The 72,089-nt window shown below is 36.4% G+C and overlaps 2 protein-coding genes and 3 long non-coding RNA genes across 12 annotated transcripts; 3 read left to right on the top strand and 2 right to left on the bottom strand.

Annotated features, from left to right (window-relative positions):
- Nucleotides 1–28,053: 28,053 nt before the first annotated feature.
- LOC132634019 (CEN-like protein 1) lies at nucleotides 28,054–29,535 on the top strand. The gene is made up of 4 exons (XM_060350346.1): nucleotides 28,054–28,354; nucleotides 28,795–28,856; nucleotides 28,973–29,013; nucleotides 29,095–29,535. The coding sequence occupies exons 1-4, from the start codon at nucleotides 28,148–28,150 to the stop codon at nucleotides 29,310–29,312; spliced, it is 528 nt and encodes a 175-aa protein (XP_060206329.1). The 5' UTR covers nucleotides 28,054–28,147; the 3' UTR covers nucleotides 29,313–29,535.
- A 1,264-nt stretch (nucleotides 29,536–30,799) lies between these two features.
- LOC132631868 (uncharacterized) lies at nucleotides 30,800–35,378 on the bottom strand. 7 transcript variants are annotated; one of them, XR_009579138.1, is made up of 10 exons: nucleotides 35,219–35,378; nucleotides 34,631–34,658; nucleotides 34,106–34,145; nucleotides 33,625–33,886; nucleotides 32,312–32,646; nucleotides 32,109–32,217; nucleotides 31,449–31,819; nucleotides 31,313–31,363; nucleotides 31,124–31,222; nucleotides 30,800–31,019 (listed from the first exon to the last, which is right to left on the bottom strand). It is a non-coding gene; the product is annotated as an uncharacterized LOC132631868 (long non-coding RNA). The 7 variants fall into 7 exon arrangements; XR_009579134.1 differs by lacking the exon at nucleotides 31,313–31,363 and having other exon boundaries at nucleotides 31,124–31,312; nucleotides 31,449–31,582; nucleotides 31,680–31,819; XR_009579136.1 differs by lacking the exon at nucleotides 31,313–31,363 and having other exon boundaries at nucleotides 31,124–31,312; nucleotides 31,449–31,566; nucleotides 31,680–31,819.
- Nucleotides 35,379–38,009: 2,631 nt separating this feature from the next.
- On the top strand, nucleotides 38,010–41,223 carry LOC132631867 (uncharacterized). The gene is made up of 3 exons (XR_009579132.1): nucleotides 38,010–38,617; nucleotides 39,491–39,541; nucleotides 40,934–41,223. It is a non-coding gene; the product is annotated as an uncharacterized LOC132631867 (long non-coding RNA).
- Nucleotides 41,224–42,334: 1,111 nt separating this feature from the next.
- On the top strand, nucleotides 42,335–46,410 carry LOC132631866 (uncharacterized). Its single transcript, XR_009579131.1, has 3 exons — nucleotides 42,335–43,804; nucleotides 44,678–44,728; nucleotides 46,121–46,410. It is a non-coding gene; the product is annotated as an uncharacterized LOC132631866 (long non-coding RNA).
- Nucleotides 46,411–51,812: 5,402 nt separating this feature from the next.
- On the bottom strand, nucleotides 51,813–59,284 carry LOC132631864 (E3 ubiquitin-protein ligase XBAT33). Of its 2 annotated transcripts, none has more exons than XM_060347579.1 (10): nucleotides 58,935–59,284; nucleotides 58,558–58,617; nucleotides 58,063–58,134; nucleotides 57,712–57,896; nucleotides 57,101–57,261; nucleotides 56,956–57,014; nucleotides 56,785–56,831; nucleotides 56,558–56,701; nucleotides 55,296–55,387; nucleotides 51,813–52,954 (listed from the first exon to the last, which is right to left on the bottom strand). In XM_060347579.1, the coding sequence occupies exons 1-10, from the start codon at nucleotides 59,109–59,111 to the stop codon at nucleotides 52,416–52,418; spliced, it is 1,536 nt and encodes a 511-aa protein (XP_060203562.1). In that variant the 5' UTR covers nucleotides 59,112–59,284; the 3' UTR covers nucleotides 51,813–52,415. The 2 variants fall into 2 exon arrangements, with proteins under 2 accessions (XP_060203562.1, XP_060203563.1); XM_060347580.1 differs by having other exon boundaries at nucleotides 56,956–57,008.
- Between the last annotated feature and the right edge of the window lie 12,805 nt (nucleotides 59,285–72,089).

Genomic DNA, 72,089 nt, shown 5'->3' with positions numbered 1-72,089 from the left:
GATAGTTTGACGGGTATCGAGATTGTGATGTGATGATTCATGACAACCATACATTAGTTGATTGGCATACACGAGAAATGGTCGATTTTGATATTATCATGGGTATGGATTGGTTGGTTTCTTGTTATACTAATGTAGATTGCTGGACGAAGATTGTTCATTTTAATTTTCCAGGCGAGCCTGTTATTGAATGGAAGAGTACTACTGCAGCGCCTAAAAGAAAGTTTATTTCTTACCTTAAGGCTCGAAAGATGATTGCAGAAGGATATATTTACCATCTGGTGTCAGTTCCTGTTGTTAATGAATTCCCCAATGTATTTCCTGATGAACTTACTGGTCTTTCTCCCAAAAGGGAAATTGACTTTGCTATTGATGTACTTCCAGATACTCAGCCTATATCTATTCCTCTATATAAAAAATGTCCCCTGCTGAGTTTAAGATATTGAAAGCTCAGTTGAAGGATCTTCTGGATAAGCGTTTTATTAGACCCAGTACTTCTCCGTGAGGTGTACCAGTGCTGTTTGTTCGTAAGAAAGACGGTTTGTTGAGAATGTGTATTGATTACGGTCAGCTCAATAAGGTGACTATTAAGAACAAGTACCCCCTTCCCAGAATTGATGATTTATTTGATCAGTTACAGGGAGCGAAGTACTTTTCCAAGATTGATCTTCGATCTGGATATCATCAGTTGTGACTCAAAGAGCAAGATATCCTGAAGACGGCTTTCCGGACTAGATATGGCCATTTTGAATTTCTTGTCATACCCTTTGGTCTCACTAATGCGCCAGCGGCTTTTATGGATTTAATGAATAGGGTCTTCAAGCCATTTATCGACATCTTTGTTATTGTGTTCATTGATGATATCCTGATATACTTACGGTCAAAAGCAGAGCATGCAGATCAATTGCGAGTAGTATTTCAGACGTTGCAAGATCATACGTTGTATGCTAAATTATCTGAATACGAGTTCTGGTTGAATTCAATGGCGTTCCTCAGACATATCGTCTTAGATGAGGGCATCAAGGTGGATGGTCAGAAGATCGAGGCAGTAAAGAATTGGCTGAGGCCCACAACTCCTACGAAATTCGCAGTTTCTTGGGCTTAACAAACTATTAACATAGGTTTGTGGAGAATTTCTCTTCTATTGCAACTCTTTTGATAATTCTCTTCTATTGCCACTCCTTTGATAAAGTTGACAAATAAAGCAGCTAATTTTCAATGGTCTGATGCTTATGAAAGGAGCTTTCAGGAATTAAAGAATCGATTAACATCAACGCCTATCCTAGCACTTCCTGAGGGATCTGAAGGTTATGTGGTGTACTGTGATGTGTCAAGGTTGGATTAGGGTGCGTTCTGATGTCTCAAGGGTTGGATTAGGGTACCTGACTTATAATATTGAGTTAGCAACCGTTATATTTGCCCTAAAAATACGACGTCATTATCTTTATAGAGTTCATGTTGATATCTACACAGATCATATAAGAGTTTGCAGTATATATATGACGGTTCGCTTTTTACGTGGTGTTAAGGCATAAAAGACTGTTGCGAACTTGTTGGTGCTCTTTTGGACTTTGTTTTGAAAGAGTCGCCACCTAATTTTTAGGAAATTAGGAAAATCGATTTTGAAGGGTTTATTCAAATACCGTGAAAAAACCTTCGTAATCCAGAATTCTAGGTAAGGGTTCTGATGATCCCCTGGGGAAGGTGTTAGGCACCCCAGTATTAAGAATCCGTACTATACGGTTGACCTTCGAATTCCAAAGTATGAGTATTTGCATGAACTGTCTATTTAGTGCTTATTCTTACATTTAAAGAAAAATGTCATTTTTGTAAATTGCATATCATTTTTGGAATGAATTTGAATATGTCCCCCTTATATACAGGGTATCGTAGTTTTTGGATTTACAATATCCGTGTATAAATAGTCTCCTTTTATATACAAGGAGTATATTTCATTTCATAAATGAAGAGAAATGAGAGGTTTTCATTTTTATAGCACTAAGTTTATGTCATACTCATACTTTGGCTCTTGTCGATCCGTTTTGGTACGTTCAGTCTTATCCGGAACTTTATATTACAACTTGGTTTTTATGTTATAAAAGAGCGTTTTTATGTGTCCACAGGAGTATATCTCGGCTGTATATACTCATCTTTTATGGCCTTTTCCTTGGCCCAAAACTGCAATTATAGGCAAAGCTTTGATTCTGTTTTAATTTTCAGAAAAAAAAGAGTTGTGTACATATTTCTTTTATCCAATTCTAGTCCCTGTCAATTTTAAAGGCTTAAGTATGGAATTGGTTCATTTTTTGCTATAATTTTACAAAGTTAGCTTTTGATTAGGGATTACCCGTGGGTTGAGGCCCAAAATTTATTTCAAGTAGTTGTAAAAAATCTCCTTTTGTACAAACTTAACAAAAACAAATTTGTTTAAACCAAGTTTGTAGTTTTATTAAGTTTCTAAAAATGCTTTTGTTATCAAAAAAACGTCTTTATCCATTTGGAGTTTTAAAAACATCAAGTTATATTAAAAGGAGTTTATAAAATCTCATCTTTTATACTTAGCTTTTAAAAACCGTTGAATCTGCTTGGCCTTTTAAAAACCGTTGATTTTGCTCGGGGTTTTGAAATAGAGTTAGACTAGGGGGTACCAAACCCCTAGTTTAGCCATTTTCACCCATGGCTGGGCCTTCTGCACGCCTCGCTATTTGCTTCACCTTTTGCGAACTCAATTTTGAATTAATTTCCTATTGGGCCTATGGCCCAATAGGTAGGCTTTGACTGGACCCGAATGGCCATGCGAGTGAGGAGAGGGAGGGACAATAAAAAGGAACCCAGTTAGTTTATAAACACTGATCTTATCACTAAAATAACAAAACTATACATAGTACAAAAAAACATGAAAAGTACTCATATTGCTCTATATTTGCCCCATTTCTCCTTCAGTGGATTTGTTTTGGTTGGAGATTTTACAATGACATAAGGACTAAGTCCTTGCCTTGTATTCTCGTTGTCGCACAAGTTCCAAAGGACTTCTAAGAACCCTAGACATGGCTAACACCGAGAAGGCCTGGACAATCCCGAACTAACATAGTTTATCTCAACCAATACATCCAAACAAGAGAAAAAGAGAGTACAAACTTAGGAATGGCAAACAGATTTTGAACAAGCTCACAAAAAATCATCAGTCAAGTGTCATACTCTAAAGACAGGCAGTTGTATCAAACACAACCAATAACAACATCTAAATGGGATTAAATGATCAACAAGTATAGGGATAATAGTGGGCAATCCAGCTTCATAACTGGGTGACAATGAAGAGAGTACACATAAAAATTTGCTTCAGAGGGGAACACAGGGAATGATCAGTCAAGTTATGGACTGGTTAATCAAATAGTAATATAAGGATAAGCTGAAACAGATCAGGCATACCAAAGCAAACATAGGAGGATTCATGGTTAATATAGGCTTGTTTCTTTTTTAGAAAGCACTTAGCCCAGGACTCATTATAAAAAAAAAATCCAAATGCACATATTCAGACAATCAGACCTATCTATTTATTAAAGTTCAAGCCACAGCCTAGAGGAAACAAGACATGGTTACACTAATTCAAGTGATGGCATTCACCCTCTCCAACTAAGCTCAAGATTACACACAACCAAGTCCAAAAACAAGCACAACATTCACAGAAAAAGGAGCCTGAGAAAGTGTCACAGACAACCATGACTCATGTAGTGTCACTTGTTCCAGGTGGAAGAGGTTTTGACAGCACTTAGGATTTTTAAAGGGCACACATTTAGAACTGGAAGCTTCTAAAACTTGCCCCTCTTTATTAACTCAAGCACATAACAAGCTGGTTCATTAATCAGGATCACTTGTAAAAAATAGATAAGTTTTGCAAGACTTTGATGAAGAAAAAAGGGATTCCCATTGGGCAAGTCATATGGACACTCAGTCATGATAGCCTTAAGACAGCTTGATTCCCAGATATGGTATTTAGATACATTTAGACCAACTAGAAGCTTCTTCAAAGAACAAAAAGGAGAGGAAGAGGAAGAGGAAGCAAGAAGTGGACCTATAACATGATCACAGTTTTGGCAACCAAGGAATCCAAACGTCACATAAAGCAAGTCTTAATCAATAAACCAAGTGACAAGTGTCAGGCCTTAGTTATGGATGAACAAGTTAGGGAAAATGGATAAGGACACATGGCCAGCAGCATAGTAAATGGCAAATAAGTCAGTGGACACTTAGTCTTCTTATAGGTGGACTCATGCCTAAATAACACAACCATCAGCCCCATTTTCCCTCACACACACCAATTTTAAAACAATAAGGTTTAGAAAACCTACAAACTTTTCAGACAAAAGGAATTTTCAGAAGGCAAGGTGGGAATCACATAACACTTAGACTTGACAAGTATTGACAGTAGCTTATTTGGTTCTAGGTGTATCTTCCCCTCTTTTTTGGACATGGTTAGACTGTTATACTCTACTTGAGACCTTTATGAGTCCCAAGATCATGAAGAGAGGGTCAAGGAGATGAAAGAAAAAAATTTCAGGCCCCTTAAAGGGCAACAGGATAGGGTGGGGTCATCACCTCCCCATCTCCTTTTCCTGAGTCTCCTTTTAGCAAAAAGGGATCTTGGGCCCCACTGGTCACTACCTCCAGTTCATGCCCAGGATCACCTTTTCCTTTCCTAAAACCCTTCCCCCATCCTATGGCCTTACCTTAATCATCCAGTGACACACTAGAGGTCCTAGGCAGATTCACAACCATCCAAATCTGTCATAACTTCTTTTAATAAATTCATGAAACTAAAGTCTAGGTTTTAAGACTCTTGTGCCAAAAATCAGTTGTAAGTACTAGGGACAGACCTCTCATAAACACCTATCAAACAATAGCAAGCTAGTTGAACTCATGAGGATTATGTCCAGGTTATAAAAGACGTTTTATTGCCAAATTCAATTATGAATACATAGGAACAGACCCTTCATAAACACATACCCAAACAATAGCAAGCTAGTTAATTTATAAAGGCTATGTCCAGATTATAAAAGTAAACCTTAGTTATCAAGTTCAAATGTGATATACTGGGAACAGGCCCACTCTGAACATATAACAAATTGCAACAAGCTAGTGTTTCCTTAACAACTTCAATACTGAAAATTATGATCATAAAAAGGTCTTTGTTTTTAATTAAATTATATTTAAAAAGAGAAAGAGAGCATACTCCCCTTTTCCATCAGGGTCAGATCACACAAGGAAACAATCAATAGACTTCAAACACCATCACTTTATCCTTATCACCACTCTTTTTAAAGGAACTTAGCTCTCAACATCAAAGGGAAACACAACAGTATCCAGGAAAGCCATACAAGGACAAGCTAAGCGAGATTTATAACAAGGATCCCATTATCCTTCCTTCTTTTATCCTTTCCTTACCTATTAGTATAATTAGGTGATAAGTCCTAAAAAACAACAAGGTTTTCCTTCACACAGACATGACTCATGGGCAACTTCTACGCATGAGGAACCAAAATACACATACACACACTCCTTGCCAAACTAACAGTCTTTAAATCCATCTTTTGTGCCATTTTTTTATCAGAATAGACATATTTCATTGCTAGGGGAGAACAAACATGACAATCAACTCTTAACCAACCTATTAGACTAGGTGATTTGCCTATTTTTTTAATCAAATATATATTATCTTAGAACTGCTCTGAACCTAGTTTATTATAGCAACATTAGAAACCTTTTAGACTCAAACACATCACAACCACACACTCCACATGTTCTACTCAGAGGCATTTTAACAAATTCCCACAAGCAGGACAATCAGACCAAAGGCAGAGCCAAGTGAAATACTTTGGTCAAGTTAAAATCCTTCCCCTCCCCAGGATCATTTTAAGGACCTTTATCTCAATGTACATTAACGTGACTCAAAATGCCCAGTTTTCAACCAAATAGGTATGACTTAGCAGGAATCAGGCCAAACAAAGGCACTTGATTCCCTTGTGACCACCAACACCCTTTAGGTCAAGCAGGTTACCAAGTAAAACAAGTAGAATTCCACAAAACACACAATACACTTTCACTTTTTAAAATCAAAACACCATTAGATAGGACAGACATGATTAGGCTAGGTCTGGTACATTATAAACTTTAACTCCCAACAAACAACATGTTTAGGAAAGACAAGTAATGACCAGACTAGGCCCAATTCCAATTAGACCTTCAACTTTTCAAACAAGTACATGATCAGGTGAGACAATAATAACCAGACCGTGTTCAAGACTTCAAACTTCCAAACTAACACATGACCACATGGGACAAACAATAGCCAGACTAGAGTTCAACATAACAAGACTTCAACGTCCCAACTGATACATGATCACAAAGACACATAAGGCAGACAATAACTAGACTAAAGTCTTTCATTACAAGACTTCAACTTCCCAACTGACACATAACCACATAAGACAAGAAATAATCAGACTAGGTCCAATATAAAAAGACTTCAACTTCCCCAAGACAAACATATGATCAAACAGGACAAACCATGATCAAACTAGATTCAAGACTTAAAACTCCCAACTAACACATGATCAGGTAGGACACACAATAACCAGATCAGAAAACTTACTTCATACTGACCTCTTGACCCTTTCCTTAATTGACCTCCAGAAAGACATATCTCCAAGTGAATAATAACAAGAACATAAGGCAAATCAGTCATTCAAAGAGCTTGTGACTTCAAACTAGCTCCCTATAAACCAAGTTATCACATGGGACACATAGGAATAGACCGCTCAAGACTTTAACAAACCTACTTTGACCCTAATTCAGAACACAGGACTTGCATCAAGCTAACACATTAACTTAAACTATATCCCAAACCTTCACATAGAGCATTTAATGGTGTTTAGACAACCATGCTAGAACAGAAAGTCCATATCAAACAAACTCCTCAACTCAAACTCTAGTTCTAAACCACACTTAAAGACCCTTAGTCACAACTGAACAAGCAATGGTACAAACAGGAAAGCTAAATGGAAGTCCAAGTCAAGCAAGTCAGAATCTAAAAAAGGAATCACAACAAGCACATCAGGTTTGAACTTTTGTCCTAATCCACAGACAATCATATTAACCAAGCATAGTATGGACAACAAATGAAGGAAAGATAACAACCCAACACATTAACTCAAACCTCTATCCTAAACCACATATAATCACCTTGACTAAGTCTAGGGTAGACAAAATCTAGATATAAAGGTAATAAGCTAAAACACTAACTTAACTCCTATCATGAACCACACACAACCATACTACCTAAGCATAACATAAACATAATCTAAGTATAGGAAAAAGCAATAAACTAACTTAAACTTCATCATAGAACCACACATAATCCTATTAACTAAACATTACATAAACATAATCTAAGTATGAAAAGCAATAAACTAAAATACTAATCTAAACTTCATCATAAAACCACACATATATCTATTAACTAAACATAACATAAATCTAAATATAAAGCAATAAACTAAAAGGTATTTACCTTTTGTGAGTGCAACCGGGGTCAAGCACTGGACTTGGAGGCTTTTGTGCTCCAATGCCAGACTCAGGCCACCAGAACACCACACAAACAAATGAAAGACAAATTTTAGAACTAGAAAAAAAAACTGAAACCCTTAGGTTTTAAAACTAAATTTTTTTGACTTATGGAACTCTTAAGGCTTAAAATAGTAATTTCAGCCTCTTTTCGGTTTCCAACCTCCTTTCTCGAACAAATGGGGGTTTCTATTTATAAAAACCCCAAAATGCCTCTTAGAATTGCAACCAACGATTTGGGACCTGCAAATTTATGCAAGTCTCACTCACAAATCCAACACACGGTCAGATTCAAGGTACAAAAACGAAATCAACAATCTACAAGCCTTAATACTAATAGTAATGACAGAAAAAATATAAAAAAAGGGGATTATATCTTCAAGGGTCTGTTTGGCCTGATTTTGTGGAGAGAAGAACGAAGCATTAATGGCTTCGCCTTCTCTCCTGACGCTACATGCCCACTATGATGGGACGCGGTTGAGAATAGGCGGGGTGGGTGGTGGAACAGGGGGCGGCGCAGGGTTTTACCCCTAGCCGCCTCCCCTCTTATTTCTTTGCTAACAGACCCTTAGGATCTTGGAAATGGACGGGTGAGAGGAGTATATACTTCCTCCCTTTTAATTCGCTTAGTGGACCAGGTCCTAGTCCATATTGGACTGGGCCTGGTCCTTTAAGAAAAACGCTGGGCCCATCCTACATTATATATATACATAGATATATACGCACTATGTATATTGGTATATACATGGTGTGTATATATATATATGTGTGTGTGTATATATATATGTGTGTGTGTGTGTGTGTGTGTGTATAGAGGGTGGGGGAAAAATAAAATAATAAATAAATAAAAAAGAACTAATTATTAGTCCATTCAGACTTAATTAATTTAAAACATGACTCATAAATAAAATAAAAATCATTTTGCAGATACTAGTTTTGAATTAATTAACCAGATAAAAGAAAATTAATCAGCTATGCAAGCACACACAGAATCAAGATTTAAAGGGTACAATGGTCAATTCTTCTAATTACTCAAAGTGCCTTGGACAATAAAATGGAATAAAATTACCTATTAATCTAATTTTCCTTGATTTAATTAATTAAGTAAATAATTATCCAAAAAGGTTTTTTTTTTGTTTGTTTTTGCCCTTTGATTAATTTCAATAAAAATATTCCTTGAATATCATCAATTTCCACAAAAATTTAAAAATACCCCTGGAGATTTCTTTATCAGGTTAAAGGGGTGAAATATTATCCCAAATAATTTCATAAAAATAACCTAGACCCTTTAGGGTGCACAACTGATTTTATTTAATATCCAAGGGCTCCGAGCACTTAAAATAAATTACGGGAAGTCAAAAATTACATGTCAACAATATATTCAGGCAAAAAGAATTGAACTTGAGATAACGAAGGTGGCTGGAATTGCTGAAGGACTACGATGTTGATATTTTATACCATCTGGAAAAGGTGAATGTCATAGCTGATGCGTTGAGTTGTAAGTCCATGGGTAGTTTGAAGCATATGGGAACTGCTAAGTTAGAAATGACTAAGGAGTTATATCGATTGGCCAACCTGAGTGTGCGGCTACATGATACAGGTGACCAGGGTGTAGTAGTCCAGAATGTTGTGGGGTCGTCACTAGTAGTTGAGGTAAAAGCACGGCAATTTGAGGATCCGGAGTTAGCCAAGATTAAGGAGAGCATCCCTTTTCAGAATAAGTAGTTGTTCGAGCTATCAAATGACGGAATTCTCAAATATAAGGGCAGATGGTGTATACCTAATGTTGGGGAGTTTCATAAGCAAATTATGACAGAGATTCACCAGTCCTGGTATTCAGTTCATCCTGGTTCTACGAACATGTATCATGATCTTCGTCAGCTATACTGGTGGAATGACATGAAGAAGGACATTGCTAGATTTATGGATCAGTGTCTTAACTGTCAGCAGGTTAAAGTTGAACATCAGAAGCCTGATGGGTTACTTCAGAATATCGAGATCCCAACATGGAAATGGGAAGCTGTTACTATGGACTTTATTACAGGATTGCGTAGTTCTCATCGGAAGTTTGATTCCATCTGGGTTATTGTGGATAGGCTTACAAAATCATCATACTTCTTACCTGTCAGAACTACGTACGCAGCTGAAGATTATGCCAGACTGTATATCAAAGAGATAGTTCGATTACACAGTGTTCCAGTTTCTATTATATCTGACAGAGGTGCGCAATTTACAGCTAGTTTCTAAAGATCTTTTCAAAAAGAGTTGGGTACTTATATTAGTCTCAGCACAGCTTTCCATCCACAGACAGACGGACAGGCCGAACGTACTATTTAGACGCTCGAGGATATGTTACGAGCCTGTGTATTGGACTTCAAAGGAAGCTAGGAAGATCATTTTCCACTTATTGAGTTTTCCTAGAACAATGGCTACCGCTCTAGCATACAAATGGCACCATATGAAGCTTTATAAGGGCGGAAGTGCAGCTCCCCTATTGGTTGGTTTGATGTCGGTGAAACAAAGTTGTTAGGACCTAAGTTGGTGAAACAAGTGGTAGAGAAAGTTAAGTTGATTCAAGAAAGATTATTTATGGGACAGAGTCGACAAAAGTCATACTCAGAAAATCACTGTAGAGATATGGAGTTTGCTGTGGGAGATTCGATATTTCTGAAAGTATCACCTATGAAAGGCGTAATGAGATTTGGCAGGAAAGTCAAGCCTAGCCCAGGTGTGTTGGGTCGTGTCAGATCGTGCAGAGAATTGGCCAAGTTGCATATAAACTTGATTTGCCACCAGAGCTAGAGGCAGTCCATCCGGTATTCCATATCTCTATGCTTCGTAAATGCTTAGGCTATCCTTCTCGCATTACTCATATTGAGGATGTTCAAGATACTGAGAACTTGTCGTACGAGGAAGTTCTGGTCGCCATCCTAGATCGTCAAGTTCATAAATTATGAACTAAAGAGGTAGATTCGGTTAAGGTATTGTGGCGGAAAAATAATGTAGAACAGATGACGTGGGAGGCAGAAAAAGATATGAAAGCCCGATACCCTCATTTGTTCCAATCTTTAGGTTTACATTGACATCCCTGCAATACGATACTTCCTTTCTCAAGACATATATATATATATATATATGTGTGTGTGTGTGTGTGTGTGTGTGTGTGTGTGTTGTGTTAGGTGTTATTGCTTAGTCAGGCGCGGCGAGTACATCCTTGACCGCAGCAGATGACAGTTGAGGTGAGTTATGTCTAACTTATTTTGATTTCTGCATAGTTAGATGGCCGTGTGAGGCCAAATTGATATTGTTGTGTGGCCCTATGTGGCTTTGGATAATTTTTTGAGCTGCTTGATAGGTTTTGGATAGTCCTGTTTACACAGGAAACTCTACCAAAATTTTAAGAATCCTGAGAGTCGAGATATCCCTCAACATTCGAGGACGAATATTCTAAGGGGGGAGGATGTTACACCTCGTGTTTTCATATGTTATTGTATCGTAAGGTGGATGACATGATAAGAAGATAATGTTATGAGGTATTTAAATGGTATGTTAAGTTTTGAAGTCAAACGAGTTGTGATACGAAAGTCGACAAAGGTCGTCGCATGTTACGTTTGTAATTTCACTGAAATTTGGGTTATATGTCGCAGAGATTTTCTCTCAATATACTTACAGTTACAAGGTGATCCACCAAAAAATCGAAGGTCTACGATTCTATTTTCCAGCACATTTAACCGTTCATCGATATGACGTCGGAGTAGAGAGATATTCACATTTTTGTCTAAGGGCGTAAGCTGTCGTGGGAACAGCGAGCACGGTCGGTGGCTGCTCACTTTAGGTCATATAAAGACCCCCTTGCACGAATTTTTCTTCATTTTCTCATCATCCACGACCTGGAAAACCCTCAAACCCTCTCCAATTAATCCTGCATCAATCTCAATCCAAACCAAGAGCAAATTTATCAACTTTAACATGAAGAACAACATGGCGATTATGGAATCGTAATTTCTTCACTATTTTGTTTCTCGGATGAAAACTTCGCCTTGAAGTAATTTATAGTTTGAAGTGTTACATATCACTTGAAGTATGTTTTAACCTTCTTTTCATCTCCTTGAACTATACAAACGTTTAGACTTAGAAAATTAGAGAAAATCCCTTAAGAAGAAGTCCTTGTTAACTCTCATGAATATAGCTTAATTGTTGGGCTGTTTTATATGGTTAGGGTGGGTTGTTTGGCCTGGTGATATGGATGGTATCATAATGATGAGAAAGGGCAGAAAAGTGGGATATGGCTGCGTCTTACGGGAGAATTAAGCTACAAATAAGCCTATTAACTTATGCTCTCAAGTTGCTCGACTAAATGTATAAATGAAGAATTCTATGAGCTATGAACTTGATTTTGATCCCAAATGGTTCATATTATGTAGGAAATCGTTTGTAAGATGTTCGAGCACTCCGGAAACATATATAACTCCATCGATAAGGTATGTAAGGCTTTCTATATGCTTTTCAACATGACTAGAATTCGGATAACTGTTTATTGAATTGTTTTCGTTGGATTTGAGTTGTTTCACCTCAAATTGGTAGAGATGGGTAGAGCTTCCCTTTCCTCGTGAATAACTTACATCGAAGAAGAATTTTGTATTCTCATTTTCCTTGTTTGTTGCCAAAGAGAACTAGAACTCCTTTGTTCATTCTTCCGTCAATATTCATATCGATCATGGTTCATGCTAGCCTAAACATGTCACGACCCATTTTAGGACCGTGTGGGCACCTACCTTTCCCACCTCGGTAGGCGAATCCTCTCATTTCTATCACATATCGATTGAACAGTAAATCGTTTGAAGCATTAGATATTTAGAAAATACAGCGGAACTCCATAATATAACCAATAAATAATCCATGTGATTACAACAATACATGATTTGAGACTTGATACAATTTCCCATGACCTGGTCTAGACTAGTACAAGAGCGACTAATGATTTCAGATTACCACTACATTCTACGACTCAATCTCCGTCCCGAAATGAAATGGGAGGAGGTCTTCCAGATAGGCACCGCATAATTCCATCTATGCTTCGATCAATCACCTGAAACAATCTACACCCCAAAAAGGGCGTAGCAAGTGCAATATCAGTACAAACCACGCGTACTGAGTAAGTATCATAGGCCGACAATGGTTAGTAACACATATCAGTAAAAGAATTCACAAATAAACATGATAACAACCCAAGCAAGTCATACAACTATCTACCACACACTGTATATCATTACCCTTAAGCATTAATTTCACTCTAATAATTCACCAGTCAAGCTCACAATGATATCGGAATCACATAACATTAAATCGATCGTTTCAGTCTAGTAGTCAACTTATCATTAAGACACTCGTTATCCTACATCACATAGAGACCAAACATATAACTGATCTTACGGGCGGTCTATAGATACCTCAACAAGTTCAATCAATAAATTCGGACCCAAGTACACGTCATTGCCTAAGTAAAGCATCTAAAACCAAATGTGCCAAGTTTGAATGAATCAATCTGAATCCAATCACCACAAGTAAATACCAAATCATCTAACACGCCATAATGCAATGCAATGCAAGATGTATGGATGCAATGCCATGCCATGCCAATGAGGTGCACACACGTACTCCGAACGAAAATATCGACATCTCGGTAGCACAACCCAGTGTGACTCGCGAAGTCTGAGTGCCACCCGTCCCGAATCTTTGCCAAACAGACAGATGGGACCCTGGCTAATTGTTCACAGGGGGAGTCTCACCGGCACCACTTTGAGGGACCCGCGGAGTCTATGCACTAACAAATGATTCTGGAATAACATCGGAATCGGCCATGCAATAACGATGCCCGGATATAACCATCGAACATCGGCTATAGTCACTCTAAAGAGTTTATCAAAATACCAGTTTCACTCAATCAACGATACTGGATCATCACCGGGTATCGACCATGCATCCTGAATATGAGAGAATGTATGCAATGCATATGTCAATGATTTCGGAATTGAACCTCGGACATCGGCCTTCTCACAATCACTCAAGTAAAAGAGTTTGCCAAACACCAATTTCATATAATTAACGATTCCGGAATGGATCTTCGGACATCGGCCTTTTCACAATCACTCAAGTAAAAGAGTTTATCAAAATACTAGTTTCACTCAATCAACGATACCGGATCATCACCGGGTATCGGCCATGCATCATGAATATGAGAGAATGTATGCAATGCATATGTCAACATCAACCACCAAGTTCAATATCACAAGTACCAATAATGGGGTACGCCAACGATGTATCATATCACAATACCAACAATGGGTATGCCAACAATATATCAATATCACAATACCGACAGTGGGTATGCCAACAATGTATCTATATCACAATACCAACAGTGGGTATGCCAATAATGTATCTATATCACAATACCAACAGTGGGTATGCGAACAATATATCCGAACCAAGATGGATGATAGGATCTAATCTCTATCAACAACTCACGGCATCGAGCCAACACAATAGAATTGTCAAGCACAACACAACGGGGTAACTAGTCCCAACACACAACAGGTCAATTTACATTGTTACCACTTTCTTAAATCAGCCTATTAGCTTAGAACAAGTAATCTCACCTTGCACTCACAATCATTCATCACGACTCTTTTTTTAGAACTCAATAACAATCGTTAGTGTATTTTATCCTCCCATCTATCAACTAGGTTCACTAGTAATGGCATAACACAATAATCACATGTTACGGGAATTTCTCATCATTAGACACAACAATAGGTTTCACCCGCTACTTTCAAGTCACACATATCCACTGATATTAACAAAAAAACAATATCAAACAACCTAAGGAATCTACAGGCCACAAGCCTAAACACACAAATCACACAACAATACAATCCTAAGATTCCATCCTAAATCACTAATTCCTATACATACATTCTGCGTTCCTTCTAATACACGAATATATGAAACTAACCGGAGTCTACCGAAAGGGAAGCCATAACCTACCTGGCAGCCGAACAGGTGCCATGAACCCACACGTTGTCTTGTCTTTTGAAGCGTCTCGAAATAAAAAAAAACTCTAACACATGTGAATTCTATGTAAGAAACCATGAATAATGATACCCATATTGGCTACTTTCTATTCGGGTCAAATTCCAACCCTTAATTTAGGAAAAACGGGTCTCAAGGGCAAAATGAGAATTTTATGACCAAAATACAAATTCAACACCAAAAGGGAAAAACCCATTACTTTAATTATAGGAATACTCAATTAATTCTTAAAATTATCATTTACATGAAAACCCCCAAATTTAGGTCTAAGAACCCTAACTTTGATTCAAGAATTTCAACTCTAAAATGGAAGATTATTGGTTAACAAGACTAGATAAATCATTATCTAGAATAAATAGCAACATTAAAATTATTAAATCACAATCTAGGAAGCCAATTCGTTTTTAGAACTCTTTCATGAAAAATCCCAAATTTGGGTTGAAGAACCCTAGGTTTGGCATAGAGATTTTTGGAAGAGGAAGGGTTTTAAAAAACCAAAATGATGGATTAATTAATGAAAACTATTAAGCATGAGATTTAGACCTTACCCATAGGAACAATCTCGAGAAATAACCAAGAATCCATTCATCCCCAAGCTTCCAAGGGAGAAGGTATCCTAAATGAGGTCCAAATCCAATATAGTCTCTGTTTTTCCTCTATTTTCATGCCAATATGACCTCAAAATTATTATTTTACGGAACCATTGGATTCCTCATGAAATTTCCTTGAATTTTGGCTTTTGAATCGCCTTATTTGGACTTAAAATGAAGGAGATATGAGGGTTTTTATATTGGACCCAACTTCAATTTTCTGCGGGACCGCTATAGCGGCAACCACTGCAGCGGTCCTAAGGGCTCTGTAGCTGTGCCGCCCCAGCGATAAAGGGTCCGCTGGAGCGGTCACCAGACACAAGATGACCCGGTCTTTCGGATTTTCGCCCCAGAAATCCGAAAGCTCATCCGGAACCCAATTTTGACAAACCAAATATGTAGATATAGGTAAAAATGCACTATGAACTCATTCGCGCACTAGAAATTCCCAACGGATATACCGTTGACTAAGTCAACTCCCGAGCGACCAAAACTCAACTTCCCAACTCAATTTTCGATCATCATCCGAGGTTCGATTTCAACAAACGAAATATGCATCCACATGTAAAAACACGCTATGAACGCACCCGTGACCTCGGATTTCCCAACGGAGATACCGTTGACTAATTCAACTCCAAAACCTCAATAACCATTCCTAAACCAAGTCCACAAATGCACCCAAGTGCATCGGGAGCCGAACCAATTCCACCAATGCGTCATAAATCAGTCTATGAACTTCTCAGAATCAATGGATTTCCAAATGAAATCCGTTCATCCAAAAGTCAACTCCCGGTCAAACTGTTTTCGCTTAAAGCTAAATTTTTCTAGAAAACATTCCAAAACCCAAAACGATGCCCAAGAAGTCAGGTCAACTATCTTCTCGGGTAAAAATAGTTCTAACGAGACTTAGGAACTGGTCAACAAGGGCAAAAATGGAAGAGTCACGGTAACGACAAAATGGGTCGTTACAAAACATAACATTTGCTTCATATGAAAATTATAATACGTAGCTCTCCTGTCCCCTATACATGTTGCTTCATAATTTGAAAGATAAAGAACGTAGCGACAATAACAATAGTTGGAGGGTAACTGTCACGACCCGACCAATGGGCCATGACGGGTACCTGGAACTGACTACCGAGCAGCACTAATTATGCTAACCATCATACCCAACCTGTACACACATGATCTCCAAGGTAATACATATATATATATATATATATATATATATATATATACATAAGCCCTCACGGCTACCAAAATTCTATAAAAAATATACACTGGTGTATTTGTGAGACATCTGTTACCTACGCATATGTATCTACGAGCCTCTACTAGAGTACTGAGACATAAGGATGGGACAGGACCCCGTCATATCCAAATATGAACATAAAATAATGCATCAATAAGCTGCACCTCCGGAGTAGTGGGGTGCTCCTGTATAAGCTGGTATAGCTCCTAAGAATCTGGGCCGCCTCCCTGTCTACCTGTGGGCATGAACACATAGTCCATAAAAAGAAAGGACGTCAGTACGAACAATGTACTAAGTATGTAAGGCATACACAATAACATGATAAAGAGATGCAAGAGTATAAGATAAAGGGCTAACCTATAACTGATTGTCTCTTAAGGCGGAGTCATGCATGCTAACTTATATAATAATCAACATCATATCATGTAAGCATATATATAACTGCCCGACCATATAGGTACGGTGTGATCATCATTAGCCCGCGTCCAGGGTAAACATTTCAAGCCGCCCACTAGTGGTGTCTGCCCGGCCATATAGGCGCGGTGTAATCATCGTCATAGCTGCCTACTACGCCTATCGTAGTGGTGTCTGCCCGGCCAACAAGGCACGGTATAGTCTTATATATACATAATCTAAAGCATGCATGAGAGCTCAAGTAAAAGCTATATCTCTACTGGAGTGACATAAGGTCGGGAGCCTCCGATTACATTATGGAATGATCCTCATCGCTATGTATCACCTTAAAGGAACTAATATCATGAGGTGAAGTATCAACAAGAAATGACATCAATGGAATCATAAGGATAAGAATATCAAGCTCATCATAGCGTCATTATCATCATTATTATCATAGAACATGGCTCATCTCCAACTCATTAGAAGTTCTAACTTTCATCTTTTGGGATGTAAGGAGATCGTGAGATATAGAGAAGAAACCATAACATTGGGGTCATGCCTTTGAAAGAAGGGGACTAGCCTAACATACCTTTACGTCGCTCTAGCTTTACCGACTAAGTGCTCCCCTCCAATAGTCACAATTCTACATTCAAGAGAATTCGTGTTAAGGTTAGATAACCGGAAACATGCTTTGGATCTCAATTAACAATCTAAGAGCTAACGAAAATTGGGCAGCATCTCCTTTGTTTTAATGACTTCCTCCACATAATAAACAGCTCCCAAACATCAATAACAACACCCACAATATCTTAATCAATAATATTATCAAGCTAGACATTATTCAATTCTCAACATTCCTTATCAAAATCATCCATAACCCTAATTACCACCCAACGTTGTATTCATTCACATATAATGCTTCGTTAACATCCTTAATACCATTCATAACAAGATTATACCCATGGTATGTCAAGAACTATCATTCAAGTCAAGTCACTATTCAAAAATTCCATTATTTTCACATTTGAGCTCCATTTTCTACTTTCTTCCTCAATCCGAGTCTTTCAATCACTCAATATTCTTATTAACATGAAATGAGCATAAAACTCACCTTTGATTGTGTAGGAACGATCTTTGAATGAAGATACTTCACTTTGGAGAAAATCCTAGCTTTAATTTCAAAGTAATCCTTGACTTCCACGAGCCCTAGAGAACATCCTTGCACTTGATTCTAATAATCTTTCCTGTTTAATCTTGATTTATCATTGGTTTATATTGATATAGTGTGGGAAGGCTCTAGAGATGTGGAGAGGGTTGGAGAAGATGATAAAATGAAAAAAATGAGCTTGGGTCGTCCATATATAAAAAAAAAAAAAAAAAAAACTGACCCGTCGGGCAATTATACGATACGAACGACGAAGCATCGACCAGATCGACGGGACGTCGATCTGACCGTCGAAGTCATGAAATTTCCAGTGAGCAACTTTCGTTTCCTTTCATTCCACGGTGAGAAGGACGGTCCGTCGAACTGATCGACGGAGCGTCGATCTGCTCCATCGAATGGTCTTTGGCTAAATCAATCCTACGGCACAATCGATGAAGCGTCGACCCGTCCGACGGTACAAAGAACGACCGTCGAACCCCCCTTTCGCAGAACTGCAGTAAAGTTTCATTTTGACGAACTTTCCTCCCTTGCCTCAAATGTCTTTGGAATCTTAATTAGAATCGTCAAGTACCCCTTCTTACTTGCAGGGACATCATATACCTCTCACTCTGCATTAGTCTATTTACCGCACAACGACATGAAAATTTTTCGAGGTGTCACAGTAACGACGATAGGTCACTCGGAGTCTTCTTATGATATCTCTTCTGAGGTCAGTCTTGCATTGCGCGCGCGCGCGCACACACACACACACACACACACACATATATATATATGTTTTTATTTTCATTACAGAGTCGCGCTATAGTTAGCCGGGTAGGCACTTATATGTGCACCTAGACGTGTTTTTTTCTTTACCGAGTTGTATCATAGACGGCCCGGCAGGCACGTAGTTGTGCATTGCCACTGATCAGTTGGGCAGAGATGATGATGAGCTCACCCCACAGAGGGATATATATTATTATATGATATGATATGTTATAAGCCTCCACTGTGAGGAATGATTTTTACGAGCATACAGTTATATGCACGTTGTGGTTATGATTGCCCTCAGCTGCTTGTTTCAGAGTTCAGGTTGCCTCTATATCTCTCCTCTTGTTATTTATATTTCTTGTGCTTACATTTACCGCCCTACATATTTAGTACAAATTTCGTACTGACGCCTTTTTGTGCGTTGTGTTCATGCCCACAGGTGCTGATAGACAGGTCGGTGCCCCTCCTTAGTAGGACCCCGAGATCAGCGGTCGAGTGTCGTACTCCTCTTCTTCGGAGTTACCGGTCTTGAGTCCATATGTACTATTGCATGTGTGTGTGTGGTTTTGGGGTATATCGGGGCCCTGTCCCGACCTGTTGATGTCGTGTTACACTCTTAGAGGCTTGCAGACTAGCGATCATCGTATGTATATATGTTTTGGTCAAGCCTTGTCGGGGTTTTTTTTGGCTAGCTGTTATCACCGTTTTTATGGCCTCGTCTTCCTTGGTTATATATATTGCTATCGTTGGGCTCTTCTGCGTGCAGATTGTTACATTTGATTCTTGTAGAGTTGTTTAGCGGCCTTGACAGCCGATATTCATATTAAAGGTCCTAGATGCTAGGCTTGGTTCACTCGGACCTTCGTGTGCCAAGTGCCAACCACACCCCCGTTGGGATGTGACAGATGGAAAGTTATCTCTGGGCTGTGGGCGGAATGGCTAGTGATTGGTAGCTGGTGTTATGGTGAAAGTCATCTCTGGATTGTGTGCGGAGTGATAGGTACATGGACTTCGCAGGTCCCCCGTGGGTCATGACTATCGAGATGTGAAGGTTTCCGTTCATAGCATGTGTATACGATATGAGATAGTTGGCTAGTGCATTCCATTGCATAGCATTGCATCGCACATGCATTCATATTACATCCATTCGTATCTCTGATTCTGGTTGTTGTATTTGTTGTTTTGCATGGTCGTTTCAGCCTTGATTCTTTGGTTGTTGATTCATTTGAGATGTTGCGTGCTTGTTAATCACTTACCTAGACACTTTTGGGGTGGTCTTTAATTTTTGCCCCTCAAATTGCTGGTCTTTAATTTTTGTCCTTCGCTTAAAAAGGTGGCCGAAAATATCCCAAGGTTCTGGGTTCGAACCCCCGCTCAGTAAAAAAAAAATCACAAGGCAAGGCTTTTGAAAATGCCCGCCTCATGCGACAGACTTTGCTTTAAGGCATAACTAAAAGTTTGTCCATAAGGCAAAGTCTACCGTCTCCGACAGACTTTTAGTTATGCCTTAAGGAAAAGTGTGCCGCATAAGGCAGACTTTTTGCAAAACCTTGCCTTGCGATTTTTATTTTTATTTTTATTTTTATGACTAAGTCGAGGTTCAAACCCAGAACCTTGGATATTTTAGTCGAAGGACAAAAATTAACGACCAACAATTTGAGGGGCAAAAATGAAAGACTACACCCAACGAAAGCAATCGTCCAAATTGCCCGGATATCATTACATTTTGCAATAAACCCTTAAAAAATATTGCCCAAAGACGTAGCTGCGACATATAAACCAATTCAGACCGTCTGTTCTGCTATGTCTCGTAGCATCCCAAAAGTGTTAAGTTTTCCTTTTAAAAAGATGCAGAACAAGAATATTAAAAATACGGTTAAAAATGTGTCCTCAATATTATACCCTCTCCTACAACTAAACAAGTGATTATTTTAGACTTCTACTAGTATGCATCAAAGTATTAAACTTTTCCTATAAAAGTATTAAACTTTATTCATGTGGTAAGAAAGAATCCCTTTTTTGACCTCTTTTGATATAAGTGAAAGTATTTTTAAGACAACCATATGCATTGATTAACTAATCATAAGGGGGAAAAGGATGGCAAATAAGAAAGATATGCAGCGTATCAATTGATGCAGTTCTACATCGATAAGAAGACACGAGTCCCATTTGACAGGAAAGATTAAAGTTACGTAACGTGTCAATTCTAGAATTAAACCAATGCTGATAATTGAGGAATCAGAATATAGTATAAAGCTGGAGGTTCAAATGATATTACGTGTATCAAGTGGGATGTGGAGAATTCCACATAAAACTAAAATACGTGTCATTTAAGGAGATAGTTCTAGTCCAGAAGAAGAAGAATGGAGAACCCATTTACCATTTATGTAACTATTTTGGTTATGACCAAAGAGGGCATCGAGATGTTTTATTGCTGTTGGCTGCTACTGATTCTCCTTTTCTTAGATTCTCTCTTCTTTCAACTTTAAGAAATAACCTGGCAGCAGATGTGCTCTCAAGGAATTTTGCACATGTTTTTTTTCTGGGAATTTAGAGTCGGTGCAATGTGGACAGATTTATCATCATTGAACCTTCCCTTTCAATTTAAGTGAATCTATCCGACTAGATATGAAATTTGAGCAGAAAAGTAAGATTTTTTAAACTTGTGATCTTAAATACATCATATACTTATAACTTTTTATGGTTACAAGTATTTTAAAACTTGTGATCTTAAATATGTCATAACATTTATATAGTTATACAACTTTCTCATTAAGGGTAAATGAGGAGTTTAAGTTAAATTGTTAGCAAATTTAGAAATAAATTATTCTTTTTGAAACAAATTAAACATAAACTGGAATATATGGAGTTAAGAGGGCAGCTCGATGCACAAAGCATCCCGCGTTAACAGAGTACGGAGAAGGGTCGCACCTCAAGGGGTATGATGTAGATAACTTATCCTAATGCAAGCATTAGTGGTTGCTTCTTCCACAGCTCCCCTGGCCTATAGGTCACACCGAGACAACTTTACCATTGCGTCAAGACTCCTCTTCCATTGCTGGAATCTATTGAGTATAAGAGAAAAATTTGTGCCCACGTTGTGTGGTATAGAGACCTTAAATTGATCAATCCTTTGTGCTTTATTCGCTTAAGAAACTGAATCACAACTCACATATTTTTTGATCTGTTATGTAATAGGGGATCTCTTGTACTCGTTGAGATGGTACACTCATTAAGAGCTGGGGCTGATTTAGCATTTAACTTAATCTGTTCGGAACTGAATAGATTTACTTTATATTTGTGCTAAAAATCAGGTAAAGAAATATAAATAATCGATTGCAAACCCCGTAAATCAAGTGTGTTGTAATAAAATTTCGAACTTGAACCCGTAAACTTCTGAATCCACCTCTAATTGAAAGGGTCAAATTAAAACAGTCTTACGCTTTCTAACTCTGTATACGATGTTTAAATAATTAACAATTTTAGCAAAGTAATATACGTACGGCTATGTATTAAAGGAACATAAAGTGATTTCAATTCAAGCATATAAAATATCTTTTTGTTCTGGCAGCATACTAAACTAATTAAATACTTTATCTCATGTTTCATTAGTGTTATCAAAGTATAAGGAGGCCTTTTTATACGCTAATAATAGTAATTGGAGCCAAGAATCAGTAGAATCTGTAGAAGATGCCTTATCACAGCTATGCCTGTTAACCGGTTCCAACCGGAACCGGTTAGGGGTTCCAAAACCGGAACCGCCTAACCGGTTCCGGTTTACCGGTTTTAAAGTCCAAACCGGAACCGGTCCGGTTTGGATTGCTTAAAATATATTTATTTTTTGTTTTTTGTATTATATATATATTATAGTATTTATTTGTATATTGTAGCTATATTTTCATATGTTATACAACTTTATAATTAAAGTTTAAATATTTACTGACTAACAGCCTAACAGCAAGTCAGCAATACAGAATAGTGTTTTTCGTATACATATATATGTATAACTTACATATACTTATATATATGTATAACTTAATATATATATACTAAATATATGTATAACTTAATATATATACTATATATACTTATATATATGTACTATATACTCTATATACTTATATATATGTATAACTTAATATATATACTATACATATCTACTATATATACTATATATATTTATATACTATATATACTATATATACTTATATACTATATATACTTATATATGTGTATAACTTAATATATATACTATATATACTATATATACTTATATATATGTACTATATACTATATATATATACTTATATACTATATATACTATATATACTTATATATGTGTATAACTTAATATATATACTATATATACTATATATACTTATATATATGTACTATATACTATATATATATACTATATATACTATATATACTTATATACTATTTTTTCTTTATATACTATATATACTTATATATGTTTAAGTATACTATATAACTTAATATACTTATAAGTATATTCTTAGTATATTTTAGGTATATTCATAACTTAATAAAAGTAAAAATATGAACACAAGTAAATAGAAGAAAGCTCAATGAGCCATATATTTTATTCATTCTTGGATAACATTTATTTGCAAGTTGTATTTTTTTTAACCTGCAAATAATACATGAGTTATACAAAAATAGTACAATAATAAAATCATCAATTTTGAACCATTTCGTTAATTTCCCCCACATCATATTCGTTCATGGAAATATCTTCAAAGTCTTCCATTTGGTCCGGTCCACTAGCTATCAAATCTTCAATTTCTTCCTCTTCGCCTTGCTCCGCTTCTGAGTTTTGGTTGCGTCGCTCCGATCTAATCCAATCTCGAATGCACACTAGTACTTGCAAGCTAAAGCCGGATAATGAATGTCTATGGTCTCCAATTTGCTGTCTTCCTTGGCTAAATGCGCTCTCCGAAGCCACGGTTGATACTTGAACCGTAAGGATATCTCGAGCCATTCTTGAAAGTACTGGATAGCTTGCCTTGTATTTCTTCCACCATGCTAAGACGTCCACCTCATCCAGTTGGTTGATATCCACATTTGGCTGCATCAAATAAAAGTTAAATTCATCAAAGTTTGCAGTAGAAGAAGAAGAAGAAGTTGGCTGTGAATGTAAAACTTTTAAACCCGACAAGCTCTTTTTGCTACTCTGAGAAGTAGTAGGGCGTGGAGCAACGGGTGTAGCACGTTCTTCCAAACTAGAATAATGAGTAAAAACTCTTCTAAACTCATCATCAATAGCGAGATCGGCTTCAGCTAAAGATGGTTGAACTCCCTCTTCAATTTCTAAAAATGTATAAATTTGACTAACCAAATTTTTAGTATAAGACACTTTTAAACAAGGATTTAAAAGGGAACCCAATATAAATAAAGTTGGGATGGGAAAAAAATACTTCTTAAATTTGATTATCATTTCAAAAATAGCCACTTGATAATCGGGTTTATATTTATACTCTTGTAAAACTCTAGCTATTTCCGCTAAGTAGGCTAAAATTCCGGTTACCGTGGGATAAAATTGTCTAGAAAAAGCAAGAGTTGCATTATAAAAAATTTCTAAGAGTTCAATACATTCTTTAACATCTTCCCAATGCCTAAAAGTTAACCAATCCTCACTATCAGTATTATATTTGTTGTGAACTTGTTGTATGGGAATCTTATACTCATATGCTTGTTGTAGCATAATGTAAGTGTAGTTCCACCTAGTCTTAATTTCTACTTGAATTTTCCTAGGTCTAAGGTTATTTTCCACACAAGCATTCTTAAAATCTCTAATTCTTCCCCTATTAGCATTACAAAAAAGAAACGCAACAGCATTTCTAACTTTTTGAACAGAATCATCAAAATGCACAAGACCATCTTTAACAATTAAATTTAAAATGTGACAACTACATCTTACATGAAAAATATTTCTTAGAGGAGGGTTTATTTCTCTTTTTAAAATACCAATTGCCTTTGTATTATTAGAAGCATTATCTAAAGCAATACAAAGTGTTTTTCTATAAATGTTAAAAAATCTCATTATAGTAGACATTGAATCGGCTAAAAATTTTCCATCGTGACGACCTTTTCCTTCGTCATATAAAAAAGCTATAATTCGTTTTTGCATAACCCAGTTGTCATCAACCCAATGACATGTAATAGCAAAAAAATCTAAATGGTTAATACTAAGACCCAAATCAGCGGTAAGACAAACATTACAATTTAAATAACTAAATACATGGCGCAAATAAAATCTATATTTTTTAAACAAATCTATAATATCGGCTCTACAAGTACTTCTAGGAATACCCTCAAATAACGGGTTATAACAACGTTGAATGTAAGTAACAAATCCCAAACCCGAGGGAAAGGAAAATGGTAAACAATCATAAGCTACCATTTTAGCTATTTCTACGCGTTCTTTTTTCTTGTCATACTTAAAATTTCTACCGGTTCGTGGGTCTATCCTCATTTGAATCCCCCCCCCCCCCCCCCCCCACATTTGAACCCGTTTGTTCTCCCCAAATATCCATATGTTTGGTTCTCATATGACCATTTAGTGTACCCGTTCCACCATCCTTACCAGTTCCTTGCTTAAAACTAAATACTTGTCCACATAGGGTACACGTAGCTGTTTGGTTTTCCCTATTCTTAGTCATAAATTTCCAAACTTTAGCTGTTGGCTTACGAGTTCTAGGCGGTTTGTCTTGTGTATGTGATTGTGCAGGACATGTATCTCCTATGGGATTTTCGGGGGGTTGTGTTTCATCATCATCATCATCTAAACCTTCATTAAAAGTGTCGGTAAAATGTTGTTGCATTGCCTCATGACCTAAAAGTGGATTATCTCCACCAACATCAATACCTAAATTAGGTGTTTCTTCCACAAATGTTTCCTCATTAAGCACACCCCTAACAGTACGACTACTACTACCGGCACCACGTCTTAATCTCTTTGACATTATTAAATAGAATTAATTTAAATCACAATCAAATAAATCACAAGAAAATAAATTACAACAAATTAAATTGCTAGAATTAAATTGCAAAAATTAAATTGCGAAAAATAAATTGCTAGAATTAAATTGCGAAAAATAAAGATAGAGTTGGAACGAAGGTACCAAATTGCCGGATTAATTTCCAACAAAGTGAAGGCAGCTAGAATTGCAAATCCACCAAAGCTACTTCGGATTATTGCAAAATCACCAACTCCACCAACAATATTATAATTGCAAAATTAATAATTGAAAGTTGAAACTATAATAAGACTTTGTGGCTAATTATTGCAAAGTAACTATAATTGAGAGATTGAGATTTGAGAGAAAGATGAAGAAGAGTGAATTGATGTGCATCAAAATGAAAATGAAGAAGGGTTTATATAAGGGTGGGGATGGGTTAAAGTGTTAAAAAAAAAAAATTGGGGGCCAAAAATTAAAAAACTGACCGTTTGGCAACGGTCATTTTTGCAAATGGACCGTTGCCAACGGTCCATTAAGCCCAACGACTCTTTCATTTTTTTTTTTTTAATTTTTACCGGTTTAACCGGTCCGGTTTCCAAAATATTGGAACCGGACCGGTAAACCATTACACGATTAACCGATTCTACCGGTTCCGGTTCCGGTTCCGGTTTAACCGGTCCGGTTACCGGTTAAAACCGGTAAGGCCAAACCGGCTGCCAGCTTTAATCACAGCTACTATATTTAGCAAAGCATCTCCTAGTAAGGTAGGAAAAAGTTGTATTTTAAAAAAAAAAAAATTGTTATAAGATATTTTTATCTTTTCTTGGTGTATTCGACAGACGAAGCACCTCAAAAGCTAAATTCCCATTTGTCCAGGATATTATTATCAACTCCATAAAGTAGTATTCCTCATTCTTATGAAGCCAACAAACTAAAGCCATATGTGGTTTATCCCCAATATTAAGTATAAAATAATTAATAAGATATGTTTCCCTAGTGAAGGCCCGATCGGGAAGTATCCAACTATGGAAGACTCTACGTAACTTATTTTCACTGATAGCGTAATGGTATTTTTATATTTTTATTATAAGTGCAATTTAACCTGTTGTATCATGTTAGGTTAATTAAATTTTTTTTGCCAAAAAACTATAATATGTACACAGTGGTGTATCTAGCCCAGTAAGTGGGGGTTCAATTGAACCCCTAATTTTCGAAGCGGAGCATAAATTTATGTGTAAAAAATTATTAAATTGTAATAAATAATATATATGAATCCATAACTTTTGAAGTATAATGGGTTCAATACTAAACATCTTAAGATTGAACCCCTAAATTTAAATCCTGGATCCGCCTCTGTGTATAGGTAAAAAATTTATATATACACATAGATTAATGAATCTCGTTAACACAAGCAGCTAGCAAAGCTTCCAGTGTAGTAGCTAAGGGGATTTACTGAAAAGAAAAAAACTAAGGGGATTTAAAACTATATTCACTTATTCAGTCATGTGTTTAATTTCCAATTGTGACATGTTAGTATTTTTGGAATTGCCTTGTGTTCAATTCCCTCTCTGCCCCTGTTCGTAAGCCTGATGAATAATACATATGGCTTCAACTGAACACAACATTTTCAATATGGAATACAAATATATATGTAGAAATCACAAAAAGAATTAAAAAAAAATTACTAAAGGTTAAACCCATTATTTCAATGTGTAATGAATTCAGCAATAAGAATCTCAATATTGTAACCCGTCAAATATATATCCAGGATCCACTTCTAAAATACATATATTGCCAAATTTACTACGGTAAGGATGTGCATAATTAACTGAGTGTTTTTAAACGAATAAATTAAAGATTGACACTAGCTAGTAGATGAGTTAAATAGCTTTTCGAAAGCTAAATGAACGACAATAAATACTATAACAATCCCAGCCCTCTCTATTGTCTCTATCTGTTGTGGTTTAGCTTTGCATAGTGAAGAGACATCTGCTGTGATTGTTGAGAGTTACGTTATTCAAAACATAGCCAGCATGTTTAATTTTTAATATCCGTATGTCGACAACGTTTTTTCTGACAAGTTAATTGGGTTCCGAATCTTTTAACTTATAAATCAAGCGCACCTTCTTTTTATATCTTTCTCTATAGTACTCATATTTTTTTTTTTCTCCTGAGAAAAAGGCCTATATATAAAGCCTCCTCCTTTCCCACACTATCAAATCGTCCACAACAATATTTCTTCACACAACGACGTACAATTTTTTTTTTTTTTAACCAAAAAAAAAAAAAAAAAAAAAGGATGTCTTCTAGAGGGGCTTGTGAACCACTAGCAGCAGGGAGAGTGATAGGAGAAGTAGTAGACAGTTTCATTCCGAGTGTGAAAATGAAAGTGATATACAATGGGAGCAAGCAAGTCTCCAATGGACATGAGCTCATGCCTACTGTTGTTGCTGCACAACCTCGTGTTGAGATTGGTGGTGAAGACATGAGATCTGCTTATACACTTGTAAGTCTCCTTATACAAACTATCTACATTCTTACCTGCTTCCTCTCTTTCATTTTATATGGCAACTAGAACTTGTGGTTTTAAACACGTCTTGATACGTTTCAAAAAGGCAGTTCGGTGCACAAAACATCCCGCGTTAGTGGGATTCGGGGAAGGGTCGCACCCCAAAGTTTGGGATGTGATGCGGACAGCCTAACCTAATGCAAGGATTAGTGGCTACTTTCACGACTCGAACTCGTGACCTATTGGTCAGAGACAACGTTATCGTTGCTCCAAGGCTCCCTTCCATGCCATGATACGTTTATGTGATTATATAACATCATGTTAAAGAGATTTCAAATACATAAATGTATCATTATCTTCGGAATACACTAAAAAGAAAACGAAATTAATGTCTCTGTTTTCCCATTTCTGATTGTTGATTCTTTTCTTTGGGAAAGATCATGACGGACCCGGATGCTCCAAGTCCCAGTGATCCGTACTTGAGGGAGCACCTCCACTGGTAATCCTCATGCTGATGATTCAAATTGTGCAAAACAAGTAGAATGCAAACTTACATTTCTTTTTGCACTATGTGTATGATATTCACGTTAATGAGCTTATAATATCAAATTTCAGGATTGTTACAGATATCCCTGGTACCACTGACGTCTCTTTTGGTAAGCCTGAGAATAATGGTAACTAGAAAAATAAATTAAACTCGGACTAAGGTAACTAACTATACTTCAAAATATATGCAGGACGGGAAATAGTGAGCTATGAGACACCAAAGCCAGTAATAGGGATTCACCGCTATGTATTCATATTATACAAACAAAGAGGAAGGCAAACAGTGAAAGCACCAGCAACAAGGGACCAATTCAACACTCGGAGTTTTTCAGCAGAAAATGGATTGGAATGCCCTGTTGCTGCTGTCTATTTCAACGCCCAGAGAGAAACTGCCGCCAGAAGAAGATGAAATAATTAAGCATGTGATTCAAATAAGCTCTGCACTCTGCTTTGTGAAGACATAGTAGGGACAATATACGGGCAAAAGTATTATTGCTACTACTACCACTACAAAACGTTGTGTACTTCCCCTCGCGGATTGATTCAAGAGATTTAAGTGTCATTGTCAACCATATTATAAGTTCATAACCGATTAAATATGGTGTTACTCTATGTTTAATTTGTTTGTCGTATTCTCAGCCTCAAGTTTGCACTATTTCTTTTTATTTGTATAATGTGCACTTGCAAGTTGACCATGGCCTCATTTAAGACTTAATCTAATTATTTAGATCTCAGTTATTAAATCCGTTTATTTTTTAGGTCTGAATCTTCATCTGATTAATTAAGATGTATAACAAAGTTTTAATAGCATTAAGATGTTCAAGAATTTCTACATAGATGGTTGTTCACTAATTTCATTCATTCATTGCTACCGTCATCACCGACCACTATCAACTACACATCCACCACCCACCATTATCAACTACCACCAACCCACAACCACAGTTGTTGTCAATCACTACAATCAATCGTCACCACCACTAGTCACCATTTATAATCATCACCACCAACCACCATTATCACAGCTACCACCAATCCACTACCGTAATCACCACCATCGATCGCCACTATATACCGCTAACCACTGGCAATCTGACATCATTCGCCGCCACCATTAGCTATCACTATTATCTACCACAATTATCATCTGTTACCACCAACTACCGCAACCACCACTAGCTACGATCCATTACATTACCATTAGCGAACACGATCCCCAATTGTTGCTATAACTACCACCGCTAAGCATCACCATTATCCACCATTATATAATTTTAAAAAAATATTTTGTTGATATAGTATTAGATTAATTAGTATTTTACTAAATTTTTATACTTATTAATCTTTTAAATAAAGACAAACTTTATATATGCAGATATTTAAAAAACAAATCGTCTTAATTTTTTAGCATTTAAATCTTAATACAACATCTTAATATTAAATATCTGTATTCAAATTCAGACATCTAAATCTTAATGTACATATTAATATTCAGATGTGTATTCAAATTCAGACATCTTAATTTTAATAGAAACAAATTCAGACATCTTAATTTTAATAGAAACAAATAAGACCTAAGATTGCAATTCACACAAATACATGGTAGAAATGGGCAAATACTCACTTTTTGAACCATCCAAAGTATGGAAACGTTTAAACTTCGGATTATTCCGCACAACTTGGAAAATAGGAACTCTACACAAATGTTTTTGGAGTTAGAACTATATCGTTCAAGCTCCAGGAATTTTAATGTACTTTCGTAAGTTCGAACTCCAAAAATTTTAAGTATAATAAACTAGATTTAGGTGTTTGAGCTCACGTTAACGACAAAAATTTAGGTGTGACAATTTAGAGAGAAATAACTTTGAAAGCAACTGTGGCAGCAGATAAGAAGCAGGAGGAAACAAAAGTAATAGTCAATTCAATTAGTTCCAGATCTGGAATATTAGAATCCAAATTACGAAAAAATATGATGACTACAACTGATTTTGGAGGTTCTTCTCCAGCCTTTTTTTGTCACTTCCTTCTAACAACCTTATTGTTGTTTTGACCACAAATACACTAGCATGTCTCTTGCACTTCAAGATGCATTTCTTTTCCATCTTCAAGTTTCAACCTTCAATAAAAAAATTGATAATGTAGCATGTCAGCTCATGAAAACATTTGATAAGCATTTTGATTCATATAATATTAGGTGAAATATCTTGTAAGAACACTCACTAGTAACCGCACAACCATAGTAGAGGTGTAAGTTTTGACATACTTGATTTTTATCGACTTCAACCTTGAAAGTGCAGCATAGATTTTAAGGGTATGTTGCTGCATCCTCCAAACACAATCACATTAGAGGAAGAAGGGATTGATATATCTCTATTCACATTCAGAGGTGAGGTAGAAGAAGAGTTCCACCTGTCAAGAATCATTGACTTTGTTTAAGCTAAGAAATCCAGATGACTTTTCCTATTAAGATCAAGACGACATAGTCACAGACAAATTAAGCAACTATTTTTACAGCAACGGTAATTGACAAATTGCTGAATTTTACCCTCGGTGGTTCTAGTTTCAGCATCTTGCCTGAAGTTTCAGGTTTTGTAATTGTTGCTTCCCTTTCTTGTTCATTTGTGCTTGAAGAGTTCATTTACTTTTTGTTTCTTTCACCGGCACTTGTTGGAAATGAAACTGTTTCAGTCAATCCACCAAAAGTACGTTTTCAAGAACTTTCTTCTTCTAATTCCACAAGACTTTTATGAGTATTGAGTGTAATGAAGAATGCTACCAGAAAGATCAGTGCATTTGAACATGCATCTGTGGTTGCAGCCCTCCCAGAGAAGTGAAGTTTCTAAAGAAGTAAAAGTATTTATTGGTTTGATCGAGGCACGTCCCTCAGTGCAGCAGGAGAGTCCATTTAACTGGTTTCTGTTCAAGTCCGTTAAAATTGAGACAATGATCAAATGTATGATCAATGAAACAGCATAATTGTATTTACATGTTCTTACATGAAAACTCAATTCTAATGACACTGAATTAAGTAAACGTTTTAAACTTAAAAAAGAAAGAAACAAAGCCAGGGAAGAAAGAATACACGTTGTTGCACCTTATAATCAACATTCACAAGAACTAATTAATCAAATATCATATAATTAACTTTAAAATTCTAAAAGCTTTGCTATAGCTTCAAAAGAAATCTTAAAGATTTTTTGTTTACACTATTTTGCTGATCTTTCCAACATTGAGCGACTTAATTCCCAATTGTTGTGGAGTTGCAAGAGATCAGAAAACAACTATGCTGCCGATGATTGAAATGGGAAGCTGGACTGCAATAAGAAATAACCAAATTTTGTATGAAGCAGAAAATACCCAACAGGCACAAACAGAATGAAGCATTTTAACAGGTAAATATCTCATTACCCTTATGCAAACACGTCTTTTGAGTTATGAGCAATACTGGCTTCCATTATGGCATGGAAAACCTCCAAAAAAGAATCAATGAGGTTTTATGTTGTGTTTACGATATGTCCTAGTCTACCATCTCCAAGGCCTTCATGTTGAATTCAACAAAAATGCTTTTTTCAGCACACCACATTTTGATAACTTGAAACTGCATCACCCCATATTCTCAAAGCTTACAACTGGCTATACATTTCAGCAAAAGAATGTAACCTTTGAATCTAATGAGGATGATATTGACGCAGGCTTTTCCTGCTTGCTTGAAGAAAATGGAACAGGTAATTTGCACTTCTTGCCTGCATCATTCATTTTTGAGGATTTCACTTAATACTTACATAACTTATAAGCTACGTTGAGATTTCCAATTCACATTTGCAACTCATTTGAACTATCATCTAACAAAGAGATCTACAATCTCTTCCAATTCCTTGAGCACTGTATATTTAACACAATGAAAAACTAAAAGTTGCTGACACCTGCAATGCCAATTAGTTTGTTTAACACCAGGAAAAATTACTTGTGAAAAGATTGTACATATTTAAAATCATTATGTAATAAGAACGGTTTTAATCGAAGAGAAATGTAAATTTGACATGATTAATACAAAAAATACCATTGGCAAATACGTGAGCAAGTTCTTACTAACAGTGTCCACGGTTATGTGCAAATATGACAGACAACAAAGATATTAAGCTATAGATTCACTTTCAAGAGACTTAAAATTTTCAAAGCTTGATATTCTTAGATAGACCAAACTCTTAGCTTCATAAACAAAAAACACAAGATCCAACTATCCCAGATCATTGAAATTTGGTCTTTTGCATTTCGAAATGTTAAACTAAATGGACATGAAAACTTGAATGAATTGCCTTTTCAGAGGAAAAACATATCGGGGGAAACGCTAATAAAAGAAATCAGGAATTTCAAAATGTAATTAGTTTCATAACTTTATCATTATGTCATAGACATACACTTACCCGAAATGTCATATTTCAGCAACTCCATGTATTAAAAAGGCTTAAAATTAATTCTTCATACTTGATGTTCTAAATAGACTATAAACTAAATCAATACGGAAGAACTGAAAGAATTATACTTTAAGAGGAAATATACCAAAAAACAGGTCAAGTTGAAAAGAGCAACGTCAATGAGAGTAGGTTAATTAAAGCATCTAAGTGTACCTATAGATGTTTGAGAAGACATCATGCGTACATAAAAATACAATTTGTATGGAAATATTTCAGAAAATGAAGATAACAATGTAGTTTTCTAACCTCCTTCAGGAGTGATAATAGTAAGAGCTCTTCTTTTTGGAGGCCGGATGTCAACTTCAGGAGATGAGACTGTAGTCCTTGAAGGATGAAGGAGTTTTCGCTTTTTCGATTCAACTCTTTTATCTCTTAGTCGGGACAAAAGTAAATGTTTGCTCTCAGGCGACATTTGTGCATATCTAGTACGACGGCTCAAATTTCTGTCAGCAATTCGTCGGTCGAGGGTTCCGCAGTAAATTCACAGTACCTTTTCTTTCATATATTCCTGTTTCAAGTATTTATACTTCCATTAAATTAATTTTATAGGTTTTTATAATCTGGAAACAATACATTAGATCTATATTTTGTTAATAAAAAGTTAAGACAAAAGTAAATTACTCTAACAGAAAGACAGGTGAGAACAAATGACATACATTTGAAATATATTTTTCAAGACAACTATATATCATAGAGACTGATGTTATCCGGCAGAAGTAATACATACCTTTTGAGTTATTGATTGGTGGAGTACTATTTTGGTAAACCTGTTGAAAAAGACTCCCAACAATATTTTGTTAGTAATTTTCATGTATATGAGCAAGCATCTTGAATATGTACAACGCAGAACTACTAAAAGTCATTTATACAGACCTGATATTGCACAAAAGTACATAAGAAAAAATGTATTGTATACGACAGAAACAACTAATACCGCGAAGAAATTCTTACTACATATATTTATGCATTAATAAAGTTATATCTATAACTACCATAAGTAAAATCACAGGCGAACAGTCTCCATCGTTATTAACTCCATTGTGATTAAATGCATAAACGAAATATCGCATTCCAATTTTAATGGGGAAAATACATGTGAAATTTGTGAGAAAGATATTATGTCGAACGCTAAAGGCGTAAACCGGACATCACTCTCCAATCTGCAGTGTCTTGGACTTTGTCATTTCTTTTCCAAATACTTTATAATTTAAAAACATTCCAATATTGTCCATTAGCAGTGGAAAAAATGTACCTGATGAGAGGTGCATCTATTGTATGACCTGTAAAAAAAAAACATCCAAAAAAAGTAATTCAGTTGTTTCAAGCATATAATCAAATACCTTAGATGCATAATGATGTTACAGCACTAAGTCAGTAACATGAACATTATATTACCCAAAGCACTCACAACGCCAAAAATAGAAAAAGCAGAGGAAAAGAATTTACTTTCCAGAAACAGCAGCTAAAAAACTAAGTAAAATACATGATATGAGGCAGATCATTATTCAAATGAACTATGAACCAGATTTGGACACAGTTAAATGAAGATTACTCACTTATTAACAAAGACAAAAAGAAGAGAACATTACTGAAAATTAAATAAAAATGCTAATTAGATTTAGTATCGGAGAAGGCCGGATTTTGATCCATGAAATATCCAAAATCATATAGGTATGAGGTATCTATTTCTATTTTCAAACATGCATGTGCAAATCAGATACAATTGCTGATACGCACACTTAAAAAACCAAAAAAGAATGAAATTAGCTACTATTGAATTGAACACGTTGACGAAGAGATAGTGGAGAAAATTCATAAAAAGGAAGAAGAAAAACACTACCTAAAGCAGAGAAATTTGGTCTGAATTGAGGAGCAATACGAGGGAGAAGCGAGAGAGAGAGATTAGATCCCTTGGTAGTGAGTAGTGACTTTAGTTCCAAATTTGCCCCAAAAATGTAACACTGAAATTATAATTTTGCCCCTGTTCGTCCTTCCTATTAATGCCCTTGGATGACGAAACAAAGATGGAACTCACACTTATTTATAGTTTATTTAAATTAACAAATGTAACACTGAAATTATAATTTTACCCCTGTTCGTCCTTTCTATTAATGCCCTTGGACGACGAAACAAAGATGGAACTCACACTTATGTATAGTTTAAGACTAGATAGCGTATGCCTGTGCGCACACTTTAGATTATAGTGTTGTTTACCCCGGATTTAGGTAATCAATTGAATTTGTAAGTGGGTATAGGATATGTGCTTGGATCTCAATATATCATAGGGAAATGAGGTATATGAACGTTATGTAGCAAAGCAGTTGATGAAGTGTATTAGTGTTGCTAAATGACATGCAATACTTGTTTGAAGAAGCACAATGGAAATGAAAATAATTGTTATGGACCGAGTCCGATATTTGAGAGAGATTGCATATATGTTTTTCTATTACAAGTGTTCTTGGAAAATGAAGAAGCCAACCCTTACAAAGGAGGGGGATATGCCCTATTTATAGTGTGACTTCCATGAGTTTCATCCAATATGAATTAATAAAATAATAATAATAAGGACAGCTCTGCACGGATTTGGTGGGATTAGACTGACGGCGCCGTCTGACACACGCATGGTGGGTAGTTGACCATGACAGGACGCTACTGGCACGTGGCTCGCGTGTAACGGCCACCCGGACCAACGGCTACTCGGACCAACAGCCGTACGGGCCAACGGCTATACGGACCAACGGCCACAAATGCTCGGGTCACCGAGCTTGGTCGTTCCAATGACGAAGAAGGCAGATCAGTCGGTCCCCTCGCTCCACCGGTTTGCCTCGCATCCGATTTTTACCGTATACAGATAGCCCCACACTTCCCGGATCTCCGATCTATCGGAGTAACGGGGAGTGGATAACTTCTGAAACCGGTGGCCCTGTCAGCTCGTCGTTACCTTCTTATTTCTTCATTTTGAATGTTTGCCATTATTTTTTGTCATGATCGTTGGTCCGTTTTAGGACAGGTCGACTCATAGTCGTTAATTCACCATGCCCGTGGGACTTATCCGATGCTTCATAAGTTCAGATGTCTCCGAATTACGATAGGCATTTTCTTTAGGGTCGGTATTCTTTCAACCTTGGCAAAGTTTTTGATGTAGCAGTCCCCGTTTTGGGGGAATTTGCCGAGCTTTGGCTTGGGTCATTGTGACCTTGTCTCCTTTGTCGAATTTCGGGCACAATCCTCGATATAGAGTATGTGAGTGGGGCAGTGCTGGAATACGACGGTTACCATCGGGGCGAAGTCCTTTTAACAGAAAGACACCCAAGATTTTGTTATACCAGCTTTTGATAACTTTGCGTTTGCAAAATGTTTGTACATATGAGAATTTTAATTCCTTCTGCCTTTGCTGTAGCAAATATACGACGGGACACGATTCGTTACGATCGTTTGGTCCTTACATCGAAGGCTATGGCCGGTGACCGGGCCTTAGTTTTGCCGTAGCAAATGCTAAATGGGACACGATTCATTATGATCGGTTGGTCCTTACATCGAAGGCTATGGCCGGTGACCGGGCCTTAGTTTTTCCGTAGCAAATGCTAAATGGGACACGATTCATTATGATCGGTTGGTCCTTACATCGAAGGTTATGGCCGGTGACCGGGCCTTAGTTTTTCCGTAGCAAATGCTAAATGAGACACGATTCATTATGATCGGTTGGTCCTTACATTGAAGGCTATGGCCGGTGACCGGGCCTTAGTTTTGCCATAGCAAATGCTAAATGGGACACGATTCATTATGATCGTTTGGTCCTTACGCCGAAACCTAATGCAGAAGGTCCGGTCTTGATTTTGCCGTAGCAAATATTGGGGGGACACGATTCATTTTGATCGTTTGGTCCTTACACCGAAACCTAATGCAGAAGGTCCGATCTTGATTTTGCCGTAGCAAATATTGGGGGGACACGATTCATTTTGATCGTTTGGTCCTTACACCGAAACCTAATGCAGAAGGTCCGGTCTTGATTTGTTGAGCTCCTCCGTTTTCCATTAACCGGGGTAAACCTCGATGTGGGTATAAGTCCCCTAGTGCTTATCCGAGCTGCAAGATCAGGCGAGCGCTATCAAGCCCCCACTCGTAGGCCGTAACCCCGAGTTCCCGGCCGTTTGTCCTTATTTTTGTTAAGTAATACGTTGTACTTGTTGCCTCATTAAAAACCTTGTCGAAAAACCCATTTTGGGACAAAACCGTACTAAGGAAAAGAGTGCAACACGCGTTTTCAGACCTAGATCCTAACTTTATCCGGTACTTGACTTCCTACAAAAAGAAAAAGGTTAAACATGAGGTGTCCATACCTTAGCAGTAATATCCCTTCGAATGAGCCACGTTCCGGTTATTGCACAATCGCTGCCCGTCCACGGATTCCAGCTGATACGATCCTTTGCCCGTTACCTCGGTTATCTTGTACGGTCTTTCCCAGTTCGGACCCAGTTTTCCTCCGTTGGGATTCTTGGTGCTCAAGGTATCTTTTCGAAGCACCAAGTCCCCAACTTAGAAATGTCAAAAATTAGCTCTCCGATTGTAGTACCTTTCCATTCTCTGCTTCTGGGTGTTACATCCCGTATTTTTGAACGTCGGATTAATTATAAGTTGAGGTGGGGCCCACACGTCAAGATTTTTTTTGGGACATGTGACAAATTATATGAATCACATATGTGAAGTTAAACACAACTCAAGAAGGACCCTTGGGCCAAATCAAAGTGGAAGTCCTCCAAACGAATATTTTTAAGAAAACGTTTTCGGGTGACCTGACTTTGGGGGGCAAAAACGGTATTATAAGTTTGGAATTTGGAAAAATACCAAGAAATAAAAGTTGTAGATAATTGAATTATCTTTCCAACCATAGGTCGTGGGTTCCCAGGTGACGTCGGGACAAGGAGATATGGACGTTTTAATGCAGAAAGGTTAGTGGGCTAGGCCCAATCCGAGCCCAACCGGGTTAGGCCCATTACCCAAGTTTTTATAAGTGAAAATTTCGGCCTTCCTCCTCATTTTAAGACCTGTAACAACCAGAAAATTCTGGAAAGAGAGAGAGAGAGGAGCTTTGGAGAGAAGAAAAACTAATTTTGACCAAAATCCGAGCCCCGAATCCCGAAGCCCATGAAGGGAAAAGTGTTGTACGCTGCGTTGTCTTCAATTTGAGCTAAAAATCAACCAAGGAGGAGGGTGATAACGTGGTGGCTGAATTCTTAAGGTATGAATAAGGTTCCTTTTCATTGCTAACAAGTTTATTTAAAGTTTTAACGGATTAGAACGGGAAAATAGCGATATAAATTCGTCCGTTGGCATTGTGAATTATGGAATGAGATTTGAAGAGAATTTTGGATGAAAATAAATGTAGTTCACTTGTATAATGTGGAGGAAAAATGGTTTAAGATGGCATGAAAAATTGTTGGAAAATGATTATAGGAACTTATGTGATTTTAATGTAATTTTATGTAAATATGGAAATGAAGTTTTAAATGTGAATGGCTATGTTGGTTGGTGGATTTGGAGGGATGTAAGTCCATATTAGCATGAAAGGTTGGTTGTTAAGTTGTTATGGGAAGTTTTGTGATTTTATGGTAGATTTATGTAATTATGAAAATGGAATTGTTAAGGTGTAAATTATGATTATGGTTGATGAAATTGGAAGATGGAAATATGTTATGAATATGTAGGTTGAAGATTTGAAGTTTTGGGTGAATTATGTTTGGGTGGAAAGTTTGTATATTTTGTATATCTTGTGAATATTTCGTAGAAATGATATGAAATATTTCCAAATTATATTGTGATGATCTAGATGATGAATGTGAAACCATTGAGGTTAGTTTGGAAATTGAAGTTGAAATGAAGGTTATGACATTATGTTGGGAAGATAGCTAGTTAAGTTATATTGTGTTTACAGTGATTGTTGTTGTTGTTTATGTTGTTGTTGGGTTGTTGTTGATTGTTTTGGCCGAGTTAAATTCTCGGGGATGCTATATGTATAGGGGAGATGCTGCCCAAATTTCTGTAGGCAATTATGAATAAAGATTGAATACTTAAAGATTGGAAATTGAGAATTGGTAAATGTGACCAATTGCAGATTTTGGGCGAAACGGGAATTGAATTTGGAAAGGCGTAAAGAGCATACAAGGTATGTAAAGCTATCCCGATTATTCTTTTGGCATGTCCTAGGTGTACTAGGATCGGATTCGAGCCTCGGAAAGTATTCTGCTCATCGGAATCCGCATTTGAAAATACCCCTTTTTCATTCAATGGAATTGAACCCTATAAGTATGCTTTATTGAAAGAATTGTGCAAACTTCCGCAAATTGTTTAGAAAATTATGGAATGTCCCCAGAATCTCCGTAGGTGACTTTATAAGCTTAAAATACGTAATTTGAGCCCACCGCTTCGTTTGTCCCGAGGTGGGCCCACTATTTCCGATTTTACCCTTTTAGTGGTTATGACTTGTCTTCGAGCGTTTTTTTTTTAAAGAAATGTTTTTAACTACGCTTGTAATTACTAAATAAAACTTGTTTTAAATATTCCATTAAGTCTTGTAAAACTGTTTCGGAACTTGGAAACGAACTTAGAAAGATTATGCTTCTGTAATCCATTATGACATCCGAAATACACTCACTATGATTCTGTCCGATTTCATTATTTCGATTTGTCATCCGATAGGTCTTATTGAGTCTCTGGAAATATATGACATTCGTTTGAATTATTTTGATAAGCCCCATAATGTATTTTGAAACATGAAAATGATTACAAAAAGCTTATTTTGACATATGCTATTGGGATATCCGAAATGCATACACTATGATTACTGCTCCGCTTCTGTCATATGGTTTGTCATCTGAATTATGCTACTGAGTCTCCGTAAATGTGCTATATTTTAATTTGCATTAGTTTCTCACTACTCCATTCGTGGATGCCCCAATGTTTCCCACACTGAGCCCGGGCCAGGATATGTTGTCAAGCGTATTCCTCTGCATTGTTCGCCGTGCCTCGATGTGAGGGGGCAGGTATACATGTACATGGGTTGTGGAGTATGCTGTGCCATGTACACACTCTGATATGATATGATATGATCTGATATGGCCATCTGATATGATATGTTATGTTACGGGGTTATCCCCTATTCTGCTCCTTATGTGTGGTGGCACCAGCGTCGGGGGGTGGCCACGTTCTGTTTGCCGAGTCCCTTGGAAGGGGTCGGATATGATATGGTATATGTTTCTGTACACACTCCTCATGTTTCGAAAATATGCATTTGATACTTCGGATGTTACACTCACTTCTCTGTAAGCTCTGTTTCGGTTATGATCTTGTTCCATAATGGGACCAGGTACGACATATGTTTCCAGCGAATATTATTTATGCTATATGATCAGCATTTTGCTAATCTGGATATTCAGTTCATTTTTTGTATCTTCTGCTTCGATTATGACTTTGTTTACTACGTTCCGTGCTTTACATACTCAGTACATATTTCGTACTGACCCCCTTCCTTCGGGGGCTGCGTTTTCATGCCGCGCAGGTACAAACGACAGGTTTGCTGATCCGCCCGCTTAGGACTTTATTCTGCTATTTTGGAGCGCTCCTTTATCCGGAGCCCATATTTTGGTACAGTCTTCTGCTATCGTATATATGTACATTATTCAGGGGTACGACGGGGCCCTGTCCCGTCTTATGATTCTGTTATGTTCTGTAGAGGTCTGTAGACATACTTGTGTGGGTTCTGTATATGTTTTGGATGATATGATCTGTGACAGCCTTATCGGCTTCCATGTACTATGTCGGTTCATTTATGATAATTACTAACGCCAATTGATTTTTTTTTCATTTAAAAATATTCTGCTGATATGCTAGTTTGGGTTATTGGGTACGTTTGGGTGTCCAGCACGGACACTAGTCGCGGCCTACGGAGTTGGGTCGTGACAAAAGTGGTATCAGAGCAGTTCGTCCTCGGAATGTCTACAGACCGTGTCTAGTAGAGTCTTGTTTATCGGTGTGTTGTGCACCACATCTATAAACAGGAGGCTACAGGGCATTTAGGGTGTTACCTTTCTTTGAATCTTAGATCGTGCGATAGAGCCAGCTGTAGGAAATGAATTCCTTTTTTTATTAACCCTTGATTTCAGCTGGAGGACGGTATCGACGTAAGACAGCGACTGATGATATTGGAAGCTGCACAGTACACAGGTAAGTAATGGTATGAAAGACGTATGCTGGGTAAGGTATTTGAAGTACGATTGAAACACAAGCTGAAGATTAAAAAGAAAAATAAACAGGAAAGTGTAGCAGGTGCCATTTGAGTTGGGCATGTGAGGTAAGCCTCGGCATCTTTGTACTCTTATTTGAAATTGTTAGCCCCGTGTAGCTATGATGCGATATGATATGATATGTATATACGTATATGTGTTGGCCCTGTGAGGCGTGGTTGGTATTTCCTGTGTACAGGTTTTGGGATAGTAAGAAATGCAGAGGAACCTCTGCCCAAACTTTTCTAGGAATACGAAGAGGAAAATGAGACATAAATTCTTAACATGTCTTGAAGGTCGATACCGATAGGGTAAATCTATTATGTTGGATTAAAAGTTTAAGAGATACCCTCCATGTCATTTGTAAGAAGCATTATCCTTGTTTGGAAAATTTTATCTCGAGAAAGCATATACGAGTAGCAAGTTCGCAATTTATTTAAATGAACCAGAAATATGTTCCAACCCCATTTTGCTTTGGCACAGCCCATGTGAAGGGCAAAAATATGTGGAAGGGCAAAAATGTCCAACGATCAAGTTTCCTCTAATTGAAAGAATACAAAGTGTATGACAAGCAGTCGGGAATTGAGTGGTTCGCTCACGACTCAAATATAATATATATATATATATATATATATATATATATATATACATGGAGGTAAATATTGAAGACGTACAGGGGGCAACACGGTAACTATATAGTCAGAAAAGTAAAAGAATTCTCGCTAGGTCGGGGTGGGACCCGCTACGAGAACGTTTTGAAAAGCTGTCAAGACCCCGACTTGTCTTAAATTACGTGACAAAGGACGTGCAGGGCAATTGGTGTAATTATAACGGCCTTAACGTGCCTAAATGCATTAAAGTTGTAAGGTTAAGCGTGCTAGGGCCAGAGCAATTCTGGGATGGGTGACCCCCTGGGAAGTAAACTAAAATTTTCACAAGTATAGGAATAAGGGACGAATGGGAAATTTGAGGTAACTTAAAGGAAATTAGGATATGCGGAGTGATTAGAAACACTCAAGAAGTCGGGTAGACTAAGACAAGATAAGCTGGTGAGGAAGAAGATAGCGCAATGCAGCTTGGGAATGAGAGTAAGTTTGAATAAGCGTTTGAGAATTGTTTTGTAAGCAAAATGGTAGTAAATGTGTATTTGTACACATGACACCCCATTCATGATTGTACCGACCGACAGGTGGACCTCAGCAGCCAGTGTCGTGAGGTATGAAAGACATTAACCGAACAGAATTTGAGAGACAAAGCGAAAGACATGGTACAGATATTATAAGTAAACTGACACTAGTTCCGTCGCCAGCTAAGGCCGGGACGTTCCAGCACAACGATGTTCGGAAATAGAAAAAAAAAAAAAGGGGCGAGTACGTAAAAGGGGGACAGTAATAGTAACGTTTGGGAAATTTTGAAGGAAAGAAAGAGACCTCTCCGACGTATTATAATACCCCATAAGGCTAGTTGAACATTCGAGGACGAATGTTCTAAAGGGGGGGAGGATGTTACATCCCGTATTTTTGAACGTCGGATTAATTATAAGTTGAGGTGGGGCCCACACGTCAAGATTTTTTTTGGGACATGTGACAAATTATATGAATCACATATGTGAAGTTAAACACAACTCAAGAAGGACCCTTGGGCCAAATCAAAGTGGAAGTCCTCCAAACGAATATTTTTAAGAAAACGTTTTCGGGTGACCTGACTTTGGGGGGCAAAAACGGTATTATAAGTTTGGAATTTGGAAAAATACCAAGAAATAAAAGTTGTAGATAATTGAATTATCTTTCCAACCATAGGTCGTGGGTTCCCAGGTGACGTCGGGACAAGGAGATATGGACGTTTTAATGCAGAAAGGTTAGTGGGCTAGGCCCAATCCGAGCCCAACCGGGTTAGGCCCATTACCCAAGTTTTTATAAGTGAAAATTTCGGCCTTCCTCCTCATTTTAAGACCTGTAACAACCAGAAAATTCTGGAAAGAGAGAGAGAGAGGAGCTTTGGAGAGAAGAAAAACTAATTTTGACCAAAATCCGAGCCCCGAATCCCGAAGCCCATGAAGGGAAAAGTGTTGTACGCTGCGTTGTCTTCAATTTGAGCTAAAAATCAACCAAGGAGGAGGGTGATAACGTGGTGGCTGAATTCTTAAGGTATGAATAAGGTTCCTTTTCATTGCTAACAAGTTTATTTAAAGTTTTAACGGATTAGAACGGGAAAATAGCGATATAAATTCGTCCGTTGGCATTGTGAATTATGGAATGAGATTTGAAGAGAATTTTGGATGAAAATAAATGTAGTTCACTTGTATAATGTGGAGGAAAAATGGTTTAAGATGGCATGAAAAATTGTTGGAAAATGATTATAGGAACTTATGTGATTTTAATGTAATTTTATGTAAATATGGAAATGAAGTTTTAAATGTGAATGGCTATGTTGGTTGGTGGATTTGGAGGGATGTAAGTCCATATTAGCATGAAAGGTTGGTTGTTAAGTTGTTATGGGAAGTTTTGTGATTTTATGGTAGATTTATGTAATTATGAAAATGGAATTGTTAAGGTGTAAATTATGATTATGGTTGATGAAATTGGAAGATGGAAATATGTTATGAATATGTAGGTTGAAGATTTGAAGTTTTGGGTGAATTATGTTTGGGTGGAAAGTTTGTATATTTTGTATATCTTGTGAATATTTCGTAGAAATGATATGAAATATTTCCAAATTATATTGTGATGATCTAGATGATGAATGTGAAACCATTGAGGTTAGTTTGGAAATTGAAGTTGAAATGAAGGTTATGACATTATGTTGGGAAGATAGCTAGTTAAGTTATATTGTGTTTACAGTGATTGTTGTTGTTGTTTATGTTGTTGTTGGGTTGTTGTTGATTGTTTTGGCCGAGTTAAATTCTCGGGGATGCTATATGTATAGGGGAGATGCTGCCCAAATTTCTGTAGGCAATTATGAATAAAGATTGAATACTTAAAGATTGGAAATTGAGAATTGGTAAATGTGACCAATTGCAGATTTTGGGCGAAACGGGAATTGAATTTGGAAAGGCGTAAAGAGCATACAAGGTATGTAAAGCTATCCCGATTATTCTTTTGGCATGTCCTAGGTGTACTAGGATCGGATTCGAGCCTCGGAAAGTATTCTGCTCATCGGAATCCGCATTTGAAAATACCCCTTTTTCATTCAATGGAATTGAACCCTATAAGTATGCTTTATTGAAAGAATTGTGCAAACTTCCGCAAATTGTTTAGAAAATTATGGAATGTCCCCAGAATCTCCGTAGGTGACTTTATAAGCTTAAAATACGTAATTTGAGCCCACCGCTTCGTTTGTCCCGAGGTGGGCCCACTATTTCCGATTTTACCCTTTTAGTGGTTATGACTTGTCTTCGAGCGTTTTTTTTTTAAAGAAATGTTTTTAACTACGCTTGTAATTACTAAATAAAACTTGTTTTAAATATTCCATTAAGTCTTGTAAAACTGTTTCGGAACTTGGAAACGAACTTAGAAAGATTATGCTTCTGTAATCCATTATGACATCCGAAATACACTCACTATGATTCTGTCCGATTTCATTATTTCGATTTGTCATCCGATAGGTCTTATTGAGTCTCTGGAAATATATGACATTCGTTTGAATTATTTTGATAAGCCCCATAATGTATTTTGAAACATGAAAATGATTACAAAAAGCTTATTTTGACATATGCTATTGGGATATCCGAAATGCATACACTATGATTACTGCTCCGCTTCTGTCATATGGTTTGTCATCTGAATTATGCTACTGAGTCTCCGTAAATGTGCTATATTTTAATTTGCATTAGTTTCTCACTACTCCATTCGTGGATGCCCCAATGTTTCCCACACTGAGCCCGGGCCAGGATATGTTGTCAAGCGTATTCCTCTGCATTGTTCGCCGTGCCTCGATGTGAGGGGGCAGGTATACATGTACATGGGTTGTGGAGTATGCTGTGCCATGTACACACTCTGATATGATATGATATGATCTGATATGGCCATCTGATATGATATGTTATGTTACGGGGTTATCCCCTATTCTGCTCCTTATGTGTGGTGGCACCAGCGTCGGGGGGTGGCCACGTTCTGTTTGCCGAGTCCCTTGGAAGGGGTCGGATATGATATGGTATATGTTTCTGTACACACTCCTCATGTTTCGAAAATATGCATTTGATACTTCGGATGTTACACTCACTTCTCTGTAAGCTCTGTTTCGGTTATGATCTTGTTCCATAATGGGACCAGGTACGACATATGTTTCCAGCGAATATTATTTATGCTATATGATCAGCATTTTGCTAATCTGGATATTCAGTTCATTTTTTGTATCTTCTGCTTCGATTATGACTTTGTTTACTACGTTCCGTGCTTTACATACTCAGTACATATTTCGTACTGACCCCCTTCCTTCGGGGGCTGCGTTTTCATGCCGCGCAGGTACAAACGACAGGTTTGCTGATCCGCCCGCTTAGGACTTTATTCTGCTATTTTGGAGCGCTCCTTTATCCGGAGCCCATATTTTGGTACAGTCTTCTGCTATCGTATATATGTACATTATTCAGGGGTACGACGGGGCCCTGTCCCGTCTTATGATTCTGTTATGTTCTGTAGAGGTCTGTAGACATACTTGTGTGGGTTCTGTATATGTTTTGGATGATATGATCTGTGACAGCCTTATCGGCTTCCATGTACTATGTCGGTTCATTTATGATAATTACTAACGCCAATTGATTTTTTTTTCATTTAAAAATATTCTGCTGATATGCTAGTTTGGGTTATTGGGTACGTTTGGGTGTCCAGCACGGACACTAGTCGCGGCCTACGGAGTTGGGTCGTGACACTGGGCTGCAATACGGACCAACGCGTTTTCGCGAAGTTCATCCGTGAGATCGAGCTTCACAGCCGTGGCCTCCTCGTTTGACTCCTCAGTGGTATACCTGAACCGGGGACTCGGCCCGTTTATCACCCCCGCCCGGAGAAATGACTCGGGCCATCCCTTGATTTTTTCGACCTGAAGCTTGGTTTTCGAGAGTATGGTCGATACCTTTCCCTTGATGGTCCGGCCTCCGGTTCGTAATTCTTTCGTGATCTCTCCGAGCTTTTGTTCATTTTTACGGGCCCCGGGGGAAGCTCGAGTTGGTCATCCTCTATCCAAATTTTTGACTCGTATCGGTTATGGACATCCGCCCAGGTCACAGCCTCGTATTCCAACAAGCTTTCCTTTACTTTGAACGAAGCCGTCGAGCTCCGAACATTGAGCCCCTTTGTGAAAGCTTGTGCGGCCCATTCCTCCGGAACCGGGGGGAGCTCCATTCGTTCCCTTTGGAACCGGTTGACAAATTCACGCAATAGCTCCTCGTCTCTTTGGGCTATACGAAAAATATTCGCCTTTCAAGCCTGCACCTTTTTGGCTCCGGCATGTGCTTTTATGAAGGCATCGACGAGCATTTCGAAAGAAGTGATTGAATGCTCGGGCAGATGATCGTACCAAGTCAATGCTCCTTTTGACAGAGTTTCCCCGAACTTTTTCAGCAACACGGATTCGATTTCATCCTCTTCCATATCATTGCCTTTTATAGCACAAGCGTATGAGGTCACGTGTTCGTGAGGGTCCGTTGTGCCGTCATATTTTTGGATATCCGGCATTTTGAACCTCTTCGGGATCAATTTCGGAGCTGCACTCGGAGGAAAAGGCCTTTGGATGTACCTCTTTGAATCCGGCCCTTTCAAAATAGGCGGAGCCCCCGGGATTTGATCCACCCGAGAGTTGTATGTCTCCACCCTTTTTTCGGTCGAGTCCACCCGCTTCACCAACGTTTCGAGCATTCTCAGAACCTCGGTGGATGGACCAGCTCCGGAGCCATTGCTTTCAACCATCCGTGCCTCATCTCTTTTGGGTTCAGCAACACTCTTCGCCTTTTCTGAGGTCATTTTATCTCTTCCATTTAGCAGCTGGGCTATTGCGATTCCCTGTTTGGCAATCGCCGCTTTCTGTTCCTGCAACATTTCAAAAATTAAACGCAAGTCAATATTATCATTTGGGGTATCAGGTTCTTTCCGGACTTGTGTCCCGGACAAAGTAATTGAATTGTTAGTATTTAAAGGGTCAGTGGGGGTTTGGCAATCCTCGTGGCCCGTTGCCTTCATTTTCGGCCACAATCTCGTTGTTATTGACGTGACCAGATTGCCCACTGTTAGCCATTTGGTCCGTTTTTTCAGAGACGGACAGTAGATGTTTCTGATTTTGATGGGTAAGATAGAGATCAAGATCAAAGACCACTATTATCCTAGCCCCACGGTGGGCGCCAAACTGTTTACCCCGGATTTAGGTAATCAATTGAATTTGTAAGTGGGTATAGGATATGTGCTTGGATCTCAATATATCGTAGGGAAATGAGGTATATAAACGTTATGTAGCAAAGCAGTTGATGAAGTGTATTAGTGTTGCTAAATGACATGCAATACTTGTTTGAAGAAGCACAATGGAAATGAAAATAATTGTTATGGATCGAATCCGATATTTGAGAGAGATTGCATATATGTTTTTCTATTACAAGTGTTCTTGGAAAATGAAGAAGCCAACCCTTACAAAGGAGGGGGATATGCCCTATTTATAGTGTGACTTCCATGGGTTTCATCCAATATGAATTAATAAAATAATAATAATAAGGACAGCTCGGCACGGATTTGGTGGGATTAGACTGACGGCGCTGTCTGACACACGCATGGTGGGTAGTTGACCATGACAGGACGCTACTGGCACGTGGCTCGCGTGTAACGGCCACCCGGACCAACGGTTACTCGGACCAATAGCCGTACGGGCCAACGGCTATACGGACCAACGGCCACAAATGCTCGGGTCACCGGGCTTGGTCGTTCCAATGACGAAGAAGGCAGATCAGTCGGTCCCCTCGCTCCACCGGTTTGCCTCGCATCCGGTTTTTACCGTATACAAGTGTATCTATGTATATGTAGTTGTATTTGGGTAGTAATAATAATATATATATATATATATATATATATATATATATATATATATATTATATTGCTAATAAACGTACATAAGTTTGCACTATATATATATATATATATATATATATATATATACACACACACACACACACTATGTTCAAAGCACGATTAATATAACATTATAATTTGTGCTTCGTATCCAAAACTTTATTATATTAGTGTTTTGCTACGAATACAAAGTTTGCAAAAATTTATTAATACTTTTGAAAAGAGAAGACTTGTTTAAAAGGAAACTATTTTCCTCTGTTTGAGACAAAACAATAGCAATATTTAAACATCAGTTGATACTTTGAATTTTAATTCGATTAATTTAAAGGTGTAAAATATTCTATTGTTAATGTATGTAGATTGGACTTAAACAATACTTACTATTTTTTATCAAATTTTGATTTGGATAATTCTAATTCAAATTATTAAATAATTTTACATATTTAAAACGAAACAAAGTAGAAATTTGATTTTCTATTTAAAAGAAAAACTACTATTTTTTAATTTTTGGTGAATATTCTTGGTTTAGCTCATTTTACTTGTCATGTTGTCTTTTGCACCTTTTTTTAAGGAAACGTCAATTAGAATTAGAATTTGACTAATTTACCTTATTTATTATTTGATCTCCATTTAATATTATTTTTTCTTTTACGACATTAATCTCTTTTCACATTTATTAGAGTAAGAATAAAAATGAAAAAGTAATTGACTTCTATCTTATTTTAAAATATAAATATTTTAAGTATATTTATTTTAGTAAACATAACAAATAAATGACATGGCGGAATAGCAAATATAACAGTTAAATATCTAGATTAGATCTCAGACTAATATAAGAAAAGAAAGGAAATTGTATGGTTTGACTACTTAACCTTTTGAAGAAAAGCAATAATAATATAGGATCCACGTTTTTTGTTGTACAATAATTTCATTTCCTCCCACTAATGGGTTGATAACGCATGTGGCAATGAATCCACCATTATTGACTTAATGAGGATACTTTGGGAATTATATAAATATTGCTTAATTTTTTAATATGGGGTGCACATTTTTTGTTTTTTGATATTGCTTGTTTTTTTAATATGGGTTCCACCTTTTTTTTTTTCTGGTATTGCTTAATTTTTTTAATATGGGGTCCACTTTTTTTTAATATATTTTTACATGAGTTTGGAAGTGGTGAGGTCCACTTTTTAAATTTTTTATATTGCTTGATTTTTATAGTATGAGGTCAACTTTTTTTTTTTTTTACATGAGTTGGAGATGGACGACGAAACCACCCCAACTCATGCTTCTAATATAGTATAAATAACAAGAAGTCGCAGGAATTCTCTAAATGCCAACACTATTACTGTTGCTAATGTCACGTTGTCATGCTTAAAAATGACAAGAAGTCTGCCAAGACAACTAAGGGTGCACAAAGAAAATCGATAAAACGTGACAAATCGATAATTCGAATCAAATCGAGAAAAAAATCTGACTAGTGATTTGATTTGACTTAGTTTGGTATGAAAACAAAACCCGACCATAATAGGTTTTAAGGGCGAACCTACATTTAAAAATCTGGTGCTCAAGCACCCATTGAATAAAGTCAGAGTATGTGTAGTTATATAGAAAATCTAAGCAAACAGATATAATATGTCAAGAAGCACCCAGCAAACAAAAGGTCTATTGGGTGCTTGATTAAGAAATGGTAATGGAGGCTCTAATGAGGCAGGGGTTGACAGTTCGAAACTCACTCCTAACAAATCTTTTTTTTACTTTCTTTCTTGTACTCCACCCCTCTTTTTGCTGAATTTTGTTCCAACTGGGGAAAAAAAAAAAGACTCCAAAGCCCAATCCTTTCTAAATACCAAAATTCGCCAATTTTGTTCACGCCAGTTGCATTTTTCATCACAATTTCACAGCGTCCATTTTATTAATATGACTTTTCTCATTAATTTGATCATCATGTTAAAATAGTTGTGCACTTCTACTATGTGATTGACAGTAACTACACGTCAAAAATGTTAAGCACCCACGAACCCGAGATTCTGGATCCGCCACTGATAGGTTTGGTTTGGTTTTAACTAAAAGAAGCCAAACCGAAATCAAATCAACCCAACATTACACGTATACAAATTTTTAATATATTTTATACCTAAAAGATTTACTTATAATGTAATTTATAAATATTTCTTAAGTTTTTTCATAGTTTTTGTTTTTTGACATATTATTTCAAGGTTGGAATTAGAATTTTGAATGTTTCAATAATTTTTATAGCCCATAGATGATATTAGTAATTCAAATAAGTCCAAACCAAAACCAAATCAATACTAATGCTTATAACAAAAGTAATTCAATCTTAACACTAGGAATGACAATCATGTTGGATATCTATTCTTTAGTTTTGCATTGTTAATTTAGACAATAAAAATACATAACTCAATTTTTTTTTCTCTGTCATGTAATTAATATTTATTAACCGTACTTATTTTAGCATGACTTAATATTTTTAGATGATGATCATTTTCATTATGCCTTATTAATTAGCAATATTTATTTTATGCTATTTCATTATATTTTTATTGAATATTTTATTACAATGTCATCACTCATTTTCACATTTTTGTTATTTTCTTAAGAAACACCTTAATTGTATAGTTGTATCTTACTACGACTAAAGGAAAAATTGAAGTAGAAGTTATATTTTGTACGAAAAAAAATTCGGAAAAAAAAAAACCGAAAAAACCCGAGATCAAAAAACCCGACTTTTATTGGTTTGATTTGATTTAAAAATCCGACATAAAAATCCGACATAATTGATTTGGTTTGACATTTAAAAAATCCAAACCAACTCGGTGCATGTACACCCCTAAAGACAACAATCAGTATTCAGGCGCACCACATGATTCATTCTCCATTTACTTGATTTCCAAACGTCAAACTCGTCTAATGCCAAAAACCTAACTGAATTTGCTTTCAGTCACAAGTTCTACGTCATCCTTTCATCAAGTGTGTCTAAAAGTCCCACATTTTTTTCCTCAAAATCCTTTCACATTTACCACACAGAATAGTAGCATGTCGTTACTGCCTTACTGGTAGCTATCAATGTTTAGGATTTCAGCCAAACTTCTAGCAGCAATTGCTTTAATGGAGCATCATCAGTTCATCACACCTAATTTACAAGATAATGCCAAACTTACAAGTTACAACTTAAATTGACAAACCCAAACACATTACTACTACTGCAGAACATTAAAAAGTGCACAAACAACACCGGTGTCAACAAATTTTCCCTATTCCACTCTATCTCTGTCAGTTTACAGACACCTAACGTTACCTTCACAAACCCCACCAGTACTCAAACTATCATTTGCAACTTGATGGGGTGTACTGGAACAAACAGGTTAAAAACTTATCTGCTTCAACCAGACTAGTAATAGCGGCACTACATACAACAGCTAAGAATAACCTAAAAACAATCTGAAGATTAGACAGCTCTCCAATGATGCTCCGTTGCATACTCCAATGTCCTATTTGTGAATTCTTTACAAGCCCAGACTCCAAATAATCAAGGAAACAATATAAGATATTCATGCTGGAGTGCTGGATCCTCTGGTACAAAGCCAGCGAGAGAAACAGAAGCTGCAAGAAAGATTCAAAAGCCTTGAATCCACGCGCTGCTCTGCTTGGATCAAAATTTCCTCCCCTGGGACACCAAAAAGCAAGCCTATTAAGCATTAATCTCAGCATTACACTGATTCTCTCTACTGCAGCTTCTTCTGCCCCAAAACATGTTCGAACAGGTAGTTTTCTCCAATCTCACTTCCATTTTGTCTTGGTCCGTTGATGTGGACTGTGACTGATCAGGAGTTTCTTCTTGAGTATCATTTTCTCTTGATTCCAAGGTTGGGGAATGTCTTTCATCACAAGTACATAAAGGGATTGCAACAGAGGGAAATGGGCTACAAGTCACAGGACATGAAAAATCTGAAGACACTGAAGCAACACGATTCTTTCTGATTTCATGTGCACTAGATGGTGTTGATCGTTCTTGATCATGAGGATGAAGCATGCATGGTGTGCATAAACTAAGGGACAGATGTAACTTAATTTCCTTTGCAGGGGATCCAGGGAGTTTTACAAATGACACAATGCCATGTCTGCAAAGTGGACATGGAATGGAGCCGGGTGGACCCAATAATTCAGATGGGATGTTGCTTGCTGAGCATAGATAGAGTGCACATCTTACACACAATTGATGCCCACAACCTGAAAGTAATGAATAGAAAATTAAAGCTCAATATATATTAATAAATTTAAATATTTTTAAATTTGCAAGGTCAAAACAGTCATTTGAACTGTTATCATCTTCTTATGGTCCCAAGTTCCAACAACGTCCCAGAAACCTAAGTGCAAGAGAATCTAATTTCACCTATAAAGAAATTTTCCAAAATCTCATATTTCCTAATTGAGAACAAACACAACTGCATATGATATTGCTCTCCAGGTAAAATTAATTGGTTAAACTAACATATACTAGTACTTTAATCATATCTTCAAATATGTGAATTTTATTTCAAAAAGTTTGAAGAATCTATGTCCGAATTCACAAAAAAATTAGGTGCTTTGACCTTCGCATTCCGAACTCCTTCACATAAAATGGATGGAAGGAGTATGTAAAACAGATTTCACAGAGCGCCAATTAAAAACAAATGCAGTATTTAGACATTTATTTCACAAATACAATCTCTAGACTTCTTTTTTAAAAAGATAATTATAGCGGTGGTGTAGACCAACTTACACACACCTAAATTATTCCAACAAGTATCTTCATCCTTCTACCGACACATGCATTGGATAAATCTGTACACAAACGTTTAGGTAGATGGAAAGAAATCACCTCGCATTTTTTCGCCTCTAATGGGATGTCAACCCTGATCCCTTACGATTTTCACTCCAACTTCATCAAGTGCTAGATCTTATCCTCGGATACAACTACAATATCTACATTTGATAGGTCTTGAGCATGCACAGGCTTAATCTTGAGATTGTTCCTCGTGAGGGTAATGGCGAAGGTCAAAGAGGTACGGTCCTTTATTGCCAAAGAGGTTATGACGAATGTCAAGGTAAGATTAATTTAATTTTCAGACACGTGAGGTAATGCTGTAGGTGAATAAGCCTCTAATTTCATTGACTATTTTGCTTGAACATCAGAGAAATGAGATAATTTTTTCCTCCCAGTGATAATGGGATACCCCAGATATTTTATCGGGAGTTGTTACAAAGCTTCCTGTTCTACCTGTAACTAGGCAGTGAATATTTTGAGCTTCAGAACTAATCAGATTCACGATGTACCAATTTGTACCCCAAGTTACCCAAATTCTACCATTAACTGCAAATTGGGAGTTAGTAAGATTCACAATATTTCTTTCTCCCCTAAAAATGAATGACATCCTTTCAACTTCATTACATAGAAATTTTCATAAATTTGTTTTGCAGTGACAATAATTATCGATCGTGTGGGCTCACCATTCATCAATTTGAGCTTGCTTTTTTAGCCTTTAAATTTTGCGTAATTCATCGCTTATTCTAAAAATATTCATTAGGCATTGCACTTATGGTTTCACTCAGTTCTAATGATATCACCTGAGGAATGTGCTTCAATATATCAAAGTTATTAAGCATATGATCTTCAAAGAACTGATCCTTATAGAATCTAATAGCCTCCTGTGCTATATCCTCTTCATCTTCCAGCCACATCCCATAATAAATCAAGAAAGGATTTCATATACTCATGTAAAAATAGATGATGAGGTTGCTTAGTGCTTGATCATGTAAGAAACCAAAAATCGTCAATTACAGGGGAATATTGCACCATCTGCCAGATTCATATCAACCAATTTAACTATGTTTTAAGTTCTAAACTAGTAGAGATCTGGCCGAATGAATTATCTATATGTATCCACCTGCTCGATTCGGGTATCTCATTCCAATACTAAATAATTATTCTTATTCCCCAGATCTCCCACTTATTCCTACACGACAAGAAAAACTTCTCTACCTAGGATAAAAAGGGCTCCTCACAAAAACCAAATCTAATGCAAGTGTAACAATAAACTAAGTCCTACTCCCAACTAGGTAATATCACATATACAGATCATTTGCTCTCGTTGTGTTTTGTTCTTATCTCTACATTGATTCGGAAGAATTCTAGGTCATCGAGACAATTTTCTTTACAGATTTTAGGTCTACGTCATCCTTTTTCACCACCTTCAATGATCATAGTGGCACATACTATGGATCTTATATAAGGAGATTGATGTAGAATAAGGTAAAACATATCAGGCGCTTCTCTAATTTTTTTCCTCGATGTATGTTACTAGCAATCTTTATCAGATGTAATCATTTCTAATCTTCCATCTTGTATGAGCGCATATTCATCTTAATACGCACGTTTATACAACATTCATCTTGTGATAGATTGGACCTTAGAGTCCCAAAGTTTGCTCCTATATAACATAGTTGCATAAATGATTGTTGTCATAACCATTTTATAGAAATCTCTCTAATTCATATATTGAAAAAAATCAAATTGAGTAATGGTACAAACCTTCAGCAGCCACTGAACATGCTCTCTCCAGGCAAACAGCACAAGTATCAGAATCATCAGAGGAAGTTGCTGATGACTGCAACCCACACTCTCTGCAGAAAGTGCTCACAAAGATCAGCACTCATGTATGGTTGGTATTTAATTTTACAGTACTTATTAGATTAACCATTATTTACAAGAGTGGTTTGGGCCCCCGGGGGGTGGGGGGGTGGGGGGTGGAGGAGGAGGGCAGAAGGATGCTTCCCAAAGAAATAGCAACAAATGGAAATCACAAAGAGAAGTATAAAACAAGTGCCCATTCTATCACTTATTTAACAGCCACTACCACCGGTCAAGTAAAATCAGCAATGCCCAGAGATTCAAAGTCAAAACATTCCATAGTGCAAGCTTGAACAAATATGAGTTGGATCAATCATAATTTTTACGGCTCATGCCTTCACAAGCTAAAAGGCTCCATTACACCTTTATGCTGTGCATCACATAGATAGATTTCACAGAAAAATATATATTGATTTCAAGAAGTTTGAACAACCCGACAATGAGTAGACGGACAGTGAACTGCTTGTTACAAACCTACATCGATACATAGAGCACCCTTTTACAGTTATTACGCACAATATCCTTAGAAGTAATTGTCATATTTTCATTTAGCTCCTCACATTGTTTTGTTTCCCTAGCGTAAATAACATTTGTCAAACAGAGTTTGCAGCATTTACAACAATTCATCTCTATTGACATTTGCATCTAGTAGTTCAGTTATCATCAATGGCATCATTTATTTTGCTTATCAAAAAGTAACTACCAAACTTGGCCACCATAAAAAAACACTAGATAATCTAAAAAATGAAATATCACATCACAAACATATGCCTCCTCTCTATCAAGTGAAACTTGATAATTAAAAAGTTATTATACGTCGGACAACAAGTGACCAGGTTTAGCTTAGATATTGAACTTTTATCTTTAACAAATTTGATGCACCAATACAGATTTAAAACAAACAAAAAGGGAACTCCAATTTGCTCAGATGACAAAGACCAGTAATTCCGAAGTAAGCTATTTTTTTTTTTTAAATACGTTAACCCAACTCCTCTAAATCCCTGTACCTACGAGCCAAATAGTGGCCTTCCCCACATTTGCTTCCTTGGTAACTCAAACCGAACCTTATGTTTGGAAGTGGACGGTCCTTACCACTAGGCTATCCCTCCCTTATCAGTCCAAAAATTAGACTACGCATGGCAAAACAGGTAATTGCCATTTACCTTGCAATGTTGAGCACACTTGAGAGAGGCAATGATAAATAACTTGAATACGGAAAGGGTGGAATAATTGAATTAGAATTTGGTGCAAGTAATGGTTCAAGCCAATGACGCCCCCACATCCTGGCAACATCGAGAGGAAGCCACCTGAAAGAATCCATTTATCTGTTGAGTGACGTCTGGAATTTACACATGTGATAGTTAAACTGAGAAAGTTCTAAGCAGATTACCCATTGCAGTTCAATGTCAATCGACTGGCACCTCTTGAAATAAGGATCTGCAGCAACACAAAGTAAATACACATGTAGAAACTAGCTAGGATAAAAGATTGCATCTTTTTATTCTGGCAATCAAAATTATTAGATACTAGATCATAGATGGACGACAAGTTAACCAATCACCTGACAGCATTTTAGATTTCCACCACAGGCAGCATAGTGCAAAGGAGTGCTTCCTGCTCCTAGAGAATAATTTATTTGAAAAAATGTCAATTAACAATCAGGTAAATTCCAAAAACATGTAATCATGCCTCGAGCGAGCATATACCTATCAGATCCATCGAGGACCCATAGTGAAATGTCACAGCTGATACATTTGCATTAAGATCAAGCAGGAGTTGGACACAATCAAAATACCCATTCAATGCAGCCATATGAAGAGCAGTGATACCACCATCAGCAGCTTTATTTACAAATTTTGACAGTGCACTGCAATGAAATGAAGCAAATACAAAGATTAGCCAAGTAAATGAAGCTTACAGATACAATAGTCCAATTTTTCCAAGAAGAATTAACCCTCAAAGTCAAAGAACTTCATGTCAGAACTCATGAGCATGGTTAATATCAGCTCATTTTTATTAACAAATTCTCTTATCAAAACCTAGATAGCCGTTTCTTGTAGAAAATCACGGACCTACCAAATGAAGCACCCATAAGACCCCCTTCTTTTACAAGAGCATATGGTTTACACTACCACCTCAGTCTTCTCTGTTTTCTTACACAATTTGCGTTTAGTCCTCAATCAATACCATAACGGGACAACCAGTGATTTCATTAGCATCTACAAATCTTGTAGCTAATTTGTCTGTCTATCCGTACAATTCAACATGAATCCAGGTGACAAGAATGAAGATGAATAGATGCAAAGAGATCACTAACCTTTGCTCGTTCTTGCTTTTTGAATTTGAACCGTCACCCCTGTCAACATTTGTTTGAGCATTTATTGAATCAAAAGGGGCACTAGGAACAAAATCAGTCAGTACAAGTCTTATGCATCTAACATGTCCATTCACTGCTGAAAAATGGAGAGCTGTCCTTCCACTAAGATAGTCTGCCCTCGTAACCTGAAAGAAAGTTTCAAGATACAAAAGGAGCAAATGCTATTAGAAGAATGACATGGAGGTCTAGACAAAAAAATCTAGAGGCAACCATAAAAAATACAGTAACTCTTAACGAACAGCAACTCTACCAGCCAAATTAACAAGTAAAGGAAGGATAAAGGAAACTCACATTGCATCTAAAGAGAAGAAGGGTTTGTACAACTTCCCAGTGGCCATATCGACATGCCTGCATCAGTGCCGTCTTCAAAAACAACTCAAAAGTCAGACTCAATATAGATATCCATCAATTCTTTTTTATATATTTTTACCCCCCCCCCCCCCGGGCCCGGCACACACGCACAGAGTTTGGCGGATCTATGGTATTCGGACATTTCCCCCCTAGCCTGACTCGAACCCTGGACCTACCGATCGTGGGTGGAGATGCTCTATAAAACTGAGCAATCCTCACTTGTCAGATATCCATCAATTCATTTGGTAATGGAAAGAAAACTCAAATTCAAAGAGCCCCAAGATATACTCCAACACTAAAATTGACAAAAATCCAGCTCATAGAGCTGATCTCTCAATAACTAACTACCCCTTTCAAACTATCAGCTCATTAGAACAGTCTCGAAAGAAAACTAAACAGTAATAATCAACAAAAAGGGTAAAAAAAATCACATACCTGACCACAGTAATTTCTAGAATTTACATCAGCACCATTCTCAAGCAACAACGCAACAATCTGAAAAACGTTCAAACACAAATCAACAACATATCATACAACGGAAATTAGATACTCCCTCCGTCCCAATTTATGTAGCACCTTTCAGATTTCAAGATTCAAACAAGTTTCTCTTGACCACAATTTCTTCGTCTGTACTTTTTACCTAGTTTTCAAAGATGTACAGATTTAGGACAAAAAAAAAAATTAAAGATTTTTGTTCAAATACACGATCAAAATTAACAGGTTTGACTCTCGAAACCGAACCTTGGAACATAAATTGAGACAGAGGATCAATGAAACCAAAAAAAAGGAGAAAGGGGAAAAGGGGAAAATACTTCGTTATGACCCTTAGCAGCAGCAAAATGAAGAGGTGAATTAAGACCACCAAAAGTAGAGTATTTTGAAAGACATGGATTACAATCAAGTAACATCTTTGCTTCTACATAATCACCATCTCTTGCTGCAGATACCAACCGTTCACCGGAAGCTGAACACCCAAATGAATTACCCATTTCTCTCTTTTTCTAAGGTCTGTTGTCTTGAGATATATATATAAATGTTTTTTTCAGATATAGTACATGTCTAGTCAAGATTTGTAAGAAATGGCAGTACGTGATGTGTGAATTTTGACTGAGAGAGAGAGAGTTGGGTTATAGAGGATTTTCATTAGAATTTGGGAATTCGGGGTTGGACTATTATAAAGTGATATACAGGGTTGTGGGGAAAAATTAGGTCAACTGTCGTTAAACAAAATTTGAAAAACAAAATGATATGTAATGGAAAAGTGGACGGCAGTAAATTTGTTGGAAAAAAAAAATGTTTGAGTAAATTTTGCTCTATAGTTGTTCTTTTGAAATTTAATTTGTATAATTGATAGTGTATTTTGTATACTATTATTTATTTGATGTTTGGTATCCATTTTAGGATCTCTACTCTATTAATTAGAATTCGCATCACATAAGGTCCATTTGAGAAAAAAAACACTACTCAAGGCTCAAATTGAGGGATCCTATTCATCTCACCATAATTGTTATTGATCATATAAAGTTATTAAATAAGTAAATGTAAATTTATGACCTGAAAAAAGTTGAGTAAAACTGTTTATATTGCACTGATGTGAAGTTTTCTTTTAATATTTCCGTGCAAATAAATTAGAAATTAGATTCTTATTTTTCTTTTGACTACTAATTATTTCATTTCATTTCATCAGATAAAAATAAGGGAAAACATATCTACATTTGAAATGAGGATAATATATGGCGATAATTGCAACATTAATTTCTACATTCCACCTAGCAATTCATTTGTGTTTGAACAACTGTATTTCTTACATGGCAGTGATTATTTTTCTAATAACATTTCTATTTGATTTCTAAGAATTATTTTTTTTATGTTTTTGCTAAACAAACAACTTATGTTATCCAAATGTCTCTCTAGGGTGTACATAGACCGAGTTAGTTCGGATTTTTTAAATATTAAATTAAACCAATTGCGTTGGATTTTTAAATTTATACACCAAACCAAATCAATAAAATTCGGGTTTTTCAACCTCGGGTTTTCTCGGATTATTCGGTTTTCTCGGGTTTTCCTGGTTTTTTCCGGAATCGTCTTCATACAAAACATATACACTTTTACTTCAAATATTTCTTTAGTCCTCGTAAGATACAACTATATAATTAAGGTGTTTCTAAAGAAAATAACACAAAATATGATATGAGTGATGACATTGTATTAAAATATTCAACAACAAAAAATAATAAAACCGGTTAAAATAAATATTGCTAATTAATAAGCCATATAGAAAATGACCATAATCTAAAAAATACTAAGTCATGCTAAAATAAGTACGGCTAATAAATATTAATTACATGACAAAGAAAAAAAAGTTAAGTTATATATATGTACTTTCACTCTCTAAATTAATTATGCAAACCTAAAGAATAGATATCCAACATTATTGTCATTCCTAATGGTAGAATTGAATTTCTTTTGTTAGCATTAGTGTTGAGTTGGTTTTTATTTGGTCTTTATTTGAGTTACTAAAATCCATGGGATAAAACACATATTGACAATCAAAATTCTAAGTTCAAGCTTGAAATAATATGATAATAGACAAAAAACTACAAAAAAATTTGAGAAATATTTATGAATTACATTAGAAATAAATATTTTTATGTATAAAATATTTTAAAAATTGGATACATGTAATGTCAAGTTGGTTTGGTTCGGTTTGACTTTTTTTAGCTAAAACCAAACCAAACCAATTATGGTCGATTTTTTTTTTCAACACCAAACCAAGTCAAACCAAATCACTAGTCAGATTTTTTTTCTCGATTTGACTTGATTTATCGGTTTAATGTGATTTATCGGTTTACTTTGTACACCCCTACGTCCCTCCATATGTGTGCAAAGCTTACTAAAATATTTGGATAAGAGGATGATGGTGGATTATTTGAAAAACAAAAAGATAAAATAAAAGATACGTGTGGTTCCTTTTTTCTTTTTCTTTTTTTCTGTCATGTAGTAGTTGGGAAGAGAACGTTAGTGGAATTTCCTTTTCTGGAGTAAATTACAAGTCAGGAATTTGGAAAGGAAAGTAAGAGCTGCATCAATTAAAGAACGGAAAAGGGCCAAAATTACCCCTGAACTTTGAAAAATAGTTCATCCATACCCTTCGTTATACTTTAGGGTCAATTATATCCTTATAGTTATACTATGGGGTCAATTATACCCTTATGTCTAACTGCTGCCACGTGACATCATCTCAGCCCTTCAAAATTATTTTACCCTCAAATAATTTTTTACCCACTAAAATAACTCAAAACGACCCGAATTTTTTTTTCCAGCAAAAATAATACGAAATTATTTTTATATTTTTTCTGGAAAAATAATTCCCTATTATTTTTGCTGGAAAAAAAAAATTCGGGTCGTTTTGAGTTATTTTAATGGGTAAAAAATTATTTGAGGGTAAAATAATTTTGAAGGGCTGAGATGATGCCACGTGGCAGCCGTTAGACATAAGGGTATAATTGACCCCATAGTATAACTGTAAGGGTATAATTAGCCCTAAAGTATAACGAAGGGTATGGATGAACTATTTTTTAAAATTCAGAGGTAATTTTGACCCTTTTCCGATTAAAGAAAAATAGGATAAAATAAGGACCGGAGACCCCAAAAAAAAAAAAAATGTTGGTTACTTGGGGAATAAAAGTGGGGTTGCATTTGTAGGCTGTAGCCAATGTCAAGGCAACTTTTACCACCTTCTCTTAATTTATTATTTTTGTGCTTGTCTTAGTCCTTGCAAGTGGAGCAGTATCAATGTAAAGATGTGAGTGATAAAATTTCTTAATCATTAATTAGAGGTTTTAAGTTCGAGCAATGCTAGTGATTTTTTTTTATACCGGGAGCGCTTACTTACCTAATGGACCTTAAGCAATATGAATTCTAATTAATCGAGGGATTGGGGCCCATGAAATGGCTGTCAAATATTAGAGATATCAAATAGACGTGTTGGATTTGATTTGAACGGATCAAAATAGATTGTGTAAGTAAATGAACGTGTCATTAACTCGCCCAAAAGTTACGTATACTAAGTGACGGATCAAGATGGTCTAGACGTGTCGGACATAATCCAACCCACCCAACACTTACAAAGTTTTAATTTTTATAATTATTTTTTATATAATTTGATTAATACCCAAATTAAAAATGATTTTTTCTTTATTATGGCTATATAGAACCGTGTTTTATAAATATGGTGACAAGGTTTCTTATGGTTAATTTGGGCTACATATTTAACAGAATCACGACAATTTTTAAATTGGTTAAATTGGACGAATCAAATTGTGTTGTAGGCGTGGGTCACTAATTTGCCTAAACTTAAATGGATTAAAGATCATATTTTTCATGAGTTAATTTTGCTATTCTTACTGGATACAAAGAAGCAAACGCAAAAAAGAAAGAAAAAAAAAAGTCGTTTACAAGTAAATTGCAACGTTATATAACGCGCTTTTTGGATTATCCGAATGCGTAGCAGCAGATGTAGGATGAGTCTTTCTTGTGAGTTTTGTTGTCTTTGCTGCATCTTTCTTGTGACTTCCGACTTTATATAATTTTTGTTTATTCTTATTGGTTTTTGGGGTTATTTTATTTCAATATTTTATCCTCTCACTATTATAGTTTTGTTCTTCTTTTAAAACAACTTGGATTTGTTTCAGGAGCAGTGGTTTCCCTTTCCTGCTCTACTTGTCTTTTAAAAATTTTATATATACATAGGGACAGAGGGAAGGGACGGCGGAAAATAGGATAGTGAAAATCAAACTCATACTTCTAAACAATAAAAAATATTAAAGGTGCTTGGTATGAAAAATATTTTCATTAAAAATAAGTGATTTCTTACTTATTTCTGATGTTTGGTAAGTAAATAGAAAATATTATCCGAAAAATATTTATATATAATTTAGACAAGCACTATAGAGATTGGAGTGAGGTAGCTATAGGAGTGGGATGAGGTTTTTTGAAGGTTGGTAAGGAAGGGAGTGTTACTTATGATTGTTTCCCTATTTTTATTACCGAAGTCATATTCTTTACTTTTACAAAAATTATTTTCCTCCACATTAACACACCCTAAATTCATATTTATTGTGTGAAATCTTTTAACCGGTATAACTAACATATAAGCTACTCTTAAGCTTTCTTGTTATACTTTAATATATCCATATCTTAGAAAATTTGGACCACCGATCCTTTGACTGATTGTTTAGCCAATAGAGAGGTTGGTGAATTACGATCAAGTTTAAAACACGTTTAAGAAATAAAACAATTTTTATAAGCTATCTCTGTCCCAATTAATATGACACTTTTCGTTTTTCGAGAGTCATTTTGACTAAACTTTGAAGCTAAATTGGATTAAATTAACTTATTATTTTAAGATTAAAATTTATATATTTGAAAACTACATGATTAGTACTATAATTTGCAACTTTTCTCATATCAATTTGGTGAAAAAATTATTGGGATTTCAAACTCAAATCTCTCATTTTTAGCTTCACAGAACAACAATGAAGAACAAAAAGACAAACAAGGAAGAAAGAAGATATGAAGAAGAAGACTTGGTCAGATAAACCTAAGTGTTTATGTCTTAAATCCACAAGTGTGAAATGACTACAAAGACCAAGCCATGTGGAATAATTAGGAGCGTACAAGAAGAGATAGATGGATAAATCCTGACCATTCAAAGTTGACAAGCTACAGCCATATGGAATAATCAGGAGCGTACAAGAAGAAATAGATGGATGAAATCCTGACCATACTGTTACACCTCGTAGTTTTGTACGTTAAGATTCATTAGGTGTTAGCTGTGTAATTGTGGATACTCGAGTACCTTCTAGGATATATGAGATTATATGCGCCTACCTTATGATTACGAGGGTTTAAGTTCATTTAATAAGCTACGGAAGGATTGGAGAGCAAGTGAATCAAGGAAATTAAGTTTGTTGGACTTTGGAGAAAATATGAGGGGCAATTTTGGTCCAACTTGGAGAAAGAATATCTTTTAGTATATGAAGAGTTTTAGAGCAAAGCAAAAGCCTAAATTAAAATTCATGAAGTCCAGTTTCCAACGCAACAAACCGCTCATCGATAGGACATCAGAGTAGAGAGTTATGGATGTTACAAGTTAGGCCGCCAAAGCAGAAATTAACCCTTCACGAACGCGACCAAAGGGCCGCGAACGCAAAGAGAAGGACTGAATAACCCATCGCGAACGCGAAGGGCAAATTCTGAGTCGGTGGAAACCGACTCCAAAACCTTATATAAGGGGGTTTACCCCCTCATTTTCATCAAAACACCCATCTAAACTCCCCAAACTTTTTGGAATAATCCCCCAACTTCTAGTTATAAAATTTTAGCACGAATTAAGCGGAATTATCCGGATTTAGGTTCGGACAGCGTATAGTTGCGATTATAATATCGTGTTGCGGCAAATTTGGACTTGGATTCAAGGTGAAAAGTGAAGGTATTGCGGTTCTAGCGGAAGTAAGGTATGAATCTTCCCTCATTAATATTGATTTAGGATTTATGGAGGTAGAGCTATTAAATGATCGTATGACGAATTTGTTGGTTGAGAAATTAGACAAACATCATGTGGGATGTTTTATGGAATATTTTGGTATGGATAATGATGTTATTGGCGTTGGAGTTGTTGTTGTGTGTTAGTTGTTGGTATTGTGATTTCGAACTAGGGATATAATCAGGGGAGATGTTGCCCGAATTTCGGCAGATTCTAAAAAGATTTAAATTGAAGGCTTAAGACAAGCGTATGATGATGAGTCCAACGATAGTGTGAATGATTTTATATGTAGATTACGAGACTACGACTGATTTTGTGTAGATTACGAGACAGGAAGTAGGTTGGAAAGTCGGGAAGTAAGCTCCAGGTATGTAAAGGCTATTCCTTCTTTTCTTGGCATGATTCCATATATGGTAATAGCGTGATAAATTTATATGTAGATTACGAGACTACGACTGATCTTGTGTAGATTACGAGGCAGGAAATAGGTTGGAAAGTCGGGAAGTAAGCTTCAGGTATGTTAAGATTGTTCCTTCTTTTCTTGGCATGATTCCATATATGGTAGTAGCGTGATAAACCTTATGACTAGAGATTTTTCAAGGTAGAGCTTGTCATATTGTGGTCTAGTTTCCGAGTGTTATGTTGTTCTTTCTGAGGGGCCATATCCCTTCCCTATGTCCTTGAGTTTATAGAGAGACAGAAGAGACATGTTACAGTATCAGTGTTTTTCAGCATATGCATGATATACATATATATTTTCCTTTAGCCTGGCCACTTGTTTAGTGAGACATTTTTATTTTGCCTGGCCTACGGGTTAGTGAAACAAATATGCCTGGCCTACGGGTCAGTGAGACAGATATGCCTGGCCTACGGGTCATTGAGACAAATTGCCTGGCCGACGGATCAGTAAGACATATTGCCTGGCTACTTGGCCAGTGAGATTTATAGTTGCCTGGCCACTTGGTCAGTGAGATATATATAATAGTATTGTATTGCATTTCATATGAGACAGGTCTGGAGAGATATTCAGGGCATTCTTTGACCTCCAAATTGTATTGGTTTCAGTTCAGTTTCAGTTATCGTTGCCTTACATACTCGGTACGTTATTTCTTACTAACTCCCTTTTCTCGGGGGCGCTGCATTCATGCATGCAGGTACAGATCGACAGATTGATAGGCCTCCCTAGTAGACAGGATCTGACATTAGCTGATTGGTGAGCTCCCTTTCTGTTCGGAGTTTCCAGGTCTTTTGGAGTCTTCCCTTTTTTATTCTAGATTGTATGGTATAGTCACACATCTCCCTAGAGGCTTGTAAACGAGTCCTGTTTATAGTGTCTGTGTGATAGCCTTGTCGGTTTATGTATGTCTATTGGATACTGTTGGTTTTTGTACAATCATAGCAGCCCCGTCGGCTTGCTCAGTTGTGTATATATATATTTTGGGTGTGTATGCCCAGTTCAGACAAGATAGTCAGTATTTATTTATATATATCCAGATTGCGACCTCGCCGGCTTGTTGGTGTAGTTTGTGTGCAGGTAGGCCTTGCCAGTTTAAGTCGAGGATAACTCCCTAAAGTTTCAGATTTAGAGTGGTTCTCTCGGGCCTAGTTTGGCATCGAGTGCCAGTCACGCCACTCCAGATTTGAAGCGTGACACATACAAAGTTAACAAGATACAACTATATATACTAGAAGCTTCTACTGTAGATGCCAAAACTAGAATCCTAAGTTTGGTTTATAGCTTTACAAGTAGAAAATAGACAAGTGTACATAATTATCTTTCTTTTAGCACTTGTACTTGTATTTATACACAACACTGAATATAAAAAAATCATCAAAAATTGCTACTCTAGCTGAATGAGTGACTGTAACTTTGGATGAATTAGGTAATTTGACTAATATAGGAACAGGCAAAGGAACAAGAGATAAAAAAAAAAAGATTAAAACACATATGCTCTGAAGCTCCTGAATCAATGATCCAGGAGGTGGAATTAGATTAAAATGTAGCATATGAGTGATCTAGTTTTGTAAAAAATATACCAGCTGCAGAGCTGACATATATTTCTAAATTTCCTCCCTGTCCTCCTTTGGCTTGATTGAGTAAAATCACCAGTTGATTGAATTGTTCAGATGAAAGTTGCTGTGAAAAATGTTTTTCGAAATAACTAGCATCACCTTCTTCATTAGCAGCAGTTGCTAAGTTAACTTTAACAGATTCCTGGGTTTCTTTCCTTTGGTAAACTTAAAGTTAGCTGGGAATCCCACAATCCTCTAACATTCATCAACTGTATGATTAGTCATCTTGCAATAAGTGCAAAATAAACCAGACTTCTTTGCTCTATAGTTAGTATTGTTTGTTTCCTCTAAAATTACTTCCACTAGCCCCGTGATAGACAGTGTTGGGATAAGTTGATTGATGTCCACCAACCATGAATGAGGATCCATTTCTTAGAAATTGTGAATCTGAATGAAGCTCCTTTTGATTTTCATCCTGCATTAGCAATGAATATGCATAGGTGACAGAAGGTAAAGGGTTAATGTTTCTCCTTGGAGCTGCATAGGTGTCATTTAAACCCATAAGAAACTTAACTAATCTTTCATCCTCAATCTTCTTCTTTCCTCCACAACTGCAATCATATTTACAATGCATATCAGCATTAAGAGCATCCAAATCATCCCCGATTCTCTTAATTTTAGTAAAATAGCCAGCTATATCACTCCTTCCCTGAACTAAATCTGCTAATTCCTTTTGCACGTGGTAGAGTTTGGCACCATTAGGCTGTCCAAACCTATGTTCAAGATCAGACCAAAGGTCTTTAGCAGTTTTTGAATAAAGGACACTATCAACAATATCCTTTCACAGAGAGTTCAACAACCAAGATGTAACCATGTCATTACTTCAGTTCCATACCTTCCAATCTGAATAAGTTGATTTAGAACCCCAACTTGTTTTTGGCTGAAAAGGAGGTGAGGATGGACCTCCTCCAACCTGGATAACCTTTATCATCAAAGGGAGAATTCACCAGAATCATACCTGGTGCATCAGATGCATGAAGGTAGTATGGATGAGATGCATCAATGGTGGTAGCATTCATGGCTACAACAGCTGAAGTAGTTGATTCAATGACTGTCATTATGAAGAAACTGTATAAATAACAAGAGAGGAGCCACAGAATAATTCTAGTGCTCTGATACCATAAAGAAATGAAAGAGATAGTATTTAAAAATTTTCTGATGATTTCTCTATATTCACTGTTGTGTATAAATACAAGTACAAATGCTAAAAGAAATTGTAAAAGAAAATAAATTATGTACACTTGTTTATTTTCTACTTGTACAGCTATGTACAAACTTAGGATTCTAATTTTGGCATCGACAGTGGAAGCTTCTAGTATATACAGCTGTATCTTGTCAACTTTGTATGGTCAGGATTTCATCTATCTATTTCTTTTTGTATGCTCCTAATTATTCCACATGGTTGTATCTTGTCAACTTTGAATGGTCAGGGTTTATCCATCTATCTCTTCTTGTACGTTCCTGATTATTCCTCGTGGCTTGATTTTTATAGTCATTTCACACTCGTGGATTTAAGACATAAACACTTAGGTTTATCTGACCAAGTCTTCTTCTCCATATCTTCTTTTCTCTGTTTGTCTTTTTGTTCTCCATTATTGTTCTGTGAAGCTAAAAATGAGAGGTTTGAGTGAGAAATCCCAATAAAAATACATCTTGAAATGTTAGTCAAAGTTCATACAATTTGAATCTCAGAAAACGAAAAGTATCACATATATTGGGACGGGGAGTAATAATTAATAAGGCAAAATACTAGTCCACTGCCTAGTTTTACCCACCACTCTACTTTTCATGTTTGCTTTCAAACAAGAAAGACAAGATACACTTTGTAATTGGTTCTTGAGATGTGAGAACTGAAGTGTAGTATTTTCATAAAACAACCAAAATTGTGTTTTTTAAAGGAAAAATAAAATAAAAATTCTTGACTGATCTTGCATTGTTGAATACTTTTAAGTCATGACATATGGAATTGCCGAAATACGCTTTATTTTGCATACGTATGCCAACAATTTGGGCTTTGAAACTTTTTACGTAAATCTTACATTTGAAAATCAAATTTTGTTGCTCCAAACAAAAAATCAAATTGTTAAAGATTTCTTAGCGAAACTTAAGAAGTAGTACAAGTTAATATCAACATAATTGAAAGACAATAGATTAGTCAAGGAGCAGATATCTAGTTCTGGATCACACAATGTACTCGATTTATTCTAGGTTGAAGTGGTGAAAACACCTCTAAATTTAGTACGAATTATTACTTTAGTCCCTAAACTATTGCCAAACTTAAAAACACCCCTAATATTGGCAAACTGAATTTAAATTCAACCCATATTGCCACATGGCACAACAAGAAAATGCCAAGTGGACAGCACGTGGATTCACGTTGCTGAGGTGTCCTAACATGGGGGTGAATTTAAATTGAGTTGATCAAGATTAGGGATATTTTTAAGAGGGTCAATAGTTCAGGAACTAAAATACGAAAACTTGCCAAATTTACGGTGTTTTCACCACTTCAGCCTTTATTCTGTAGAAGACCCCTATTAACTAGGACATTTTCTTTTTATAGATTTAGCATCGGTGCAACATGAAATCGTAATAATAATTAAGAAAAAGAAAGAGTGACGTGACTTCTCTTTTGCAAAATGGGCAGTTCCACTACTTGAAAAGAGGAAGACACGGGGCTAAAAACAAGTTATTAATTAAATATTATAATAACCCCAAGGCTATATAATGCCTAATAAACATGTATATTACAGAATTAGAGTGGCAACATAATGCTTGCAACTCTATTTTTGCATCAGTTAAGTGCAGGATCTCAGTCTCTCTCCATTCTTATACTTTTTCTGTTTTTCATCCTGTTTTATTCTATGCCTGTCCTTTCCACAAATATTTAAAAAACAAATAACAAAAAAAACAAACACGTATTCTACTCTAGCTGAAAAGGTAACAGGAAATCCGCAAAAAGGAAGCGACAAAGGCCGAGGTTTGTTGCCAATTATTACTTGGTTAATTTAGATAAATCAAAAGATTAATAGGTAGGAAAATAAAGATTCAATCATGACTCAGCCATTAACCACGGAAAGCAGTGATGGAGTGATAAATATACTTTTATTCTTAAAAATAAGTTGGCGTTCTAGCCATGTGTATGAAATTGTCATGACAGAAAGCATTTTATCTCTAAAGTGAAACTTTTCAACGCAAATTTAAATTTATCAAGCTCGCAAATATGGACACTAAATGAAAAAATAAAAGTCAGCCATTAGCCATAGGCATTATATTATTGTAAACAGTCGAAAATGATCTTTTCTAACAAACATTAATGTCTTTATATGCTTGCTCTACCTGCTTATTTTGTATGAAACTGAAAGCGACTCTTCTTCACCCCTCGTGAAATCTTAGGTAGCATTACCAAAAATTAAAATTTCTACTCCAGTTTTGTAGTCCTTACTAATTATTAATTTAACTAGGACGGTAGATGAGAATGACGATCAACCTCACAAGTTGCTTCATGGTAATAGCATTTTCCTAAATATGAATATTTAGGTAAAGCGCCTTCCTATCCTCCTATCGCTTTTGCGAGTATATATTGGATTATTTACTTCTTTGAAGGGTTCAAAGATATGAACAATATCTTTATTGACGAAATTAATTATAATTCTCTCCAAAGGAGAGCCCATGTCAATGTCAAACGTAGAATTTAAACCTGCAACTTATATTAATTTTTGAACTATTGTTGTTAGTACACAGAAAGTTTCCCTTATGATATGGGGATGTATATATAGAAAAAAAATTATTGTTATATATTCTATTAACCCAACCCGCTAGTGATGTTGTCTGCTCTGGGCCTTAACCCGCAGCTTTGAAACATGTCACTAGAGTATAAGGCTTGCTAATTACTTATATACGCAACATCTCTCATGTCATTTTGCCGATGTGTGACTCTTCTCCTAAGCTAGGATGTCGCATATATCACTACAACAAAATCTACTTTTAGCGGCAATTAATTTGCGGCAATAACTTAATTGCCGCTAATTATATTCTAGAATGAATTATTACTGGCAATACCAAACTTTAGCCCTAACAATAAATGCCGCTAAAGGCTCTAGCGACCTTAGATCTAATGGCATTAACCAATTGCTGGTAAATGTTTTTGTGGCAATAACTATTGCCGCTAAAAGGAAAATATATTGCCACTAAAAGCCTCTTTTGGTGTAGTGATATTTGCACAGTGTAAGTTTTCAACAAAAGTGATTCAATTAAACCCCTTCGTTACATGTCTTGTAATTTCATTTTTACCCTTGGCCTGAACCTAGAACCGAGTTTCTTCTGATTCAAGGAAGTGAGTATGGCGGATGGCAACGGATAGGAATCTGAAGAATTGTTTCTATCATTTGAATAGACTCCTTATTGATCACTTTAACATTCCTTCAACGAGAAAAAGGAATTTCTATACATGTACATTCGAAGCAAAGACAAAATAAAAAGTTGGTATCAGTTGTCTCGAAACCTTGGAATACAATATAGTAGCAGAAAATATGGAATAAGGAATTTAACCAAAAAAGAGGCCCTATAACATGGTACAATACAATATCATAGGATTCACAACAACATTTGGTCATATCACTAAGAGCTATCATCCGATGATATCTAACTTTTATAAACTCCTAACAATATATAGCTTTAAATTTGGAAATTACAAACCGTAGCTACCTTTTATGTTGTTTCAGTTGTATTTCATTATTTTGAAATACATCGAAATACAAAAAATGTGAAAACAAAGTGGAGTAAAAATAGGCTCTAGATTCAGAGCTACCTTTTATGTGGTTTCAGTTGTATTTCATTATTTTGAAATACAGCGAAATACAAAAAATGTGAAAACATAGTGAAGTAAAAATAGGCTCTACATTTGGAGCTACCTTTTATGTGGTTTCGGTTGTATTTCATTGTGTGAAATACAGTGAAACACAAAAATCGTGAAAACAAAGTGAAGTAAAAATAAGCTCTATATTTGAAACATTTACTGTATTTACACCAAAAAAAGATGAATACATTCAATTCCTTTTAACAAATACACCGTATTCGGGTGTACAATTTCTCCTTCGAAATACAAAAATACAAGCGAGACAAAAATATACACTCTATACAAAAAAATACAAGCGAAATACAAAATATCACTGTATTTACACCAAAAAAAGATGAATACATTCAAATCCTTTTAAGAAATATATTGTATTCGGGTGTATTTGATTATTCAAATACATATTTTCTCTTTCGAAATATAGAAATACAAGCGAATACAAAAAAATACACTCTTAAGTATACTAAAAAATGGAGAATACAGTCAAATTCGGTC

Source organism: Lycium barbarum, chromosome 3 (genome assembly GCF_019175385.1).
Source record: "Lycium barbarum isolate Lr01 chromosome 3, ASM1917538v2, whole genome shotgun sequence".
Lineage (NCBI taxonomy): Eukaryota > Viridiplantae > Streptophyta > Magnoliopsida > Solanales > Solanaceae > Lycium > Lycium barbarum.
The sequence above is the reverse complement of the archived record's forward strand: the minus strand, read 5'-3'. Positions and strand labels throughout refer to the sequence as shown.

Coding starts and splice junctions, on each gene's coding strand:
- LOC132631864 (XM_060347579.1), bottom strand. CDS start 59,111: ATGGGTAATTCATTTGGGTGTTCAGCTTCCGGTGAACGGTTGGTATCT. Junction 55,388..56,557: donor AGTGTGCTCAACATTGCAAG/GTAAATGGCAAT, acceptor CACTTTCTGCAG/AGAGTGTGGGTTGCAGTCAT. Junction 52,955..55,295: donor ATGTTCAGTGGCTGCTGAAG/GTTTGTACCATT, acceptor CATTACTTTCAG/GTTGTGGGCATCAATTGTGT.
- LOC132634019 (XM_060350346.1), top strand. CDS start 28,148: ATGTCTTCTAGAGGGGCTTGTGAACCACTAGCAGCAGGGAGAGTGATA. Junction 28,857..28,972: donor TTGAGGGAGCACCTCCACTG/GTAATCCTCATG, acceptor ATCAAATTTCAG/GATTGTTACAGATATCCCTG. Junction 29,014..29,094: donor TACCACTGACGTCTCTTTTG/GTAAGCCTGAGA, acceptor AAATATATGCAG/GACGGGAAATAGTGAGCTAT.